Here is a 71,790-nt window from a genome sequence, read left to right on the forward strand (position 1 = left end):
AGGGAGCAGCTTTCTGGAGCGCCCGAGGACAGACCCGCCTCGCGGCGGAGTCCCCAGGGGACGAGGTGGCTGAGCCAGGCCTTTCAAACTAGGACAACTTCTCCACCCGGTCTCGCGGGACTAAGCTGGGGTCCCCAGAGTTGGGTCAACAGTTGCTGTGATTTACCTTAGAAGGCAGTGCTCGGCGAGTCTCGGGGGCGCTGGGTTAGGAGGGCGCGGCGGTGGTCTCGCGGCTCCGACCAGCGGGCATCACTGGCGCCGAGCCCCCACCTGGCCCGGGCGAGCTGGCGGGTCTGTCAGACATTGGCCACCTAAGCTGCACCTACCTGGGTCTCCTCCCAACCCCCTTGGTTTACGACCCAAGCTCTGGGCACCCTGCACCACCGACTTCGGAGACACGCGTGGAACCTCGGGGACATCCCGTGCGGGACACCGCGAGGAGGAGGGCGACGCCCGCCCACTCCGCGCCGCCGTGTCCCGCGCGGCTCCGTAAAGCAGAGGCCGGGGGGCAGCGCCAAGTCGGGCACTACCCCAGGGGGTACGGGGCACCGGATCGGTGGCAGCAGGTAACAGTGGCCAAGCGGATGGGCAGAGAACAATGGTCAAGTCCCACTTTGGCCTTGGGTGCCCCGTTCCAACTTCGCTGTGGAATCGTGAGTTCTGGGGGGCGCGCGCCCCGGAATACTCGAGAGGCGCCAGGGGTGGCGTCCAGGCCGGGTCACAGCGGGCTCCGGCCGGAAAAGGCCACCCGCGTCCTCGTCGGGCAATGCGCGGATTCCTCCACCGTCAGACATTTTGCGAATGGAGTGACCTGCAGCCGGAGGGATTTAGGTGAGAGCGAGTGGAAACAGTTTATTTAAACTTCGGCTGCCGCGTGTCCCCGAGGGGTGTACTTCCTGCGGCCCCCCGCCCCTAGCTTCACCCTGGCTCTCCAGGTGCGCTCCCCGGAAGCCGGGGGGCGCGGAGCCGGGCGGGTGCCGGCGCGGGCGGGCCGAGGGCCGGAGCCGGGCCTTCCCCAAACTTGGGAGCCGGGCGGAGGCCCCGCCGCCGTGACGCGAGGGGCGGCGCCGGGCCTGATTGGCGCGTCCTCGTGGGCGGGGCGGGCGGGCCGGGGCGCCCCAGGCGGCGGCGGCGCCGGGAGCCGGAGCCGGGAGAGAGGCGCAGCGGCCGCGGCGGCAACAAGTGCCGGAGCCCGGAGGAGCCGGAGCCGGAGCCGTCCCCGCCCGCGCCCGCCGCCGCCGCGGCCACCGTCCCGCCCCCGTCGCAGGCGCAGCGCATGGAGCGTGAGCGGCGCCGGTCGCCGGGCTGAGCCGCGCCGAGCGGCCGGGACGTGGATGCGGCCGCGATCTCCCGTCCCCCGCCCGCCGAGCAGGAGCTGCTCCCGGACAAGGTGAGGCCGGGGCGGAGGCGCGCCCGTCGCCTCAGTTTCCCCCCCGCCCCCCCCCGGCGCCGGGCCGCGCTCCCTCCACCCTGGACCGTCCCGGGCGGGTTCCGGCGTGGAGCGGGCGCCCGGCGGGCGCAGCTGTTCCGGTGGCTTCTGCCGCAGTGGGCGCCCCCCCGCACCCCCCGCTTCCCTGGAGGGACAGGAGGGAACCCGCAGCCCCGAGTCTTTTCAGTCCCCTGCCCCGCTTCCCACTCCTCACCCATCCCGTCACCCCGCGAGGGGGAGCAGCCTCCGCCCCGCTACACCCCAACTTCCGGGGAAGCCCGCGGGCGGTGATGCAGGTTTTCGGGGGCGGCGTCCGGGTTGCGCCTGCATTTCGGGGCAGGGGGCCTGCGCTGCCTTTGGCTTCCGCGCCCGCGTGCCCCCTCCCCTCCGCCGCGCGGCCCGGCCTCGGTGCCGCAGGGCCAGGTCAGGTGTCCGCGCGCCTCGGAACCGCCGGCAGCCGCTCCCCGCCCCCACCCGCCTGCCGCTGCCACCCCCGGGTCCCCGAGGGCTGGCTTCAGCGAAATTTAGGGAGAGCCTTTCGCTTTGACCTCTAAAAAAATATTCCCCGCCGCCCTCGTTGAATGATTAACTAGACTTATTTTGTCTGAGACCTGGAGAGGGGGAGGGTGGGTGTTGCGTGGAGCTTAAAGCCGTGCTCCCCAAAATACTAAGCGGGAAGGGTGGGTGTGGGAGCCCTGGCTGGGGTACCTGTCAGGGCTGTGGGTGCAGGTTCTGGCGGCTGCCCGGGAACGGCAGGCGGATCCTTCTAGAGGCAACAAAACCGAGTCACCTTAATTTCTAGGCTAGAGCAGTTTATACTCTAGTCCCAGTACACGCAAAACCTGCGGTCTCCACATTAAGAGGAGAGGCACAGTCGCGAGACTCCCCAGAAATGTCACAGTGTGAAAATTCCTCTCTGAAAATAATACGTAACTTTATAAACCTGGATGAGATTATATGGAGACTCTCCTGCCTAAAACAGGAGACGGTATGTTTGTCTTTGCTCCCCAAAGCCCTAGGGACGCCCGAACCTCCCCAACTTCGTAGAAGATGGTTCAGAACAATTAGACCACATTCTCCTGCTCCTCCCATCTTGGAGCCTTGCTGTAGATTTTAGCTTGCGAGCCAGATGAATATAGGCTTCTGCTAGTTATAACAGATTCTTACAGAATAATTGTGCCTCAGAGGTGATGGGATGGTTAACAAGGTGACCGACTGGGCCAGGACTGGACCAGGAAGTTGGGGAGGGCGGGTGGACCAGAGTTGGGCCCAATCCGAGGTCTCCCATGTCGGCTCCTGGTCGCTACCCCTGAGCTGACTGCAGACCCTGAGAGAGGACAGCGCTGGGCTGTCACTTCTTCCCACTGTCCTAGTTCTGGCTGTTTTTTTTTCATAGAGGTTATTAAGCCTGGTGGAATTTGAGTGTTACATAGAGTCTCCGTACTCTTAAACCAGATTAGATTTTAAAGTGCAGCAGCCCTGTAGAACTCAACTTCAGGAAATCTTTGTCCCTTGCCCGGCCTTTACAAAACCTTTAGCTTCTGTGAAATTACTTTTTCAGTTTGGAATATTATGGTTTCCATTGGGAATCCTCCTATAGCAGGTGCTCACTACTCTTCACTTAGTTCTTTGTGTGGATTGCATGTGTATGATAAAAGCCTGTTTGTCCATGAAAGTTGAGTTTCCACTCTCGCTGTTAATTGCTCTCGATTCTGCTGCATCCTGTACAGTGACCTTGGGCAACATATTTTTCATCCCAGCCTCATTTCTGTATCTGGTTTTGGGGATGCAAATGTCTGTTCTGCAAGATTGTTTTTGAGGGCAAATAGGATAATGGTTCCCAAATTCCCAGTTTTGCATTATGGAAGTTAAGAAGTGCTTAAGTAAGTGTTGATCATTGTGTAATCAATATAGAAGTTCCTCCTGCAATCAACTTCCCCTTACCTAAAACAGTAACCCTGTGGGGACTGTTTAGATTTGCCTGAGACTGAAATCAGCCAAATTTGGCAGATGCAGATTAAGGTTTTTAAAATCCTAGGATGAGGTAATCTTTGGAGGAGAACAAACACAATTCACTTGTAAAAATTATGATTATTCCCCATTCCGGGTTTCTGATGAAGAGGTGAGTATATAGACGTGAGTATATATAGGTGAGTGTATATATAGTTTTAAGGATTTTTTTTTTCTCGTAAGAAACAATTTACATTTCTCTGATTCTAAGATACTAAAATTTTGCTACAAACAGGAAAGTAGAACTGATAATTCATGGTTGGTTTTTCACTGTACTGTTTGTTTTAATGTGTGACTATTTCAGGAGTTACATTAAGAAATGAATGGGAATACAAGAAATTCTTAATCATTTTTGTTTACATTATTCATTGTTGATATAAAGCTAAGATGTTCTGGATAGACTGTGTGGAGCTTTTTTAGTTGTGCAGGGATAACAGAAAAGTTGAGTCCATGTTTTGCAGTGAATCTGGAGGTTTCGTTTTTGTTTTGAAAACCGTAACTTAAGGATGCTGACCCAAAGCTGTGAAAGTGCCTGAAGCATGTTCTATTTGTAACGTACTGGGTCAGTCCTTTTACTTCTAACTTTATTAATAATCACAGTATTTAACTCAGTTTCTTGGGACAGTTTTATGGAAGTTTGTTAAAAACTGAAAATTAACAAATGCAAATGTTACTTCTATAAACATTGAGGTTTTTGCAACTGGATAATATTTTATTATGTAATCTATTGCTACATACTGAATGGTGGTACAGAAATTACCATGCTGAAAATTTCTCACAAAGGCTTTTTTTGGTCTTATATGCAAACTGCCCAAAGGAAACAAAATCATTTCAATGAGTTGCCTGTTTGTTTGTTTGTTTGTTTGTTTGTTTTAATGTATTCAGAATTTTAAACCTTGAAACTGGGCTTAGATAATTTGAAAGTTGTGTTTCCTGGCTGCATGGTAGAAAGCACCCAATGAAGAAGACAGCACAGTTGTGGATCTAGCTGATCCTTTCCCTGCCCCTTCCTCTCCTCTAAGGTGGGATAACTGTTACTAGGTTCTAGCCAAATATGTCTCCAAATTGTTGGATGGATAAATTCCTCTCTCTGGAGAGGCAATTACTGTTTGCATAAGAGGTGTGTGTATGTGTGGGGTAAGTCTTTGAGAGAACTGATGTAATGATTGCATCATCACTTGCTGGTGATGAGACACTGCTAGTCTGAACAAAAACTTAGGTGGGAGGAACTTGTTACTTGATGGGGAATTTGTTATTAGAGCCTATAGGGTATGCTTACTTTACTCCTAGAAACAGCCACTTGTACTGAGTTTTGTAATTTGTGAGGTGAGATTTTGCACTCATTATCTCTAGCCCCTTCTGTGAGTTTTATGCTCTTTGACCATCATTGGTTTTGTCATCTATTTTTGGAAACAAAATTTGAACTTCTTTTGAGAGTTTGCTTTGGTGATAAAATTATAAGATGTCTTGAAATATTTTGTGTAATTTTAGCTTTAGATATTTCCATAGAAAATTCTACATATTACTTTCTGTAAACATTGCTTTAGAATAGGGTTTATAATTGTTTCTTGTTCTGATGTGGCTACCAAGGGGAAATTTCCAGTTAGCCAGGAAATCGATACTTTGAACTTTTCATTCTGTGGCATTTAGAAACAGGTTTATTGTTCCAGTGTCTTCATCTGGTGTGATTAAGCTGCACATTGCTTACCAGAATGTTTGTAAAAACTGATTATCCAAGGGAATCGGTTTCAGAATGTGACCAGGTTCTATCAGAGTGACTGTGTAGTGGTTTGGTGGTTAAGAATATGAATTTGGAGTTGATTACATGAGGATTTTCTTTTCTTTCCTGAAGTATAGCGCACAGTGAAGTTTGTGAAATGTCCTAGTAATAAATATGCAGCTCATCTGTATGTCTACCACCTAGATCAGAAATTCAACATATTTGGTACCTCAAAATGTGTCTGTACTCATTTCTAGTCAGTATCCATCCCCTTGAGGGAACCATTATTCTGACTTTATCATGTTAGATGTTTCATATCATTATACACTGGTTTTGAACTTCATATAAGTGGATTTAGCATTATACGGAATGCAGTCTTTTGTGAAACTGATCTCCATTTGAGTTTCATTTTATTTTATTTTTTAAAAGATTTATTTATTTATGCATACAAGAACTGGTGTGGGGTTGGGGGTTGGTGAGAGAATTCACCAGAGACAGAGTGGGGAACAGAATAGGCAGACTGAAATACACTGCTGAGGGGCGCAGCAGGCGAGGCAGGAGAGGTCTGCTGCGCCTGAGTTTCACTTTAGCCAGTCCTGTGTGACCAAGTTACTAACCTCTTTTAACCTTGGTTTCCTCATTATTGAAATGGGGAAGATAAAACCCTAGTTCAGTTTTGCTAAGAAAATCAATGTGGTGATATACTTAAAATACCTCTCTGGGGGCCTCCGTGGTGGCACAGGGGGTTAAGATGCAAGCTATGACACTATCTGCAGCCTCTGCAGCACGAGTTCGATCCCCCGGCTGACCAGGGAGCAACCCACATGGCTCAGCAGACCTTTCCTGACTGGCCTGCTGCTCCCCTCAGCAGTGTACTTCAGTCAGTCTACCTGTTCTGTTCCCCACTCTGTCTCTGGTGAATCCTCTCACCTCCCACACCTCTGGTCTGTGCCCCAGCTCTTGTATGCATAAAATAAAATAAATCTTTAAAAAATAAAACAAAATACCTTTCTGCCTGACATGCAGTTTCTTCATCCCCTTTTATTTCTTTAAAAAGGTAATAACTAGAGCAACTATGTCTTCTGTTTTAAAATGTTATTTCATTGTGAAAATCATGTAGACATTTTATTGAAACTTAGAAGCGAAATTTTTATTGATCCAATGCTTTAATGATGTGGCAGTTAGCTTGGACGAGATATATCATTGGTTGGTAGCCAATTCCCTATTTTTAATTGACATTTCCGAGATGACAGTTATTGAAATGTCCCTTTCAGAGCCATAGTCACTTGTGTGACATGAACTAGTGTAGCAGACATTATAGTGATGACAGTTTATATTTGATTATAAAGCCCATGAAAGAGTTTAGTTTAGGTAATAGTAAGTGCCCAGATGCCCTGAACAACAGAATATTTACTGCTTTGGGTTTTGTTAAGGAATTATTTCAGAAGTAAAAACACAGGGCCAATTGTTAATTGCATCCTCAGCAAGTCATTTAAAACATTTTCAGTTTTTATGATCTTGGACTATAAGTGATACTATATATTTTTGGAGCCATTTTTTTAAAGATTTATTTTTTAATTTATTTATGCATACAAGAACTGGGGTGTAGGCCAGAGGTGCTGGGGGTGAGAGGATTCACCAGAGACAGAGTGGGGAGCAGAACAGGCAGACCTTCTGAAATATACTGTTGAGGGGAGCAGCAGGCAAGACAGGAGAGGTCTGCTGTGCCATAAGAGTCAGCTCCCTGGGTGGGGATAGAACTTGTGCCACAGTGGCTGGGGATAGCTTGATAGCACTGAGATTTTAACCCCTGCACCACCAGGGAGGCTCTGGAGCCATTTTAAAAATATGATGTGGACAGTACTTTTGGATTCTGATTGATAGACTTTTTTCTTATAAAATTGGGGGGGAGTCAAGATAAGGAAAGGAAAATAAATTAATTCTGCCATCTTAACACTGTTACTACTGTGAATTTGGTTTGATTCCTTCTAGGTACCTTTCTCTGGATCTGTACACTTCTAGAATGAATTTTGGAAGAATGCATTTGCCAACACTTTAGGCAAATTGAAACAGATTTATGAGTCTGCCTTGAAGGATAACTGGCAGGAAGGGTAGGAGGCTTTGAAGACCTAGTTTTAAATTCATACTATTGCCCCTGCATGTGACTGTATCATTTTTAGGAATGCTGTGCATTGGAGCCTATAGGGGCTCCATCAGAGGGGCCCCTGGCTTCCAGATCACAACATCTGTGAAGGAGAAATCTGTCCTTATAACTGTGCCCCCTCAACTGATCCCCCCCCCCCCATTTTCAAGATCTCAGGATGATGTAATGAAACGGGCAATTTGTTCACTTAACCAGCATTTATTTATTGAGCACTTAAGGTATGCCTGGTGCTATGCTTGTCCCCGAGTGTATTCCTAGATGGGTCAGGCAGAGTTCTTGCCCTCAAAGAGTTAGCAGTTTAGTAGAAACTACCCAGGAACTGATGAAAGATTGCAGTAGAGGTGTAAACCAAGTGCAGTTTTGGGAGGCAGCCAAGAAAGCCTTCCTGAGGGATGAATAAAGATTTTAGGGACGGAGAAGGTCAAGGGATTGCAGGCTTGTGATGGTGTGTCAGAGAAAACAGTGTGATCCTGTGGGTTTGGAGGCCAGGGTTCTCAGGAGAAGGGGTAGTGGGACACAGAGTGCAGCCTTGATGTCCATGCAAAGAGGTGGCACTTGATAGTTTTGGAGGTTGCTTGGAGCCAGAGAAAGTTCTTGAGAGGATATGATGATGACTTGTGTTTGGGAAGAGGAACCTGAGCTAGAGGGGTGGAGAAGCAGGTCTGATCTTGGGCACTTTATGATAGACTCCTGACAGCCTCCTTGCTTCACAGCAGTCTCTTCTCAGAAAGAAGCCTGAGGAATCTTTAAAATTAATTTGCATCTTAGTATTCTGCAGTGACACCCTGTCTCCCTCAGAGTAAAGGCAAAAATCGTAGGTTACTTATTAGCTCCTTGGTGATCTCTCCCCTCTTACCTTGTCTCCAGCCCTCTTCATTGCATCTATACTGGTCTCCAGTTAGACTGGAATTCTCCACTCTCCCACACCCTGTCTGAAAAGAGGGGCTTTCACTGACCATCCTTACACTGACCCTCTGTATTGCTCTTTGTTTCATCTACGTGTTTATCACTCTTAACATTCATTGACCATGTAACTTTTATCTTTCATTGTTTTAAACACTGCTTTAAGTAGGTGCTTGATCCATGTTAAATTTGGTCACTTAATTAATCTAGGGTGGGGGAGGAGGGAGAGTGAGGGCCTAAACCAGGCCAGGAATGGTACAGGGTTACAGAGCTTGTGTGTGATTTGATTGAAGGGAAGTGAGAGATAAAAAGACTCATGTGGGCAGTGCTTTCTGCCTGCTTGTGTCTCTGCAAGTGTCGGCTTCTCCCTTCCTTTTCCTAATAAACCTTTTAAATTGTTAATAAAAAATTAAAAAAGACTGAGGTGGGTGGGATGGGATTTGGAAACTATCAGAGAGGTGTGGAGGAGGTGAACAACATATTCAGGTTAATCTGGGCATTTTTTAACATGTGGAACAATGGCGGCAATTGTAGTGTCGAAGAGTCCAGGAGAGAATGTGGGGCGAGGAAGAACTGGCAATAGGCTTGAAGCCCAGAACTATGAAAAACAGCCATTTTGGGGAATGGTTTCAGGGAAACAGGCTGTCCACATGCAAGGGAACCAGGAAATAGGGAGTGGTCTTGAACTTGGGATAGAGGTGGTGGCCAGCAGTATTGGGTGCCCTGGGAAGTCTGGAGAGGCCTAGGACCGAAGATTCTTGCAATTCAGGGAATTGCAAAGGGGCATGACAAGGAATGGAACCTTTCCAGTAAGTTGTCAGAAGAAGGAAAAAGGAGCCTATGCCTAGAGCCACTAGAGAGGGGGAGCTTTGAGGTAGAGGGCAAAGTGGAGCTCTCCATTACTACAAGATGCCTAGGGAGCAGGAAGCGCTGTCACAAGGGACAGTAACTTTGTGGGGACCAGGAGTGGCTCACTGAAAAGTGTCCATGTGGCGCACTTGGAGTAGATTCTGGTCCCAGAGCAGACATAAAATATCTTTGTAACCAAGGCAACCCTCTTAGCTTCTGCTCCCTCCCCACCCACCCAACAAAATAAGAAAAAATCTGCACAGCCAACTCATGTGTTTATTGTTTGAATCCAGTGCAGTCATGAATATGAAAGTGTCACCCTTCCAGTAAGGTTACTTCTGTACACCATAAACTTGCTGTGATTCATGATTTGTGCTTTAGAATTTTGTTGAGGTTATTTTCTTTGAAAAGCACTTAAATCCAAATGGACTCTTTGAGTCCTGATCAGGGGGTAATACAATTGTGTCTAAAAACAAATGCAAACCCTCAAAGTCTGACTCTAGCTTGTTCAGTGGGAAGCCTGGTGATATTTTCAGAATCGTATCTGTTTGTTTAACATTGAAAGAGCCAAAGTAGGTTTCTTACAGATATCACCTTTCTAAGCATTTAAATAAAATAATAAATATACATTTATTATTTTATGGCTCAATTTGAAGCTTGTTTGTAAGGAACTTATGTTAGCTTTCAGGTAAATTAGATGCAGCCATTTTACTTTTCTTCTCCCTTTACCACATAAGGAATTACTTAAATGGACTTAAATATCTCTTATAAATACTCTGCTTTAAAATGAATGATTCTCTTTTGAATTTTTGTCCTTCAAGGTCCTAATGCATCTTCTTTTAAAAAGCTCTTTATAATGGATATTTTTAAACAAGTGCAGATCCAAAGAATAATATGAAGCCTCAGGTGGCCATCTTCCAATCTCTGCATGATGGCCTTCCATTTTCATCCTGACTTCAGGTATAATCAGTAGGGTGTGGAGACACCACCCACAGGGAGACTGCAAGTCCATACTGGACCTCAGGTGTGGGAGTGAGCAGTGTAGAGAGAGTAGAAGCTGAGGGAGTGATTAGATCCCCAGAGAGTGAGGACAGAATGGGCAGGGGGTGCAGACACAGGGATTGCCAAGATCCTGACTTTTCCATGTGGACCATCACCTACAATATAGGAAGGTAATTTCACAGACATACTTAACATGGAGGTGATTTAAACTGCTTGATACGAGTAGTGTGCCCATATATTGAGCAAACAACATGTTCTCTTTTATTTTGGCAACACAAATTTTTCTTGGCAAATGGCCAGAGAAAGCATGTTACTGTTTTATCCCTTGGTAAATACACAGTATAAGTCTTGCGTGAACAACCACCCCTGTCAGAGGTATATTTGGATAAATGGCCAAAATGTCACTGTTTTGGGAATATGTGCTTTAAATCAACATGATTTATTTTGATATTAAAAAAAGCCAAAAACTTAAAAACAATCCGTAAGCACCTTAAACTTGTTGAAATTTAACCAACATTTGAGAGGGAGAAGAGGCTGAAAGGAAATCTGAGAAATTGGAGATGAGGCACATTTTGCTTGTTTGGTGCCCCATTTTGAAGTTGCCACCCCAGGGTCACTTGTCACTAGAAAAGCTGTCTTTTGGGAGGAGGATGCTCCCTGACTCTGGAGAAAAGGTGGCATCCCAGGGGGAGCCCAATTTAATTGGAAGCTCAGTATGTGTGAGGAGGAGAGCAGTGCCTGACACTCAGATGCTGGGGTGCTTTCACCTCAAGGTCTTTGCACCAGTGGGGTGGGAAGCATTGATGGGGTTGGGGGTTCTAGATGACTAGCTCTGGGTAGTCCTTTTTTTTTTTTTTAATCTAAACTGTTTCCCATTCATCTTGATTCTGGTGCTTTTAATGCTACTTCCATCCGAAATAGCCTTCCTTCCTGTAGGCTGGCCGAGCAGCCAAACACACAAAAGTACTGTTTGTGCTTGGCTAAAGATGGTGGTGACTTTGTAGCATCCTGGGCATTTCACATTCATGCAGTAGGAACTGGGGCTGTGCACCAGGAGCTTCTTCATGTGTTTCCTTTTCCTCTTCCAGGGAGAGGTAAAGGAAGTCCTTTGTGGGAGGCATGCTCCTGAGTAGGGGTTATCACTGATAGTCCTTTCGAGGGGCTCCTGTCTTGGGAAATCCTGAATGCCAGGAGAAAAGGATTAAATGTAATGTGCTGGGGAATTGAAAATGTCCTCTTGCAGGAGAATTTGAACTTGAACCTTCAGGGACACAGGCAAGGAGGATCCAGCTTCAGCAAAGGTGTTGGTGAGAAGGACAGCCCTTCTTAGGGGGTGTTAGTGGCTGGGAGGCCTCTGAGAGAGAATTTGGAAGGTACCACACCTGGATCTAGAATCAGGTCTTTGTGAGAGAGCACTTAATGAAACCAGGGTGCCTACTTCCCCTCCATCTCTACTGGCCAGCCACAAAGCTCCAAGCCTTTCATAGATTTGGCAGCTGCGGGATGGACTCCACCCATCTGCATTCCATTTCCTGCTTCTCTTTCCCCTCTGCATCTGACAAGTTTCTGGCAACAGTTTACTACTAAACTGTAAAATGAGGATACCTAATAATCATTTCACATAAGTTTACCCTGTTGGACCTTGGGCAGGCTTCCAGGCACATGGACAAGGACTCATGAATGGATGGGGGCTGGGTGTGCAGTTGTTAATTTGTCTTCACTTATTTTCTCTCTCCCTCAACTTCCCAAGTATTAGATCTGTTTATTTCTTTATTGTAGTACATCACTCAAAAATCTGTTCATGCCAGTTCTGCAGAAATTTCTGTGATTTTTTTTTTTTTTAGGTGTGTTTTTAGAGGAGTGTTTCAGGCAGTTTCAGGCAGTTATCTTATGGTTCCCTTAAGACACTACAAAGAGTTAAGTTGAGGAGTCCCAGAACCTGAGGCCATGGTGTACCTCATGCTCCTTGATGTCATTGTAACTGAGGGCAAATGCTTTTTAAGAAAATGCCTCATTGGAAACTTTCATTCTGACAGCCAAGAAATTGAGCCTTCCAAGCAATTTATGAAATTGCCTAAGATAAGCACAGTGAACGTTGGTTGGCTTTAATGTAAATATCTATTGATGTTACCAAAGAAGACTTTTAAATATGCTGTGTACGACCCTAACTTTCAGAATGTTCAAACAATATTTTCCTGATTTGGGAAGGTTACATTTTTAATTTGAAAGGAAGACAAATGTATACTTTATCTTCTAGGAATTAGGTGGAAATGCGCAACTCTACATTTCATGGGGACAAGAATTGTGAAATATAATTTAGTAGAATTGGGAAGAGCAATGGTTGTTTTGAAAGATTGCTACCAATTATCTGTTGAAAGTGACATAGGTGATTCTCAATGCCAGACTAGATTTGGCTTTGCAAGTGCATTATGTTAAAGTGATTATTTAAAAAAATTTTTTCTCCTTCTGTATGAAGTAGTTTACTACAAGTCATATAAATAAATTATGGGGAATGATGTGATTTTGAATGTCATTCTTAAAATTTTGAGGAGTCAACTTTTAATTTTATTAGTTTTTAATTGAAATTTTTATGCATTTTTCTTTGTAAAATGACAGTAGTCTCTTTTCCAATACTTGCATGAAAGTATTCTTAGTTGATTTCTCCAGCTTCTTTGTATATGTGCCTATATGTTAGTAGCCCACAGAGCACACACCAAATTACCTGGTCACCAAGATGGCCAGGCCATGACTGGTGAATAGACTGCTTATTTCCAGAAGCATTTGCACAGGTCAGTTTGATAACTTACATAATGGGATTCTGTTTCTAATCCAGTGCTATAATTTATGCTTATATGTTTTTATTAATTTTTAATTGCCTTCTTCCTCTCCTCTCCCCATCCCTTGGGCCTGTGTTTGTTTACAGATTTATTTAATCTTAAATGACGGTTTCTTGAGAGATGTTTTTAGATGATATTCTGCATTGAGATTACTCTAGATAATGCCGTCCTGAGGGGCAAGGCATTGAAGGCAAGGCTTATCACCTTTCTGAGTGTCTTGGCCTGTAAAACAACAGCCAGGGGCCAGAAAGGGCAGGAGGGCACTCTCCCAGTCAAAGAGCTAAAAGAATAAAAATTTTCCTTTACATAGGTCTGGGTCCTTGACTATTCTTCCCTTTTGTCCTCATATTTGTTGACAATCAGTAAATTATCTGAGAGGCAGACACTAGAGATACAGAAATGAGTGTGGCCCAGTCTCGAGGGCCACATGTCCTGTTGGTGTGTCAACCTTGTTAACAACAAGGTGTGTTAAGTCACATTAATGTGTATGAGGTGGTGTAACAGTAAGGGGGAAGTAATAAAAACATACCCATCCAGTGAGGGGATCCAGTGCAGTCAGGAAAGATACCTGGTGGTAGTGCTAATAGGCGTATGAGTTTTTGTTAGTGTTATGGCCTAGAATTGAAGCCATAGGCTGTGAGAAAAGACTGTGTCACTAGTGATCTCCTTCTGGCTCTGCCATCCTGTTTCTCTGCCCTCTCACCCGTGGGCGAGGCTCCGTGCCTTCCTGTGCCTTGGTGTTTCTGGGTATGTAAATGAATGATTGGAAGTAGATGACCTGTAAGGCTCTGGAAAAGACCTTGTAGCTTCTTTCTGGTAGCTGTATGTGGAATGGCTGTGCATGTTATGGAGAAAACAAAAGGGTGAGGTGGTGTGCTTGTGGCCAACACTTGTTATTTCATCACCTTCTCTGACCCTCAGCAGATCAGAGTATTGTGCTTGGTTTGCTTTGGCTTTCGGCTGTGGTGTGGAGAAGGCGGAAGGGAGAAGGGAAGTGAAAGGCAGCATTTTCTCTGTATGAACAGCTCTGACTAGTTTGCCTGGCCATGTTTGTGATTAAGCTAGTTTAAGCCCTGCCTCTCTCTTTGGTTTCTCTCTCGTATGGGCAGGGACAGGGAACGTGCCTGTATTACCAAGACCTCTGGAGCACCTTCAATCTGTGAGTGGCTCCCAGCAGGTGATTTTTATCTACATTAGTCCTATTGAGTTTTCAAAAAAAAAATTTGATTCCCTGGCTTTCCTTGAGATTACCTGCATCTTTTGGGCATCCACAAGTGCAGCTTTAAGTTGGGGATTCTTGAATCTCTTTGGCTAACAAAGTTGCATAGCAGAAAGTGAGTTTATAACTGGGTTTAGGGTCCAGGTCCAAGGTCCGTAAGCAGGCACCACCTGGATTACCTCTGGGGCCTCAGACTAAAATTGCTTCACATTTTTCAGCTGATGAAGATTAAAGGCTATGCGAGCATCCGGATAGAAAAGTGGGCAAAGGGCTTGAGAAGAATTACAGTGCAAATCAAACCCAGAAGAGGTCCCTTTTTTGGTAAAGATGAAAAAGAAGCACAGTTATCCACAGTCAGTGTGGACTGCTCCTTGCTATTGGCTATACAAAGAGAATAAATCAGTGTGCCTTTCTATTTTGGTGTGAAGATGGAAGTGGGTGGAATAAGTTGGCTATATTCTAGATGACTTGAAGGTTTTTATTTTCCTTATAATTTTTCCAAAGGACAAAGACAATGAAAGAAGATGCACATATGAGCCTGTTTGTAAGGGCAGGACTGGACACAGTACAGGTTTTCTAATCCCATGCAGACCGGGTAAAGGAGCAATCGGAATACTCAGTGGTTTTGCAGGTTTTTATTGGGATTACCAGGTACACGGCAGGCAGGGGTGCTGGGGGGCCGGGAGGCTGGCAGGCCTCTATCTGTCTTCACTCTATCTGGGCTCTCCGGCGTTCTCTGCTTCTCTCTCGGCTTCTGCTACTTCTTTCTCGGCTTTACGGCTTCCGCTGGCGTCCCCGTGACGCCGCCCTTAAAAGCACAGTCTTAGCCCAGGTTTATCCCATCTACCTAGGCCCACACCCTATTCCAGGTGCCCGCCATCAGGCATGCATTCAGGACCGCAAGGATCCATCATCTATCCTGATGGCGGGAGGGCAGAAAAGCCTGACATTTTTCCTTACCCTACAGTCCACCCCCTCAGGGTTTTCTGCCATACAATCTACGTATATACAATTTTCTTAGCAAACAAACAATGCAGCCATGGCCACAAAAGCAAATACATCAATACCTAGTGGCAAAAGACAATTATTGGTACCAGCAGATGAGCCACCACATCTGCTGCTGAAGGCACTGCTCATACGAGGGAGGGGAATCACTCACGGCATCTATTGCAACATGCCAGGAGCCGTCAGGCTTCCTGGCCTTCTCTGGCTGTGGTCTCGGCTACAAGCCACACACCGCATCCACCCCCAGGATGCACTCACTCTGGGATTGGCGATTCTATTCTGTTGGGGTTAATCGCCAACCCTCAGGGTTTCTGTCTGCGTCGTTTCAACATTCGGCTTTCATAGCCACCAATGCGACTCGCAGACCCCTGCACTCAGGCCAACCCACTGCACAAGCACATGGGTCGGGGATCCAAACTCTACATGCTGCTTGGGCTCCACCCCAAGCCACGTTCCCCACCCATCGCCCAAGGACGGGTTCCTTAGTAACTCACTCTCACTCGACAATGAGCTGGGCATCACCCACAGGTGATTTTAAGGGACTCACTGGTCTTCAGCATACTCAGGCTGCTTAACAGATGCTCAGGGCTTCTCAACTTAGCATCAGCACCAGCTTTTGCCTTCTCAGTTGGCTTTTCTCCTCCGCCTGGCTGCTGGGCATACACAGGCTGCTTTTGGCCATCAAGGTCCACTGGCCACCCCCAGATTCCCAAAAAACATAACCTGCCAAGGTCCTCTGCCTTCTGGCGGGATTGTCAGTCCAAGTTCATCAGTCCGAGTCCATCAGTCCAAGTCCATTAGGCCAAGATCGTTGGCCTCTCCCTGCATCAGCACTGGCGATCTCCGAATCGTGATCCTCTCTTCGTGGATGATTCTTGCTGCCTCAGTGGTCGTTGGCTGGTCCTCTCGGGCGTCTCCTTCACTCAAGGACTCGTCTTGTAGCTTCCGGACCTCGTCCATCTCCTGTGCCGCCATAACGCCTCCAGCGTTGTCACAGGCACACACAGTCTGTTACTTAGTCCCTCCAGGTCTTCGGAGGGCTCCAATACCCGTCTGCATGGATCATTCTGCCGACTTACGCCAATTGTAAGAGGCAGGACTGGCCACTGAGCAGGTTTTCTAGGATCCCATGCAGACTGGGTAAAGGACGAGTCAGAGTCCTCAGTGGTTTTGCAGGTTTTTATTGGGATTACCAGGTACATGGCAGGCCGGGGGGCCTGGAGGCTGGCAGGCCTCCCAGCCTCCAGCAAGTCTTCACTCTATCTGGCCTCCGGCATTCTCTGCTTCTCTCTCGGCTTCTGCTACTTCTTTCCCGGCTTCTTGGCTTCTGCTGGCGTCCCCGTGATGCCGCCTTTAAAAAGCACAGTCTTAGCCCAGGTGAATCCCATCTACCTATGCCCACACCCTGCTCCAGGTGCCCGCCATCAGGCATGCATTCAGGACCGCAAGGATCCATCATCTATCCTGATGGCGGGAGGGCAGAAAAGCCTGACATTTTTTCCTTACCCTACACTGTTCATTAGAGTTGGTCATAAGGAAAATCAGAAACAACTTCATGGGATTAGTGATTGATAAGCCAGACCAATTACCTGTCTTTGTGTCAAAAGTACATTAGAGATCTGATGACAGAAGACCAGCTGCTGTCTGCCACCCCCAGCCCCAAGAGCTGAATCTGCTTTATGAAAGTTGAATCGCAGTGAACACAAAAGTCAGCTGTATTTGTAGTCAACATGGAGATCCAATTTGGAATTCTTTTTCCCCTTATTTCATATTCCTGCATGATTTAGTCACTTTTCATTCTTTTTTTAGTGGAAGGACTGTAGGGCCTCTCCTGGTGGCGCAGCGGTTGAGCGCTGGGCTGCGAAGCTGCCCGCAGCCTCTGCAGCACCGGTTCGATCCCTGGCCACTGGCGAGGGTCCCACATGGTGCGCAGACCTCTCCTGCCACCCGCTGCTCCCCTCAGCAGTGTATTTCGTCGATCTGCCTGTTCTGTTCCCCGCTCTGGCTCTGGTGATTCTCTCATCCTCCCGCACTTCTGACTGTACCCAGTGCTTGTATAAACAAACAAATAAATAAATAAATAAATCTTTAAAAAAAAAAAAGAATGGAGAGAAAAATCTACCTATTAAAAAAAAAAAATAGAAGGACTGTAGGAGAAACACATTGCTATAATCTTTCCAGCAGCAGCACTTGCAAAGTTAGAGAGAGGTGTAGCTCATTTTCCCCTGGTGGAGTGGCCCTGGGGGCCCATCAGCTCCTCCTGCCTACGCTGTCCGGAACTCACTTGCTTATAAACTGTCAGCAGTCTGCCTGTAGATGCACGGTGCCCCCATGTCATCTCTTGCCTCCACACTTCTCCCTACATTTCTGAAATCTGTCCTGTTTCAGCTTCCACGCAGGTCCTGTCCTGTGTCCTGCTGTTGATAAATGAACCATCATGTATTTATTGCCTGTCTCTTAGTTCGTGTACAGAACCTGTGTTTTGGACCCTTCCCCCCTAACTCCAGACTTAAAATGTTTGTGGTTGGAGATGACTTCGGATTAATGATAAAGACATCTGGGATTTGTGCCAGTTTTTGACTGTTGCCTCTTAACTTCAAATTTACACTTTGTTGACTGATAGGTGAAAATAGCTGGGGATTCTTCAAACATTTTCCCTTTGCCTTCTGTAAATTGAAAACTCTGAAGAACCTTGCCAGGAGGATTTTCCTTCCTGTTCTTTGTGTTCATGCCTTGAGTGTGTGTTTCCAGGCTCCTAGAGAGCCTGCTATTCTTGCACTCCCAGGTGCCTGCCAGGCACAGCTGTGACTGTGCCTGCTCTGACTGCTCTGTGCTTTCTCCACCTCTGATGGCAGTGGTGGAATGGAGAGCCTGTCCCAGCCCAGGTCACCGCCTCCCTGCTTCCCCTCCTTAGTTGCTGTGTGCGCGCCAAAGGTCCTGGTTATCTAGTGAGTTGACCTTCCAACTCACTTTATCCTGAGCAGCAGCCCTCAGCTGCTCTAGTCTAAGCCACACTCAGCATGCTAAGCTCTTGGGGAGGGAGGTCCCAGCAGCACCCTGACTCCCTGTGTGTGCATGACGCTGCTACACCTCATTCCCTCTGCCTACCTGCCCAGCAGTTTGTTTCCTGTGGCCTTCCTGGCGGGGACACTGTGTACTCCAACTCTGTGCCTGCGGTGTCATCTGGCTTCCCCAACCTTCGCTGCCTGCACCCCAGGTTGTTCCTACTTCCCTGGACCCATCGCTGGCCTGGGCACATAGGAATTTTTCTGCCATCCAGAACTTCAGCAAGCTCTGAATTCTCCCTTTCACATTTGTCCTTTTTGGGCTACTTTCAATCTGCTGCAGAGCACCCTTTGGGAGTCTATTTCATTTTTTCAGTTATCATATTCTTTATATTAAACTTTCTCCGCTTAAATTATTGTGTGGACCCAGACTGAATGAAGTACATATCATGTAACCCAGAATTAAGCAAACAGAGGGATGAAGCAGAGATAAATGAAGGGATTTCTCTGAAGTCTGGTTGAGAGATTGCCAGACTACAGTTGTTTGTACATAGGTCCTGGGGGCTGGGGTGGAAACATTTACCAACAGCGCTCCAAAACACCTAAGCGCCCCAGGAAGTGACTGCCTGCATTATAACATTTCTTTTCTCAAATGATTTCCCACCTTACTTAAGTAGATCTCCTAAATTTTCTAGGGACCTGCCTTCACTCGGACATGTTCATCCTGTCCCTCTACTGTCGTAGCATTAGTTTGGTTTTAACAATTGCTGAGGGTCCTCTCCTCACCAGGATGGAGATGTGGAGGCTCCCCTACTTGGGGATAGCGTGGAGGGGGATGTTGACTTGGGCTGCGGGAGGAGGGGGAATGTAGCCCTCATCTGGAAGTACTGCTGAATCCCACTTAGCTGCATTAAACACAAAGAGCAGGTGCAATCAAAGCACACTCATATGTATTGCCATTTGTGGTTCTGGTGCTCACTGGGGAATGAGGGGCTTGGCTGTATTTCCTACTCCGGTTTACCTCTTCATATCCTGCCCATACCTTCCCAGATTTAAAATGGACTATTCCTGCAACTCTTAGGCCCCCTAAGTCTAGAAAATCATTTACTTTATTTCTATTGTATTTTACTACTTTAGAATGTGAAACAACTTTTTATAAAAACATGTGTGACTTACCAGCACGTACATGATTGTCTGGTGTCATCTTTTTGGAGAAAAGGTATGCATATTTAATGAACCCATTTTTTACTGACTGCCTTGCCATCTTCAGTGAACTGGAGCAGATGACTGAAACACCTGTTCACTGAGCAGATGCTGAGTAACTCTCAGGGGCCACGTGCTGGGGTCATGTGTACAGTGTGAAGACTGTTAGTGTGGAAGATGTGCAGGTGTAGATCATCATGGTCAGGCAAGGATGACCTAAATGCAAGGGAGGTGGGTGCTTCGGCCAGGAAGTAACACTTGAGGTGATTTGGAAGGCACAGAAGCTCCAGGAGAGAGCAGTAGGACGGCACGCTGCAGATACCAGAGAGAAGCTGGAACTTGCTGGGAGAGAAACATGTCCACTGTGGCTGGAGGTTAAAGTGTGTGTGTTATGGGGATGAAGATTGCAGGAGGTGGCGTGCAGTGAAGCACAAACTGTCATAAAGGGGCCTGATTGGGACCAGAGGGCCTGCGTGTGAGAAAATTGGTGGAATGAGGCTCGTGTTTAGGCCGGGGTGAAGCTCGGACAGGAGGTCTTTTAGAAGAGAGGAAGAGTTTGAGTTCTGAGAATAGAGAGGAATTCCAGAAGACAACATATAGTCTTTGAGGAAGCAGTAACTGTTGGTGGCGGTCTAATCAAACTGGGGGAAGAAGTGCAGGTTACTGAAAAGAAGACGAAGTATTTGGGGGAATAGAGTCTATTAAGGAACAAGATAGGGAAATGAGACATGTAGGCTCCTGCAGTACCCAGTGACAGAGCTTCATTGCAATAGAGGAAGCTGAGGAGGAAGTGCAAGTGAAGTTATGGCGGTGAGACCATAAGCTTGGCCTCTGGGTGAATGTGATTAGTGAGGGGAAGAAGCAAACCAAGCTAGGTAGTGCTTGGGTTGCTCCCAGATGCCTGGGAAGTTTATCCCGTGCAAAAGGGGCCTGGGAATAAGGACAAGCCATTTTGAACCTAATACCTAGAGCTAGCTGTGTGATCCTACTTTTGGACGCAGTGTTAAAGGCAGTGGATAGATGGGTTTTTAGAAAGACTAAATTTATAAAAGGCAATGAGCAACGAATTTTGAGAAACATACTTAGTGTTTGATGGAGGAATCAGCTCCTGAAGGAGAATTTGCATGCCTATTATGTGGTAGACAGAAAACGATGTTATAGGTTATTCCCCCTCCATTTAACAAGAGGAAACCAAGGCTTAGGAATGTCAAGTAACTTACCTAATGTCACATAGCTGGTAGGGAACAGAACCAGAATTTAAATCTGGTCTGACTCCAGATACCAGACTGACTTTCCGGAGTGAAAATGGAGCTGGGACACCTTCTCTACCCTCAGACACCCCCAGCCTTGTTTTTTAATTCCATAGTCTTTACGTTAAAGATCCAAAACATTTTCATTTTTTATGAAGGCAGGGGCAAGGTGACTTCTGGGTGTGTTAATTCCTTGTTATTCTTAGCTAAAAATTCTTTTCTTTGCTGCCTCCTTTTCTAAAAGTTCTACATGTGGTTATCTGAAGAATAAACTTAGTGATTGATTTTATTTTAAATGACAAATACCATTTGAGAAAATCACCCACCGTGGGCTTTCAGGGAGTTGTAATCACCTGGGACCAGAACATGTTCTACCAGACGCTTTGATGTATAATGTCGCCTGTGGGACTGTGTAGGTGAATAGATTCATTATATGCACATTTCCCTTTTAATTTTGAACATGAAGGGCACTACTAATGACTGTGAACCTAATTCCTTGAAATTAGCTGGCAGTTGTCCCATGAAAGCAGAGTCAGACACATGTTCCCCCTTTGGTGCCAGCCTCTCGGTGAGGGCCTGGGGAGAGCCCTGGGGCTCCCCTTTCCCAGCTCCAGCAAAAGCCCTGGCCAGGCTTCTAGTTCCTATTAAAGAACAAGCTCTAGGAACAGCCCAGTTCTTCTGTGCCCACTGAGCTGCTTCCCTTACACCCGTATAACCCCACTGTCTGTCATGAGTTCTGGGAACTGTTCTCTCCCCCAGAACCACTCAGCTGCAAATTGTCCTTGTCTCTGTTTATCTGAACAGAACGTGGAAAGGGCTGGCGAGGACCAGGTAACAGATTGGTGCATCTTGGATGGTAAGGATTTAGGAAAGCCATTCTCGCCAGACCCAGGAGAGTGGGTGAGGGGGAGCTAAGTGAAGATGTACAAATTCTCCAAAGAGTACGCGTCTTGTGATATGGGGGCGGGCTTGTATTCTTTTTCTCTCTGGGGGATTTGTGTATCCGGCTTTTGTGGGAGATTTAAGCTGGACCCTCTAGACATAGAGGCTGCTTGCTCAGATACCTGTGGTTGAACCAGGCGCTTGGATTTTCATCCTCAGTGCCTTGGAGGTGGTGGTTGGGGGTGAAGGGTGGGGAATGGGTCCCACGGTCATTTTATTTCATGGTTACAGGAGGGATCTGCCTTCTTACTATCCTTAACCTTAGCTGGGGAGACTGTAGGGCAGTTGGGCTTGGGTGTGGTTGTTGGCTCTGCCCGATGAGCTATTTGTGGCCACGTCCCTAACCTGTCAGAGTCCTGTGGGGGTGGAGGGTTAGTCCTTGACTCTTTTTTGTGAGTGAGTCCTTGTGGCTATTGATGGCCACGTCACATTGTCTTCTGGCCAACGCTTGGCTTCAGTCTTCATAGGCCTTTGAGAACCACAGGCGTCCTTTTAGGATGTTTCAGTTCAGCAGTGCCTTGTCAGACAGATGTCTGAATGAAATGTTGGGATTGTTTGGACTACATGTTAGGAAATGAAGTGTAAGGTACTTTGCCTGGAATTTAGTTAAGTTATTCAATAAACATTACTTATGATATCCTGCTTCCCATATCTGCCTTGGACTCATAGTAGTTTTATGTGACATGGTTTAAAACTTAAGACTGGAGCTGACTAGCTGTGTTTGAATCCTGTCATGTACTGGCTGTGTTACCTTGGGCAAATTAAATCACCACTGTCAGCATAGGACTGCTGGTGCTTGGCACATAGTGGATGGTAACAGAGTTTTAAAGCAGATGTGTTCATATTTTATTTTTTGGAGTCTTTTCTAATAGCTGACTTCAGGCAGACAGTAGGCATGGGCCCTGGGAAAGGTGTGTAGGTGACATAGGGATGGCTGTTGTGACAGCCTCTGCTGAACACTGAGGAGTCCAGTACAGTGATGTGGTATCTGGAGGGAACAGTGAGGCCAGTGACATGTACTGCAGAAATGGGAACCCAGAGTTAGGGTTTTTTTCTGATGTGTTCCCCGTTCCCATCCCAGAGAGTCCAGATGTGAGCAGCGGAGGCTGTTCAAAGTCAAAAATGGTATAGCAGCATTAAAAACTGTCAGATTAAGCCGGTTTTGATCTTGGGTGGTATTTTATCTGCGTTTTCACGTAGTTTGATTATAGCATCTGTACTGTTTTGTAATCCACTTTTTAACTAACCAGTACAGTCTTGTCTTTCCAAATATTTTAATTGTGAAGTCATTTTTTGTTAAACACACAAAATCAGCTGAAGTGTTTTAGAAATTTCCGAACTGCTCAGTCCTTGTTAGGAAGATTTTACTCCCAAGCACAAGATGAGCAGCTTGGGTGCTTCTTTGTTTGCCTATGGGATTGTGTTTCTGTTATAATAAAAAATTATGTGAGGGTTAATAAATAAATTTTGAAGTGAGGGTTATGTAACTTTTTCCCCAGGTTTGGGGTAAACTTATGCAAATTCTTTTTAAGTAATGTAACTTCCTGTTCAAAAAAGGATATGGATGGAATTGGTTTTATGTCTGCAGTGGGAATGTTTAGCCAGATAATCAGAGGTTTTTTTTCCCACAGACATTTTTATGAGGGTCACTGCTTTATTCTCCTTTCCATGAACTGTAATTTCATCTAAGTGTCTGCCAAAATCAGAGTTCTCATAAGAGGGGCTGTGCCCAGGTCACAAACGAAAGTGACATTTCAACCTGATGGAAATGTGTAATGGAGAATCTTGGTTTTCCCACCCTTCCTCCTCAGGTTGGCTTAGAAGAAATGCCCAGTAGCAAATAGTTGCAAGAGTTAGTCCAAGCTATGCATTTGGGAATTTGTGCTCATTTAAGGATAGTTGGCCTATTATTAGAAGGGGTTGCTGGGAGCTTTTAGGTACTCACATTTCCCCTTCTTTGGAGAGTCTTGCTAACTAGTGAACATTCCATGACCACATGCCTTACATCTTTTCAGACTTAAGTCAGCACTTGAGATGTCATTGTTGACCTGGACCAGGTTACAAGAATGTGGCTGTGTCTTGTAGAAAAAAGAGCTCCAGAGAGCTTTGAATTGGCCACCAGTAGCCTCTGTCATCTCAACTTTGCCACATTTACGTAACATTTAGGCGGCGCATTAAAAATCTCTGAGCCTCCATTTTTTTCAGTGATAGAGTGGTATCCTCTCAACTTCCCTTAGGGGGCACAAATGAGAAACAGGCAGGGAGATGCTCTTCAGCTTGGCATCCTTGAGCACATATAAGGTGAGGATGGTTCCTTTGAGAGCCTTGACGGGCCCCTCTTGGCCAAGATCATGGGAGAATCTGGCTGGGTCTTAATCAAGGAAGTAAATATAGTCTATGATGTTGGAAGTCTTTGTTGGGATGGGCAAGTCTAATGTATTACCCTAAGAATTGCTGTTTTCACTGATAGACATGTCAAACCATCACTTCAGACAGTTCTGGCTAGAATTCAGGCATCCATAGCCTTGCCCCATAACCTGGAGCAATCCAGCTCATATATCTGGAATCATCTCATATTCATCCTTGATTGTTTCCTAGGAAACTTAACTTAGAGGTTTACAACCTGCTGCGTAAAGTAGTGTGCTTCCTTCTTTCTTCCTTAAGCAGCTCTCTTTACCCTAGAATCTTAGGAATAATTTACTGATAACATACTCCTTTTCTGAGTTGAAAATTTCAACCAAGGAGTTAGCTGTTCATTGTGTGTGCTGTTTTTTCCTGAGTCCCCTTCCAGGTCTTTTTCCTTATTGTAGTCTTTCTCCATTCACCCTCACACTCTTCCATATTGCCTTCTTTCACTCTGCTCCCATGGAGGATCTAACACCAGAGGGTCAAGCGCCACTTTAGCATTAGCTGAGTCATCCCAGGTTAGAGAGAATCTTTTGTTTTCAGAAAGTGTTTTGTCTCAAATCTGGAAATCAGAAACCCAAAACAAGAAAACTCCTAAAGACATATGATTTATTTTCTAAAAAGATGTTTAGCTCTTTAACTGAACCGGATACCCATGAAAATATATCCTACGTGTCCATTTGTGTTCTCTTGCCCTGGCAAGTAACGCCCATAGGGTTTAGATTGCTGAAGGTGTATTTAGGACCGTTGATTTGCTCAGGAGCTCAGTTGAAAGACGCTGACTAAGGAGGGTGTTTACACACCTCCTTAGAGTTGGTGTGGATGTTTTAAATTATTCAGTTGTGTGTGACTTGGGGCCCTTTAAAACTGTAGTTGAGTAAGAAATATCTTTTGCTTTTTTACTGTCTCCTTTGGAGGAAGTTCAAGAATACCCTTTCGTGGTAGCTCAGCGGTGAGGTTGTTGAAGGGTGGAAGTGGATAGTGGTTGAGAAGTAAGGAGAGAAATGAGTTGGTGGTGAGAGCCTGCTTGCTTAGGTGAACTGAGAGCTCACCCCTACGTAACTTTATCATCTGCCATGTTCTTTAGATTTGCAAAGGCTTTGGGTAAGTGGAGGTATAGGGTAAGGATAGATGTTTTAAACAAACACCTTTTACTTATATGCCCATAACTGAAGCTATTTAAAAGTGATAAATAGAAGCAACTAGATGAGGATCTGCTACACAGATTTTAGGAGACACAAAACAATTTGTGAATTCCTCTCCATCTTATCTAGGCTGGCCAACACACAATAACCTGACAGCATTCTCAGCATGTCAAATACTTCTACTTTGGGATTATTTGTTAGAACCAAGTGAATTAAAAATAATCCTCTTATATTAAAAAAAGTAAACACTACCCTGATTAAACTCACACTTTATTGTAGAGGTTGAAGAAGAATGGATTGCTTTAGACATGGTGGCCATGGAACGCCTTTGCTTTGGGATTCCAGCTCTACCCTTAACGTAGTTAGTTCTTTAAATCTGTTTTCTGAGGTGTGAAGTGAAAATAAAAGTAACAAAACCTCCTTACTATATCAAATAATACAATACACAGTGCCTGGTCATGATTTCCCTGGGATTCTTTGCTAAGGAGTCATCAACTGAATAGAAAATCCTTTATGCTCTATTGCCATTCCACTTTTTGGGGTTGTCTTTTGATATGAAGCTCATTTAAATGGTTTTTATACCGGTATGCCTTTTCAGTAGTGTTAGAATTTTGGAGTTAAAGCCACAGCAAGCCATTTGTACTCTTTCTTCTGTTGCCCACATCTGGAAATTTATTCATGACCTTTGAAATCTGTTCATAAAATTTAGATTTCACTAAAATACCATTTTTACTTATTTCCATTTTTGCCATAAACACCAGCGATCTGAAGTATACAATTGAATTTTGACAGTGTATACACCCATGAAACCCTCATTCACCTCAAGTTGTGTGTAGTATATATGTCTTAGAACCCCCATCACTTTCCATTTTCTAAGGCATTGTAAATGAAAAAAAACCTAACATAATAGAATTTAGGGTGTCTTAGACTCATGCTGTAATGTTGTTGCTGGTAGGAAGTTTTCCTTTTATTGAGGGGTGTTTTGTTGATGAATATTCCTTGACATGATTTGGACTGTTGGAATAAAGCTGGCATAAGCCTTTTCATACATTTTAATTTTAACCGTGAATGCTCTGTGCGGTTAGTATCTCCTCTTTCTCCTAGCTCTGCAACCCTGGGCAAGCATCTCTCTGCCTTGGTTTCCTCATGAGTAAAATGGTGGATTGGGAAGCAGTTTGGGCTTGGGACTACCATTTTTTAAAAAATAAAATAGAATATCAGTGAATTACATGGAACTACACACATTGCAACACACATGAAAATACAGTTGTGTGTGCACATATATATAGTTGACCACAATATAAAATGTATAAATAAAATGTATTTGTTACTATGAATTGTAGACAAATCAGTTTGCAAAGTGCAGTTCATACGTGTTTTTGTACGGGAGGAAGTATAAACCCCTGTAAGGTTATTTAATAAATGCGTCTCTCTGCCTTGGGGTTTCTAAGAAATAGTCACGTAACATTTGCTCTTGTCTGGGCACTGATTTTAAAAACTTGACATGTAAAATCATGCAGCCCTCCTCATCATTCTGTGGAGTTGGGTTACCCCCATTTTATAGCTGGGGAACTTGCACCCTCAGTACAATTTCCTGGAGGTCATAGAGCTAGAATGGGTAGGACCATGATTGAACCTAAGCAATGCAAGTCTAGAATCAGCTCTCAACCATTGTTCCAGGGGAGACAAAAACAAAGAGGCACATGACATAAATGAAGATATGTGAGCAAGTACAAATTATTGTTACCTAATTAATACAGTGCTCTTCCCTTTTATTCTAGATATGAGAAATGAGTGTTGGACGTCGAAGAATAAAGTTGTTGGGTATCCTGATGATGGTAAATGTCTTCATTTATTTGATTGTGGAAGTCTCCAAAAGCAGTAGCCAAGAAAAAAATGGGAAGGGGGAAGTAATAATACCCAAAGAAAAGTTCTGGAAGATATCTGAGCCTCCGGCAGCATATTGGAACAGAGAACAAGAAAAATTGAACAGGAGGTACAATCCCATTTTGAACATGTTGGCCAACCAGACAGGCGAAGTATATGGGTTTTCTAATACAAGCCATCTGAATTATTGTGAGCCTGACCTGAGGGTCATGTCAGTAGTTTCAGGTTTCAACAATTTGCCGGACAGATTTAAAGACTTTCTACTGTATTTGAGATGTCGAAATTATTCATTGCTTATAGATCAGCCAGATAAGTGTGCGAAGAAACCCTTCTTACTGCTGGCAATTAAGTCCCTCACTCCACATTTCGCTAGAAGGCAAGCAATTAGGGAATCTTGGGGCAGAGAAACTAATGTGGGGAACCAAACAGTAGTGCGAGTCTTTTTACTGGGGCAGACCCCCCCAGAGGACAACCATCCTGACCTTTCAGATATGCTGAAATTTGAGAGTGAGAAGCATCAAGACATTCTCATGTGGAACTACAGAGATACTTTCTTCAACTTGTCTCTCAAAGAAGTGCTCTTTCTCAGGTGGGTGAGCACATCCTGCCCAAATGCTGAGTTTGTTTTCAAGGGCGATGATGATGTTTTTGTGAATACCCATCACATCCTGAATTACTTGAATAGCTTATCCAAGAACAAAGCCAAAGATTTGTTTATAGGTGATGTGATCCACAATGCTGGACCCCATCGGGATAAGAAACTCAAGTACTACATCCCAGAAGTTGTTTACACTGGCGTCTACCCACCATATGCAGGGGGAGGTGGGTTCCTATACTCTGGCCACCTGGCCCTGCGGCTATATGATGTGACTGACAGGGTCCTTCTCTACCCCATTGATGACGTTTATACTGGGATGTGCCTTCAGAAACTCGGCCTCGTTCCAGAGAAACACAAAGGTTTCAAGACATTTGATATAGAAGAGAAAAACAAGAATAACATTTGTTCCTATTTAGATTTGATGTTAGTACATAGTAGAAAACCTCAAGAGATGATTGATATTTGGTCTCGGTTGCAAAATGCTCATTTAAAATGCTGAAATGTATACAAACTAAAATTTGCATAGAAAGACATAAGCCGAGTAGTTCCCATGTTGTGTTCTGTTACATTAGCGATAATTTCTGTGTTAAACCTTCAGAATTGCCTTTATAAGTACTATCTATTTGAGGGCTTCTAAGTCCTTCGATGCGGTACCTTCTGAAGAGGGAAAGCAGAAGATCATAATTTTTTATGGACAATATGATGGGACATTTTGTTCTGAACCTTCCTCCTGGCTACTGGCCATTATTTTCTTTAAAAATCATGAAATTCGACCCCCTTCACATTTAAAAATCATGACATTCAACCATTTTAAGTTATTCTTATTTTACCCTCATGATCATATTCCTACTTTCCATTGTAATAACTGAATGATCCAGTGTAGACATCAACCTGTTGGCTAAAAAATGTTTGTTATGCATGATTAAGTGGTTTTGAGAAATAAAACTACATTTATTTTCATGAAGTTTGGATGAATTTTTAAAATTGTCAGAAATACTGAATTATGTTGAAATTCCTGCCACACGAACAGTATTTTTTTGTTTAATCCGATTAGTTAATTTTGCGGAGTGAGAATCACTGTGTGACATTTATCCAGTTTATCTTGTTTTGTTTTATGGTCTTAATAAAGAGAAACTTTAGCTTTTCTAATATTTGGTTTGCTGCGTGGTATAATAGTTTTCTATTTTTAGTATTTGGAAAATAATGAGTATAATTCCATAATGGCCAACTGAAAATTGAATCGACCCTGGCAACAATACTGTATTTATGGTTTTTCAATGTGTACCAGGAAAGCATATGTAACTGTTGAACTTTTAAATGAAAAGATTTAAATGACATTACACACCTTTTCAGCTTAAAACTCCAGGATTCTATTCTTGCCATATTTCACATTTGTTATACAGAATTATTCTCAGTAGTGACTGCTTCCCTGTCTCAGTGTAGAAGTGCCTGTGTTTTTATTTATTGTTAAGATCAAAGACCAACACATTTTCTTAAATATATTTTGTGTAATATTTTATTTGTATACAGTGTTGTTGATGGAATATTTAACTAGAGCATGGTATTTTAAGTGTTAAGGTGTAACATATGTTAAATAAAGCTAACTCTTTTTTTTTGAATTTTAAAATTCTTTTTTTTTTTTTTTTTTGAGGGAGTGTGAACTACTAGAGTGGATAAAATTCTGCCAAACGGTTACTTACATATTACTGACTTGTAACATGCTTTCAAAATATTTTTGTGTTTATAGCATTGAAGAGTCTTACCAGATTTGATGCTTAGAGATGGAAATAAAATCACTGTATTTTTAATTTTCATGTGTGGTGTATAATAATCTATGATCTCCTCTTGTTTCATGTCTTTAATTACATTTTCCCAAGAGGCCATGTTTTTTTTTTTCCAGAAAATGGTAACAGTAATACTGAATATAACATTTTCTGTCTCTGTGTACTGTCTGTCTTCCCATTTAAAACTCCTAATTGTGCTTTACAAGACAGAGTCTTTATTTTTTTTTAAATATTTATTTATTTATTTATACAAGCACTGGCTGGGTACAGTCAGAAGCGCGGGAGGGTGAGAGAATTCACCAGAGCCAGAGCGGGGAGCAGAGCAGGCAGAAGGACCGAAGTACACTGCTGAGGGGAGCAGCGGGCGGCAGGAGAGGGCAGGAGAGGTCTGCGCGCCATGTGGGACCCTCCTCTGGTGGCCAGGGAGTAGCTGGGGATTGAACCAGTGCTTTAGAGGCTGCGGGCAGCTTCCCAGCCCAGCGCTCAACCGCTGCGCCACCAGGGAGGCCCACAAGACAGAGTCTTTAAAGAGAAGTATGAAATTTGTTCATGCTTCTTTCCATTTACAGTAAGTAAAAAGAATTTAGGTAATAGAATGACACCTTAAAGATGTATTTCCTAAGCCATGACCATTTGGGGGTTTGTATCCATTGTGATGAATATGGAGGCAGCCTTGACTACTCAGGTTTCTTTCGTAGACTCATATTGTTGAGATGACATTGCTAGTGTTCAGTTAAAAGCAAGTAGACATCTGATGAAATTCAACAGATAGAATAGGATTAGTGTTGCAAGAACGTACAGCAAACCACCCTTAACAGAATGCCGAGGCCATGTATAAGCCAGTTCAATATCACAAATATTTGGGATTTGAAGACTGCTTTTTAAATTAGTTTTTCTAAAGGTTTCACGTGCCTGCAACTGCCCTCTGTAGTCCAGTGGTTGCCAAGTGCTGTCTTCATGCCTCATACTGACCCAAGGCACACAGGAAAGATCAAGTGTTGCTTTATTTCTCTCTCGGGAAATTTTCTCCCTAATTCTCCTATTGAAACATTATCAATCATCTTAATCCTGGCACCAACTCCAGCTCTTTAAAATAAACATAATTATCAGAAGACTATGAAGTTAAAAAACTTTTCCTACCCTGGGTTTGGGTTCATCCAGTGAAAGGCTTTAAGATGAGGATTCTAATGTAAGTAGGTTTTTGGAGAATGCAGCGTGTGGCTTGGGAAGGGAAGGCCGCCAGTAAGGAACATGTGTTAAAACTCAGCTGCCTCCATGATAGCGTGGAGAATCTCTGGAGAACAATGTGGGAAACAAGCCTCAAAATTACACCTCGTAAGGCCGGATGGATTGGGCTGTATTTTATAACAGCTTTATTGAGGTATAATTTTCTACCATAGAGTTTGCTATAACTCAAACTACAAAAGCAGTTTGGTTTTTAGTCATAATGTTATTTAGTCCTCTATAGAAGTTTTTCGTTTTGGGTATCTTTTTTTTTTTTTTCCCCCAAAACAGTATCTTGTTTTCTGATTGTTCTTTCCATGCAATGACTTCTTATAAATAAATGATTAGACTTTAATTTTGATAAATTTAATGAAATATCTCCGAGCTTAGTTAATCTGTTTTTCACTCTGATTCCTATAGGAAAGAATGTTATGTGAGCCTTGGACAGTTTTATGAATGAAGGACTGAATGAATTTGTATAAATTTCTGAGGTTTCTTTGACACACAGAGAGAAAGAGAGAGAGAGAGTGTGAGTGTGTGTGTGTGTGTGTTCTGGTATAGGCCTGATGTCCTTTCAGGGATTGAACAGGTGGGGAACGGGTGGACTGGATCCCAGATGCCTTTGCTCTTTTTTGCTTTGGGTCTGTTTTGGGTGTTCTGCTCAGCTTCCCCCAATCTTTTTTTTTTTTTTAATCAAAAATGTATTTATTACTAAAGGAGCAAGTAATATTTTTTTTTATAATAAATTTTATTTTTATATTCCCCATACAATTTCAACTCCTCCATTTTGACCCCAATCCCTCCCCTCCCTCCACCCCCCCCCCAAAAGTGTCTCTGGTTCATAGATTTTTGTTGATTTTGATTTTCACTTTCTTATAGTTATTCATTTTCCTGGTCCCTTATTTAAGTTTTCTAGATTCCTGCTATGAGTGAGACCATCCGGTATTTTTCTTTTGCTTTCTGGCTTATTTCGCTGAGCATGATCCCTTCCAGCGCCATCCATGTTGCTGCAAATTGCATGTGTTTATCTTTTTTGAATGCTGAGTAATATTCCGTGGTATATATGTACCACATCTTCTTGATCCAGTCATCTATTTTTGGGCATTTGGGCTGTTTCCAAAGCTTAGCTATTGTAAATAGTGCTGCTATAAACATAGGGGTGCAGGTGTTCTTTGGAATTGATGTTTCTGTGTCCTTTGGGTGTAAATACCTAGGAGTGGAATTGCTGGATCATATGGAAGCTCTATGTTTAGTAGGTCCAGAAATCTCCACACAGCTCTCCATAGTGGTTGGACCAGTTTGCACTCCCACCAACAGTGCAGAAGAGTTCCTTTTTCTCCACACCCTCGCCAACATTTGTTGTTGCTAGTTTTTTTAATATGTGCCATTCTCACTGGTGTAAGATGGTATCTCATGGTAGTTTTGATTTGCATTTCCCTGATTACAAGTGATGTTGAACATTTTTTCATATGCCTGGTGGCCATTTGCATTTCCTCTTCAGAGAAGTTTCTTTTTAGCTCTTCTGCCCATTTTTTGACTGGATTATTTTCTTTGTTGTTGTTGAGTCTCATCAGCTCTTTGCAGATTTTTGTGATCAATCCTTTATCATTAGTGTTGTGTGCAAAAATGTTCTCCCAGTTGGTGGGGTGTCTCTTTGTTTTTGTTATTGTCTCTTTTGCTGTGCAGAAGCTCTTTAATTTGATGTAGTCCCAGCTGTTTATCTTTGCCTTCACTATCACTGCTTTGGGTGATGTGTCTGTAAAGATGTCTTTGATGTGCAAATCACGTAGTGTTTCGCCTATATTTCCTTCTATGTATTTTATGGTTTCAGGTCTTATGTCTAGTTCTTTAATCCATTTTGAGTTGGTTTTTGTGCATGGTATGAGGTAGTAGTCAAGCTTCATTCTTTTGCATGTAGTGACCCAGTTTTCCCAGCACCATTTATTGAACAAACTTTCTTTGCTCCAATGCATAGTCTTTGCTCCTTTGTCAAAGATTAGTTGACCATAAATCTGTGGGTTTATTTCTGGATTTTCTATTCGATTCCATTGGTCTGTGTGTCTGTTCTTGTTCCAATACCATGCAGTTTTGATGATTATGGCTTTGTAGTATAGTTTGAAGTCTGGTCGTGTGATGCCTCCATTCCATTCTTTTTTTTCAGGAGAGCTTTGGCTATTCGGGGTTTTTGGTGATTCCATATGAATTTCATCAATAATTGTTCTATTTCTTTGAAGAATAACATTGAAATTTTTATTGGAATAGCATTGAATGTGTATATTGCTTTTGGTAGGATGGCCATTTTAATAATGTTTATTCTTCCTATCCATGAGCAGGGGATGTCTTTCCATTTCTTTGTATCTTCTTCTATTTCTTTTAACAGTGTTTTATAGTTTTCTTTGTAAAAGTCCTTTACCTCTTTTGTTAGATTTATTCCCAAGTATTTGATTTTTTTTGTTTCGATAATAAAGGGGATGATTTTTTTCATTTCTTCTTCTTCAGATTTATTGTTAGTGTATAGGAAGGCTTCTGATTTTTGCATGTTGGTTTTGTATCCTGCCACTTTGCTGAACTGATTGATGAGTTCAATTAGTTTTTCTATGGAGTTTTTGGGGTTCTCTATGTATATTATCATATCATCTGCAAATAGTGATAGTTTGACTTCTTCTTTTCCTATTTGGATTCCTTGTATGCCTTTCTCTTGTCTTATTGCTCTGGCTAGGACTTCCAGTATTATATTGAAAAGCAGTGGTGAGAGTGGACATCCTTGTCTTGTTCCAGATCTTAATGGAAATGCTTTCAGCTTTTCACCATTGAGAATGATACTGGTTGTTGGCTTGTCGTATATGGCCTTTATGATGTTGAGTTATGTTCCTTGTATCCCAAGAATTTCAAGGGCTTTTATCATGAATGGGTGTTGCACTTTGTCGAAAGCTTTCTCGGCATCTATTGATATTATCATATGGTTTTTATATTTCATTTTGTTGATGTGTTGGATAACGTTGATTGATTTTCGGATGTTGAACCATCCTGTGTCCCTGGAATGAATCCTACTTGGTCGTGGTGAATTATGTTATGCATACACTGTTGGATTCTGATAGCTAAAATTTTATTGAGGATTTTTGCATCAGTGTTCATTAGGGAGATTGGCCTATAGTTTTCTTTTTTTGTGTTGTCCTTGTTCGGTTTTGGTATTAGTGTAATGTTGGCTTCATAGAACGTGTTAGGTATTATACCTTCCCTCTCAATTTTTTGGAAGAGTTTGTGAAGGATAGGCACCAATTCGTCTCTGAATGTTTGGTAGAATTCATTTGTAAATCCATCAGGTCCTGGGCTTTTGTTTTTGGGGAGGTTTTTGATTACCATTTCAATTTCGCTGCTTGTAATTGGTCTGTTTATTTGTTCTATTTCTTCTTTATCTAGCTTTGGGTGATTGTAGAGTTGTAGGAATTTGTTCATCTCCTCTAGATTGTTGAACTTGTTTCCATATAACTGTTCATAGTAGTTATTAATTATTCTTTTGATTTCTGCTGTGTCCGTTGTGATTTCTCCTCTTTCATTTATTATCCTATTTATTTGTGCTTTCTCCCTTTTTGCCCTTGTGAGCCTGGCTAGGGGTTTATCTATTTTATTTATTTTTTCAAAGAACCAGCTCTTGGTTTCATTGATCTTTTGGATTGTTTTGTAAGTTTCGATTTCATTTATTTCTGCTTTGGTTTTTATTATTTCTTTTCTTCTACTGGTTTTGGGTTTTTTTTGTTGTTCTTTTTCTAGGTCTTTGAGCTTCGAGATTAGGTTGTTTCTTTGAGTTCCTTCTTGTTTCTTGACGTGAGCATCTATTGCTATATATTTTCCTCTTATTACTGCTTTTGCTGCATCCCATACATTTAGGAAATTGGTGTCCTCCTTGTCATTCAATTCAAAGAATTTTTTAATTTCTTCTTTTATCTCCTCGTTAGTCCAGTGGACTTCCAGTAGTGTAGGTTTCAATCTCCACGAGGTAGGAGAGTACCTTGCCTTCTTTTTATGGTTTATTTCTAGTTTGATGCCTTCATGGTCAGAAAAGATGGTTGGTATGATTTCAATCTTGATGTATCTGTTGATGTGTGTCTTGTGCCCCAGTATATGATCGATCCTAGAGAATGATCTGTGTGCGCTTGAGAAAAATGTATACTCTGATTTTTTTGGGTTTAGTGTTCTATATATGTCTGTTAAGCCCAAGCACTCTAGATCCTTATTTAGAGCTTTAGTGTCTTTACTTATTTTTTGTCTTGTTGATCTATCCATTGTTGATAGTGGCGTGTTGAAGTCTCCCACTACGTATGTGTTTTCTCTGATGTCTGTTTTCAGAGATGCCAAAAGTTGTCTGATATATTTTGGTGCTCCTTCGTTTGGTGAGTATATGTTAATGAGTATTATTTCTTCTTGAAGTATTGTCCCCTTGATCATAATGTAATGACCACTGGGGTCTCTTTTTATCTTTTTAAGTTTGAAATCTGTTTTATCTGATATGAGTATAGCTGTTCCTGCCTTCTTTTTTGGTCCATTTGCTTGTAGAATTGTTTTCCATCCTTTAACTTTGAGTCTATTTTTATCTTTTGCAGCTAAATGTGTTTCCTGGAGACAGCAAAAGGTTGGGTTTTGTTTCTTAATACAGCCTGCAACTCTGTGTCTTTTTATTGAAGAGTTTAGTCCATTTACATTTAGAGTTAGTATTGATATGTTAGCATCTGTATTTGCCATTGTGTTTGTCTTTCCTTTGATTTTATTTATTTATTCTTTTAATAACTTTCTTTGGCCTTCTTTTGTTGTTATTCGTCCCTCTGAGGTTCTGGCTTTAGGACTCCTTGTAGTATTTTTTGGAGTGGGGGTTTAGTCGTAATAAAATTCCAGAGTTTCTGTTTGTCTGGGAAGGTCCTTATTCTTTCTTCAAAGAGGAAGGAGAGCTTTGCGGGATAGAGTATTCTTGGTTGGCATCTGTTTTCTTGGAGTCTGTTGACTATGTCCCTCCACTCTCTCCTTGCCCGTAGTGTTTCTTCAGAGAAGTCTGATGTCAGTCTGATTGGTTTCCCTTTGAATATTATTTGTTTCTTCCCTCTTGTTAGTTTCATTATTTTTTCCTTGTCTTGGATTCTTGGGAGCTTTAATATTATGTGTCTTGCTGTATTTTTCCTTTCGTCATGGAAGTTTGGTGTTCTTCTTGCTTCTTGTATATCAATTTTCAGCTCCTTCGCGTTTGGGAAGTTCTCTTCAATTATATCCATGAATATTTTCTCTGTTCCTACATCTCTCTCCTCTCCTTCTGGGATTCCTATAACTCTTATATTTCCTTTCCTCATGGAGTCAGATAGTTCCCGAAGTCTTTCTTCGGTCTTTTTCCTTCGTACTTCTCCTTCCTTTTCTGTTTTAGTTCTTTTTATTTCTGTGTCTTCAAGAGTACTTATTCGTTCTTCCATTTCATTCTGCTTTCATTGCTTTTCCCAGAGTTCCTTAGCGTCTCCATTAATTCTTTGATCTCCTGCATTTCTTTTACTTCCCTCTTTAGGGACTCAATTTCATTCTTCTGGTCATTAATTATTTTCCCCTTATCATTGTTTTCCTTTATGACTTCTGTCAGTTTTTTAATCACAGCAATTTTAAATGCTCTATCTGGAATGCTCAGAAGTTCTTCCAAGTTACTGTTGTTGCAATCTGGTAGATGGTTTTCTTTTTGCAGTGTGCTTTTTTGCTGAGGAGTTGCTGGGTTGCATGTGGTTTTTCTACTCCCTACTGCCTGTTTTCTAATCTGCCGTATTCCTTGTGACACTGTGTTGCTGGTACTGGCCGGCATCTTGGGCGACCTTCCCTGCTCACCACTGGCTCCTCTGGGGAACTTCTGCTGGGTTCACAAGTCTCCAGCAAAGAAAGGTCCCTGCTGCAAAATGGCGATGTGGGAACGTGCTTCCCTGCAGGCCCGGTCTGCCCCATTGGTGGGTGCTGCTCCCCTCTGGGCTGGAACTGCAGGCTAGAAGGTGCCTGGCATGGGCAAGCCTCCCAGCTTACCTCTGTCTTCTCGGTGAGCCTTCTGCTGGGTTCACACAGTCTCCAGCAAGAAAGGCCCCTGCTGCAAAATGCAGGTGCAGGGGATGCGCTCCCCTGCACGCCTGGTCTGTCCCAGCGGTGGGTGCTGCTCCCCTCTTGGCTGGAACTGCAGGCTAGAAGGTGCCTGGCATGGGCAAGCCTCCCAGCTTACCTCTGTCTCCTTGGTGAGCCTTCTGCTGGGTTTACACAGTCTCCAGCAAGAAAGGTCCCTGCTGCAAAATGGCGATGCGGGAACGCGCTCCCCTGCACCGCTTCCCCCAATCTTATTACTGTATCTCCGATCAGTTTAGGGAGTATTTTTTAGCATGTAAGTATCTGAGTTTCTACCCAATTTATGTGAATATGTATTGGTATTGTGTGTTGGGGGGCGGGGTTTGGCCCAGCTATTGTGCAGCCAGCCTCCTCACCTCGTCCCTCTAGTAAATAACCCTCACTGCCTCCTCCAGGCTGTCTTGGATAGGCTGACTCCATGCTCCCTGCAGCCTTCTCTCATTCTTGCTCTGGACTGTGTTCCTTCCATTTTGTCTGTGAATACAACTGCATGATGATTTCTGTCTTTCAGAAAGGACCTTTTCTATTGATGATACCTTCTTTATTGTTACGCATTGACCTCCTCACCTTGGCATTGTCCCCCACAGCCTTCTGTGATACAGCTATCCTCTTGCAGACTCTTCAGCCTCTGCCTGCTCCACCACAAACCCAAAGCCCTTTGCTCCTTAATCCTGTCAAATCCCTGGTCTTGAGCTTCCCAATTGCCTCTTCTGGGTCTCTTCCTTGGGTGAAAGGACATGGCTGCCCCCTGCCCCGCCCCCATACCATGTTTCCATCAGTCATTTCTTTGAGTCAACCCCATTTTTCATTTACCTCCAGTGAAGGGGTGTTTGTCTTTCAACGGGAAACCTTTGAGTTTACTTCCTTTGCTTTAACCCTGTCCCCAGGGTCTCAGACCCCATCCTTCCTTGGCAAGCTACTCTTCCCCCTTTAGTCTTACCCACTTCTTTAATCTGTTCACACACACACACCCCCTCTGTGTACAAGTCTGCTCAACCTTAAGCCCAGTACAGACTTCAGGGTCCTACCTGGCTAAATGTGTAGACATTTCCAGATCATAGTTAAACTCTGCATATATCCTCCTGTCCCCATCCCCATTCTGGGAAAAGGGGTGTCTCTGAACCCCCAGGTCTGGAAAAGTTTCCATCTTGTGGTTTCTAATGTGTATTTCCTCTAGATAGAAAAGGACTATCTTTGCCTCATGATGCCTTTGAATGGTATTAACATGCAAGCAAGTGTATGTGGCGCACGTGCATGGGGGGCCCTAGGTCCCCTCCAGGTGGCTTCTGTGCCCAAGAGTGTGAACGAGGTGTTAATGCCCCTTGTATTAAAGAATATTAATATCTAGGCCAGTTTCTTTGACATTAGGGACAGAGCAGATGCTACCTTGCCTTATCCTCACTGATTATCTGCTCTGTACTCAGGGTCACTCCCTCCCTCTCCCCACCTCACTTCCTCGGGCTTCTTTGGGATGAGGCCTCTCCCCACCTCCTTTCTTTGTTCTATTGACAGCACAATTGGCCTGAAAGGGCCTGGAACAGAGATGTGTCTTCCCAGTGCTCTATGCTGCTGCTATGCAGAGCTCAGTAGTTGAAGAGCTAGCCCTGAAAGGGGTCTTTGGAGCTTGTTCACAGACACCAGACCCTGCCCAGGCAACCCCTTCAACTGCTAAAAATTCTTGGGTGGGTGGGAAGTGACCAAGCCCTCAGTCTGGCTCTATAAGATCTCCCTAAACACTAGAAAAGGCCTGACTCCTCCTTTGAATCAGTCACTGTACTGGCAGAAAGGCACAGAGCAGGTTTTCTATGATCTGAGCAGATGGGTAAAGGAGCGTCCTGGAGCCCTTGGTGGCTTTTTCAGGCTTTTATTGGGCTTTTACCAGGTGCTTGGCAGGCAGAGGAGCCAGGGGGCTGGTGAACCTTCACTTTTTCTGGGCTCTCTGGTGTGCTCGTTCTCTCTGCTCTCTTCTGGTTCCTTCCCTTTCTCCGCTGGTGACCCTGTGACACTGCCCTTATAAGCCCACCTGTGCATGCCCACACCCCACTTGAGGTGTTCTCCACCAGGCATGCATTTAGGACCACAGGGACCCATCATTAATCCTAATGGCGGGAGGGCGGAAAAACCTAATACTTTTTTCACTTACCTACAATCGCCCTCTGGGCTCTCCTTTCTCTTGTTAAAGGTTCAGACCACTGGAGTGGAATGCCTTTTCCCATTTGTCCCACCTCATTGCAAAATGTGGCACAGTTATGGGTATTAAGTAATCATTGGATACTTTATTTCCAGTCTGGGGTAGAGAGAAGGGAATGCAAATGTAGCACTTTGCTGGCACAACACAGAGACCCCGCAGTCAGATGATGTGCCAGGGAGGAGGCCCATGTCCCGTCTGGTGTTGCCCACTGCACCCTTTGAAGACCAACACACCTGGAGCCACAATCAACCAGGAGGCCAGAGCTGCAGGTTATTCAGCAGCCTATCAGAGGCTGCTCTTGTTCTCCTGGCTGGTGAAATCTCCCTGGATGAGAGAAACCTGGAATGGCACAAACAAAAAACGAGGTAAGTATTAAATGTGGGCAAATCTGAACTTCTTAAGTAATAATAATCTCCTTTATTTTTTATTCTTTAAGGGACATGAAAAATGGGTGATGTACATTGAGGATGATTGGCTTAAGGTTGGTGGGAAATGCCTTTATTTATTTGATTGTGAAAGTGTTCAAAAGTGAGTCGCTATGGAAAGAATGAAGGGGGAGGGGTTATAATACACTATTAAGAAAGCCAGAGAATGCTCTTTCTGGGTGCTGCTGGATTGAGGGACACAGCAAACAGAAGATGAAGAACAATTCCACTTAGAGCCACTGGCCTGGGAAGATGGAGGGCATATTTTGGCTGGAGGCAGCCCATCTTGCTGCTCACAGCTCCAGAAACTGCAGCGTGCTTATTGAGATGAGTGCTAGCATGGCTCCTGTGATTGAGTACAAACAGGGGCTAATCTAGCCATGGGGGAAAAAAAACAAACAAAAAAGACAGCTGTGGCAGGCTTTTAATAGTATAGCAGATACTTAAAAGTATTTCCTTCTTTGTCCAAAATCTTGGCAATTTTCACTGCTGGTAGGAGACCAACCCAGTAAGATACCCTTCTGAGATGGGATTGATTTAACTGGACAATCTGGCACTTAGAGAATTTTAAGTTTAGGTTTAAAAATTTATATTTTGAGTACAGAGAGGTTGTAGTGCAGACATACCTCCATCCAACTTTATTGTTAGCATCTTGCATAGCCAATAGTGCTGTAATTCTGTTACTTACCCTGCAGATCTTGAATTTTACCAGATTTCGCCAATGTCCATTCTCTGCTCCTGGATTCTGTTCCAGGTCCCATACTGCCTTTAGTTGTTTTTCCTTGGTTTCCTTCACTTGATTGCAATTTCTCTGTTTTTCCTTGCCTTTCATGACTCTAATACCTTTTGAAACATATTGGCTATCTGTCGACTGTCCTTCCACTTGTCTGATGTTTTCTCATGATTGGAACTAGGTTATGGATTTCGGGGCAGGAACAGCACAGAGCAATGTCTTGTGCTTCTCTTCTCGGTGCATCACACTGGGGGTTCATGATGTCAATATGTCCTATTCCTGGCAATTTTAACCTTGTTTGGGTGGTTTCTCTTATGTAAGATACCATCTTTCTTTTTGTAGCGAAGAATGCTCGCTCTTTGGGCATCGATATAAACTAGTGTTATGGTGGGTGGGTGGGTGGATGGATTGGATAGATAAAAGATAAGAGAAGATGATGCAAAAAAAAAAGTCTTTGGGCATCTGTACTTTTAAAAGTTTGGACATTTAAGAAGTACAAATAGTTACATGTGTTGATGTAGGTAAAGCTCTGGGACCTGTACTAAGGCATGTACTAAGTGCTCAATGAATGGTAGCTTTTGCTTTTTTCATCCTTATCGCTGCCTCTGTCCCAGTTCTGTCCCTGATTTTTCTCCTCTTGGGGCCTACTTTTGCTGATCCTTCATCATCCCCTGCTGATCCACCTCCAGTTGGTCATTCCCCCACACTGGGATTGCTGCTCAAAGTATCTGTGACCTGAAGAAAAGCACAAAAGTCCTGATCTCTTCTTAGCTTGTGGGACAAGAGCCTGTTGTTATTCCAGGCTAGAACAAAGGGCGTTTCTGTCTTTGGAGGATGTGCTGCAGAGGTGACCTTGGTGGCAATGGGTGGGATGGAGGCAGCTGGCCCATTTCCCTAGATCCCTTATGGAGGAATCTGGTGCAGAACCTGAGAACTCTCAGTTCCTCCTAGGAACCTGGGGGTCAGAATGAAAAAGAGCCCATCTGGCTGAGGCCTTAAAGCAGGAATGAGCCATGGGTGGACCCCTCCTGTAAAAGGTGGAGGGTTTTCTTCCTAGGAGGGCGTGTGTTATGTACTGAGCACCGTTTAGAGGAGGAGAGGGGTGGTGAGAACACCAAAGCCTGATGTGGGAGAACCTTCCCTTACCATGCTGGAGAAGTATGGCCAGGTTAAAAACGCTTGGTTTCCTTAGAAGAAAGCAGAGATGCCAGTGTGCTCATGGACAGCCTGCTAATTGCTTTCCAGGAGATTCCTTGTCCTGCCCTGGTGCACAGAGCTTTATTTACAGAACGGTTGTTCTTGGCAATTGTCTCAGTCTCCCAGACTCTTCTTCTGCTTGAGAGCATTTGGGCTCTATTTTTACTCAGAGACAAGAAGTTTCCCATGTTTGAAAATAGCTGCCATATAGAGAACTATTGTAGATACTATTTTTGCCTGCCCGGCATACTTTCCTCCATTTTTCTCTTTCTGGAGACAGACTGAGTGCCAGGACTCAGGGGTAAGTCATGTGACCAGCAGGGCTTATTGGAATCCCTCAGGGCTGAGAGAGGGAGCTCTTCCTGGGGCTTGCAAACAGGCTGGCCAGCTCCCTGACTATTTGTAGAAAGCTTCCCATTGACAGAAGACCAGAATAAGGGCAACATGTGTGAAAGTAGGGAAGGGGGATGGAGAGAGTAATGGTGACACATGGGAGGCTTTGGGCTCTCTGCATTCACCTCTACCCCTGCCCTCCACAGCTACATGAGCTTAGACATACCTTTTCTTTGCTCAAGCTAGCTGGAATTGGGCTTCTTGGTTCTGGCTGATAACATGAAAGCTTAATTTTTTCCAAGTTCTAAACTGATCCCACTGTGAGTGCCTCCAGAGTTCCTCCCCAACACCTCCTAAACTCAGGTTGCCTGCCTCAGGTGGGAAGCCCTGAGGCTTCCCAATCCAGACCAAAGCCATCAAGACACCGGGAACTACAATTCCCATCATCACTGAAGGGAGGATTGCTGGGACCTGAGGGTAGAATTAAGCAGCCAGGTTTGGTATAAAACCAGACATGTGGGCCTTGGGGGAACCTCTTGGCCTCTTGACTCTTGGCTTGACTCTTGGCTTTTCATTGGGTCAGTGGACTGGTAGGACACATTCACCAATTTATCTCCCTCTCTTTCTCCCTGAGTTATTCATTTTTTCATTTCCCCTTCTTTTGCAAATAAGCCCTTTATCAACCTTTTTGTGTGTGCCTGCAGTTGTAACAGTTGGAGTTGATGTACTTGTCTACTGTCTTAGGCCAGAGACTCTAAGTGGAAAAACTTAAGAAGGAGAGATTGGGGAGTAGTGAGTTATCCTTCCTTTTCCACACAGGTTGTTATGTGCAGGTAGATACCCTGATGAGAGAGTTTACGGCTTCTCTTTCAGGATCAAGTTTACAAGCTCAGTTTATAAGTGTTTATTTTGGTGACATGTGAAGAGCCAAAGAAAGTGCAAGTATTTCTGTGTGTTTGCATGTGTAAAACCTAGCTCCTTGGGAGAAGGCACTGGTGCGTTGGGAAAAGATTGAGCAGGAATGATGCTTAGCTGCCCTGTTGGCTTGTGGGGTATGGTCCGTGGTATAGGGTCTATGGTCAAGGGTGGGAGAGCCTGGGTCCAGACTGTGGCTGTTCCAGAGGAACAGTATGGCTCAGCTGTGAGGGGAAGGTCCCTCTATATTCATTAGGAAGGTCTGTGACCGGGATTGTCCTGGACCAGTGTGAGCAGAGACCTGGCAGTGCACAATTGCAGGGGGTGGAATGTCTGACATTTGCCTGCTTTCATAATCCATGCGGTCACTCCTGAAAATATGATTGGTGTAGGTCACCATGGGGAGGCAAAACCTTTCTGCCTCGTTGGAGGAAGTGTCAGGGATCTAATGATATGACAGACACTCCAGCTGCAGAGAGAATTTCTGTATTTCTGTGTGCTGTGACCCACCCATCCCTGTCCTGGTTTCCTTTTTCACTTTACGGATGAGGAAAGTAAAGTTTAAGAAGTTCACACAACTGTTCGGTTTACCTCTGTACTCGCCCACTTAGGAGTTCAAGCGATAGATGCTGAATGTGTGAATAAATGAATAGAATCATACTTGTTGAGGAAGAAGTACATGAGTGAATAGATAATGGTTTTACATTTCTGAGGTATTTTTCCTATGATTTTGTACTAACCAGATTGAGAGATTTAATTTGAATTTAATCTTTGTTCTCTTCCTCTTAATTTTCATGTGAAATTTTCCACAAGGGGTTCACCTCCATAACTTGTCCATAATAGCTCAATATTGAGTTGTTAAATGAATAAACTGATGAACATGTTAGTATTTGTTGAAGAAAGAAAAGTTAGTAACCATCTAAAGGTTTCCAGAGAGGGGAGGAAGAAAGACCAGGGAGTGTTTGTTCCATAGTCTCTTTTTATTATGTAATTTATGACAGTCTTATTCCAGCCTCTTACATGGAGCCAGCTGCCTATGCAAGAGTAACCTCAGTCTAGGTGAACACCCAGTCATAGGTGATTTACTGCTAGAGCCTTCTGAATCATTTTTCCTCTGGTTCTTCAACTCCCATATGCCTCTGAGCTTACTTCCAAAGTCTGCAATTGATGGCTCATTTTGAGACCTGAATCTCAACACAGGACTTTGGACTAGAGCCCATTGTTCTCTCTCCAGGTTTGCCTATGTCCACAGTGGGTAAGAAATACTCCTACTGCCTGCTTCAACCTGTAGACCAACCATCCACGTTTGTCCTGCCCAGTGTCTCTGCCAGTGATGGGAGATTGGAAATTATTCTAGAGACCAGCCTGCTTCTTGAAGCTTCCAAGTGTCTAAACTCTGTGTCTTGTTTCTAACAAACAGAATACAGCAAAGATAGTAAGATGTCACTTCCAGAGTTAGGTTGTAAATGATTGTGACTTCTGTCTTGTTAGCAGGCTCTTTTGCTAATTTTAGTCAACCAAGCTGCCAGAAGCCGGAGAAGCCAATGTGGCAAGGATTTGAAATGGCCTCTGGCCATCTGGCCTTTAGTCCCACAGTCCTCAAGGAAGTGAATCCTGCCAACAACCACATGAATGAGCTTAGAAACTGTTCCTTCTTCTGTTGAGCCTTCAGATGAGACTATAGGCCCTGAACTGATACTCCTTGATTGCAGCCTTGTGAAAGACTATGCAGCAGATGACCTAACTGTGCTATACCTGGAATTTCTCATGCACAGACACTGAGATAATAGATATATCTTGTTTGAAAGCACTAAGTTTCAGTGTAATTTGTTAATCAACAGGAGAGAATACTGTGTGTGTATTTTGTTTTGTGCTTTTCACGAAGAGATGAATTTACTCTGAAAGCAGGGAAACTTAAGTTTCTGCCTGCTTTGTATAAGCCTCTGCAGCCCTGAGTATGATCCTAGCAATATGTTTACACACACTGTAAAGTTTTGTAAAGTTTACGCAATGCATTGTAATCAGTTAAGTGTTGGTGCCTCTTACTAATTCAGCTGCTGCTTCCTCATACTTCCTCTTAAGTCTGGTGGTGTGGGAATGGCTGGGGATGTTTTGAGGATTTGGCTAAGGAAAAGTTGATTTGGAGATACATTTTTAGTGGACTTTAGGGGATCACTTTTTTTTAAGATTTATTTATACAATAACGGGGGTACAGGCCAGATGTGCGGGAGGGTGAGAGGATTCACCAGAGACAGAGAGGGGAACAGAACAGCAGACTGACTGAAATACATTGCTGAGGGGAGCAGCAGGCGAGGAGAGGTCTGCTGCGCCATGTGGGAATCTCCCTGGCCAGCTGGAATCCAACCCTTGCTGCAGAGGCTGTGGACAGCTTCACATTGCGGCACTCAACCGCCTGTGCCCCCAGGGAGGCCCTAGGGGATCACATTTATATGACTTGGCAGCTGTTTCTGTATAGTCATGTTGTTGATAGCTCATTCACAGGCTGCTAGTTGGCAGTTAGGGTTCAATTCAATGTTCATCTCATTTTGATCCCATGAATTTGACCCTAGGTTGGCTTTTATATTCTCAGTGATCCATCAAATGCTTTGATTCCTTACCTTAAAGGCATGGGAGTCTATCTTCTGATATTTGATACATTTGACACGCTTTTCCACCTTCCTACCTGCTGTATCCCTGGTTGCTACTATCCCTGTGTTCTTCACTTGATGGATGGAACACCCTGCTTTTGCCAGACATGCCTGTGCTCACATGTCTCCCTCAGCCTGAAATGGACTTTCCTGTGTGCACCTAAGTCAAAAATCTTACTAAGTTTTTGATATGAAAAACTGATATAACATATGTCACTATGAGGATATTAATGACAACCTGAATGATGTCAATTTAAGATGAGTCAATGAACAAGAAAACCTTGAAAGTCCCTGAAATTATATATAGCTTATATAATCCTCATCTTCTATACATGAGATGAACTTTGTAGGGACAGGAAAGGACACAGTGCATGTCTCTGGTGAGTCATCTCACCTCCCACACCTGTGGCCTATACCCCTGTTCTTGTATGCATACATAAATAAATCTTCAAAAAAAGACCTTGTGTTTGAAACTGTGTGTAAGGACTGGAACAGGGCACTGAGCAGGTTTTCTGATCCGGCAGGCCGGGTCAAGGAGGAGTCAAAGTCCTCAGTGGCTTTTGCAGGTCTTTTATTTAGATTTACCAGGCATATGGCAGACGGGGGTGCTGGGGGGCGGGGAGGCTGGCAGTCCTCCCAGCCCCCAGCAAATCCTCACTCTCTGTGGACTCTCTGGCGTTCTCTCTGCTTCTCTTCTTCTTCCAGGGCTTCCGTTCATTCTTGGCTTCTGCTGGCGTCCCCGTGATGCCGCCCTTATAAACTCAGTCTCTCAGCCCAGATGTACCCACTTCAGGTGCCCGCCATCAGGCATGCATTCAGGACCACAGGGTTCCCTCATCTATACTAATGGCGGGAGGGCAGAAAAGCCTAATACTTTTACCTTACCCTACACTGTGCTACAACAGCATCTGCCCTCACAGAGTAGGTCCCTAGTGTCCCTTTCAATAGTGTAGTGGTTATCACGTTCGCCTCACACAGGACCAGTCCCAGTGCTGCCCCAGACCTACACAGGGTGAATCCTCAGAGTGCATTGTCTATCCCTGGGGACTTGGAGGGGGCCTATATGGTTGGTTTGAAAAAAGTAGAGACAATTTATTGCTAAGAGACTGGTCCCCAATTTATTGCTAAGAGACTGAAAGTATTTAGGAATTCCAGGAATCAAGAACTTTTTGGATAATGTATTTTACTGCAGTGAAGCAATCCCCTCTAATATGGCCAAATTCTGACCCACTGATAACATATCAAGGCATTAGGTGACAGAACTGCTATTTAGCTAGGACTGATCCATTTTTAATGACACTGCAGAGATAGCTACCCTCCAGCCTGGCTAAAGAAGAGTGTTTTCGTGTGTCAGGGTGCAGGACACCTACCCATTGGTCTTTTACCCTACCCCTTGGGGTTCCTTTCAGGCCGGCTGAGTAATCAAAATGACAGTAGAGTGGCAGAAGATCAATTTAATAATGTGTGAACACAATCCTTTGGTTATGAGGATTCTGATCTTGGTTGGGGAGAAGAGGTTTTAATCCTGAACTCAGGAATGATACAGGGACCTGCGGTGCCAAGGAGAGAAGAGAGGGACTTCATAAGAGGAGGAAGGGCTAATTATATTTATATTTACTCTGCAAATAAAGGTGGGTTTCTCAGAGAGAGGACATTTCTACAGATAATCCTACATCTGGGTAACCACCAATCTTCTAAGTAGATAAGGGAGAGGTGGTTCCATTCTCCATTAGGGGAAGGGCAAGAGTGTCTCCATAGCCTTCAGGGCCTCAGCTGACTTCACTCAAAGCAATCTGCATGTCAGAGTGGGGTATCCTGAGGAGGGCAGTTCTGAGAATCTTGGAGAGGCCTGTTTTGAAAACCTTCTTGTATTTAAAATTTCAAAGGATCGGCTACTACCATGTCCTCCATTTTGACATTTCTCATCCTCTCAAAGCTGCCAGTTTGGGGAAGGGGGAGAGCCTCTTTCTGTGTCTTTTACCTCTGCATCCACTGCTTCCTATGCCCACGCTGGTTTCTTAGAGCAAAAGTTTATGAAAACTTATTTTGTGTAAGAGTGTTTTGTATGCTATATCAAAATGAAGGCACATTTTACTTTCATATCCAGATAAGAGGACTCTAAGCCACCCTTGGGAGTATCCCCTCCTAGGTATTTCTGAGAATGCCCAGGGTTTGGTCTCAGATCTGTCAGGAACATTCTTCCTCTGATTGTAGAAGCCTCTGTGCTGATACCTTCATAATAGCAGAGAGGACTTTGCAAGAGAACTAGCAAAGGCAAAGAATTTTCACACCATATTTAGGCATCTTCCCCCAACAAAGAAACAAAAAACACCTGCATTTCTCCTAAAGGAACAAATGAAGAGATTTGACTCTGCAAAAGCAGACACCCTCTTATTTTATAATAAGCAATTTAGATCAAAAAGTCCCTGCTTAACATTAACATTAATTTATTTGTATAATACTCATGAATCAAGCAGGTGGTTTTCATCTACTGCAAAACAGAAAACTGTTCTCAGCTTTGAAATGAGAGCTCTTTTTATTTTTGTTTTCTGCCTTCTTGTAAGGTCAGGAAGACCACAGTGCAGGTTTTCTATGATCCAGCAGACCGGGTAAAGGAGGAGTCAGAGTCCTCAGTGGCTTTTGCAGGTCTTTTATTGGGGTTCACCAGGCATATGGCAGGCAGGGGTGCTCGGGGCCGGGAGGCTGGCAGTCCTCCCAGCCCCCAGCAAATCCTCACTCCATCTGGGCTCTCCTGCGTTCTCTCTCTCCCTCTCTCTCTCTCGGCTTCTGCTGCCCTTGCTTCTTTTTCGGCTTCTTCTGCTGCTGGCATCCCTGTGACACCGCCCTTAAAAGTCCAGTCTCTCAGCCCAGGTGTACCCACTTCAGGTGCCCGCCATCAGGCATGCATCAGGACCACAGGGTTCCCTCATCTATCCTAATGGTGGGAGGGCAGAAAAGCCTGATACCTTTTACCTTACCCTACACTTCTACTAAGCTCTGGTAGACTCTACCAGCAATCCCTGAAAGAAGGCTGCTCCTCTCAAGCACTTAGCATGGGTTGCAGGTCTGAGAACTCAAACTAAAGCATTGATAGAAGCAGCTTTCTCACCACTCTGCACCTGTTCCTGGACCCCTACTGCCTTTTTTCAGGTCTTAGGTTCTCTATTACTCCAGAATGATCCATCAGAGGAAGCACCTCACCAAGGCACTTTCTTAGGCTCAGTGCCACTTTTAGGGCCAAGGTCAGATCCATCCATCTACTGGGTCATCTTCTTCCTGTAGTAGGAACTCAGGGCTACACAAACGAACAAGATAGAATAGGGTGTCATTTTACAAGTTATTTACTAACTGCTCAGACAGATACTGCTGATCAGCACTTTAACCATGCAACCCAACCTCATTACTGAAAGCAGCACACCTGATGTGCATTCTGATGTGATACCTAAAACATAAACATGTTTTAGTATATAAAATATCACCTGTGAAACTATTTTACCAAAAATGTCTAACCTGAATCACCCAATCTGTTTAATAGGAATATAGGTGATAGAGAAACAAAACTTTCTCTTGCTCTTTCTTTCTGTAGGTCTCTGCTGTTTTGACGCTGTCCTTCTGTCCCAGCTCTCTGGGACCTGCCTTGACCTCTTTCTTGTGGTTCCCCACCAGAAGGTACCTTACATTTATGGCAAGCTTTCTGGCCTCAGTGGCTTGGCTATGGGTCAAGCCTTTTTGACTAGGCATTTGCCCATGAAGGGGAAGGGTAATTTTGGGAGTTTTATTGGGAAACTATTATTTGAAATCCTTCTCTCTCTCTATGCATACCAATTCTATTTAAAAAAAAAATCTGTCACATTAAGAATCTGCTTCCTTTGCCTTTGTGTCCAAGAATGGGTGAATCCCTTTTAGAGTGTGCACCCCAATAGTCTGCTGTGCCTGGGTTATTATTATTTACCTCACGAGACTTTGTGAAGATTAAGCTGGACAAGGAATGTAAAACACAGCAAGTTGCTGGCATGTGTTAACAATTCAATCAATGTTTACTGTCATTATTTACTATTCCATTAATGATTGAACAATCAACACAGTAACAACACAGGAAAGAAAAGAGACCAAAGGGCAAAGAATCACCCATTGTCTTAACACTACATATTTTGCTAGTAATAATCATAAATATGCCCCAGTGAAATTTGATTTTTATGCTTTTCTCATGCTTTCCTATGAATCATAGTCCATAAATGGAGGTATACAAAGATGGAAAGTCATTGTGCATTTTAATTTGTTTTAATATGCAGCATTCTGTGGTATTTGTAGGTCACCACAAAGAGTAACTTACTGTCATCTTCCTGTGTCTTTCGTGAACTTTTTCTCCAGAGAAAGGTCATTCAACATAAACTTTTTGAAATTCAAAGGAATGCTGCTACCTCTTATTCTAATGAAATATTTGAAGAGAACTATAAAATATAAGTATTTGAAGAGAACTATAAAATAAAACTATAAATCTTTTAAAACTAGGATAATTGTTTTGAAAATGCATTCTTATTTTTAGACCTGGAAAATGAAAGGAAAATTTGCAGGGTTTAAAATGCAACCTGTGGTCTTGGTTGTCATTTCACTTCACATGATCGGGAATTGAGGGTCTGCCCCAAAGATAGTCTGTCTTATTATGGACTGAATTGTGGCCCCAAATTCATATGCTGAAACCCTAACCCCCAAGTGTGGGTTGGGGCCCCAAATTTGGAATTGGGGCCTTCGAAAGGTGATGAGCTTCAGAAGTCATGAGGGTGGGTCTCTCAGATGGGATGAGTGCCCTCGTAAGAAAAGAGAGCTCTCTCTCCCTCGCCCTATGTGTGCAAAAAGAAGAAAGCACACAGGAAGGCAAGAGAAAGAGCATGCAACATATTTTTCTGGAACCTTGATCTTGGACTTTTTGCCTCCAGAACCGTGCGTGCGCGTGTATGTGTGTGTGTGTGTGTAAAGTTCTATTGTTTAAACCATCCAATTTATAGTATTCTTTTTTTTTTAAGATTTATTTATTTTATTTATACAAGCACCGGGCACAGTCAGAAGCACGGGAGGGTAAGAGAATTTAGCAGAGCCAGAGGGGAGAGCAGAGCAGGCAGACTGACGAAATACACTGCTGAGGGGAGCAGCAGGCAGCAGGAGAGGTCTGTGCACCATGTGGGACCCTCGCCTGGCGCCTGGGCATGGAACAGGTGCTGCAGAGTCTGAGGGCAGCCTCGCAACCCAGTGCTCAACCACTGCGCCACCGGGGAGGCCCCAATTTATAGTATTCTTTTATGGCATCCTGATTAGACTTGTGATATGGTCCTGTGAACGTCTATCTTCAAGGTCAAGATTCTTTAAGCAGCCTGTCCATGCAAAGGAAATTGGTGTCCTCCTTGTCATTCAATTCAAAGAATTTTTTAATTTCTTCTTTTATCTCCTCGTTAGTCCAGTGGACTTCCAGTAGTGTGGGTTTCTATCTCCACGAGGTAGGAGAGTACCTTGCCTTCTTTTTATGGTTTATTTCTAGTTTGATGCCTTCATGGTCAGAAAAGATGGTTGGTATGATTTCAATCTTGGTGTATCTGTTGATGTTTGTCTTGTGCCCCAGTATGTGATCGATACTAGAGAATGATCCGTGTGCGCTTGAGAAAAATGTATACTCAGATTTTTTTGGGTTTAGTGTTCTATAGATGTCTGTTAAGCCCAAGCACTCTAGATCCTTATTTAGAGCTTTAGTGTCTTTACTTATTTTTTGTCTTGTTGATCTATCCATTGTTGATAGTGGTGTGTTGAAGTCTCCCACTACGTATGTGTTTTCTCTGATGTCTGTTTTCAGAGATGCCAAAAGTTGTCTGATATATTTTGGTGCTCCTTCGTTTGGTGAATATATGTTAATGAGTGTTATTTCTTCTTGAAGTATTGTCCCCTTGATCATAATGTAATGACCACTGGGGTCTCTTTTTATCTTTTTAAGTTTTATCTGAAATCTGTTTTTTTTTTAAAGAGGCACGTATTTTATTTATTTATTTATTTATTTGTTTGTTTATACATGCACTGGGTACAGTCAGAAGCGTGGGAGGGTGAGAGAATTCACCAGAGCCAGAGCGGGGAGCAGAACAGGCAGAAGGACCGAAGTACACTGCTGAGGGGAGCAGCGGGCGGCAGGAGAGGTCTGCGCGCCATGTGGGACCCTCCTCCGGTGGGCGGGGAGCAGCCGGGGATCGAACCGGCGCCGCAGAGGCTGCAGGGAGCTTCACAACCCAGCGCTCAACCGCTGCGCCACCGGGGAGGCCCTATCTGAAATCTGTTTTATCTGATATAAGTCTAGCTGTTCCTGCCTTCTTTTTTGGTCCATTTGCTTGTAGAATTGTTTTCCATCCTTTAACTTTGAGTCTATTTTTATCTTTTGCAGCTAAATGTGTTTCCTGGAGACAGCAAAAGGTTGGGTTTTGTTTCTTAATCCAGCCTGCAACTTTGTGTCTTTTTATTGAAGAGTTTAGTCCATTTACATTTAGAGTTAGTATTGATATGTTAGCATCTGTATTTGCCATTGTGTTTGTCTTTCCTTTGATTTTATTTATTTATTCTTTTAATAACTTTCTTTGGCCTTCTTTTGTTGTTATTCGTCCCTCTGAGGTTCTGGCTTTAGGACTCCTTGTAGTATTTTTTGGAGTGGGGGTTTAGTCGTAATAAAATTCCAGAGTTTCTGTTTGTCTGGGAAGGTCCATATTCTTTCTTTTTTTTTTTTTTTTTTTTTTTTATTAAGATTTTTTTTTTTTTTAATAGAGGCATGTTTTATTTATTTATTTGTTTGTTTGTTTGTTTTGTTTATACATGCACTGGGTACAGTCAGAAGTGCGGGAGGGCGAGAGGATTCACCAGAGCCAGAGCGGGGAGCAGAGCAGGCAGAAGGACCGAAGTACACTGCTGAGGGGAGCAGCGGGCGGCAGGAGAGTCTGCGCGCCATGCGGGACCCTCCTCCGGTGACCGGGGAGCAGCCGGGGATTGAACCGGCGCTACAGAGGCTGCGGGCAGCCTCGCAACCCAGCGCTCAACCGCTGCGCCACCGGGGAGGCCCCATATTCTTTCTTCAAAGAGGAAGGAGAGCTTTGCGGGATAGAGTATTCTTGGTTGGCATCTGTTTTCTTAGAGTCTGTTGACTATGTCCCTCCACTCTCTCCTTGCCCGTAGTGTTTCTTCAGAGAAGTCTGATGTCAGTCTGATTGGTTTCCCTTTGAATGTTATCTGTTTCTTCCCTCTTGTTAGTTTCATCATTTTTTCCTTGTCTTGGATTCTTGGGAGCTTTAATATTATGTGTCTTGCTGTACTTTTCCTTTCGTCATGGAAGTTTGGTGTTCTTCTTGCTTCTTGTATATCAATTTTCAGCTCCTTCTTCGTGTTTGGGAAGTTCTCTTCAATTATATCCATGAATATTTTCTCTGTTTCTACATCTCTCTCCTCTCCTTCTGGGATTCCTATAACTCTTATATTTCCTTTCCTCATGGAGTCAGATAGTTCCCGAAGTCTTTCTTCGGTCTTTTTCCTTCGTACTTCTCCTTCCTTTTCTGTTTTAGTTCTTTTTATTTCTGTGTCTTCAAGAGTACTTACTCGTTCTTCCATTTCATCTATTCTGCTTTCATTGCTTTTCCCAGAGTTCTTTAGCGTCTCCATTAATTCTTTGATCTCCTGCATTTCTTTTACTTCCCTCTTTAGGGACTCAATTTCATTCTTCTGGTCATTAATTATTTTCCCCTTATCATTGTTTTCCTTTATGACTTCTGTCAGTTTTTTAATCACGGCAATTTTAAATCGTCTATCTGGAAGGCTCAGAAGTTCTTCCAAGTTACTGTCGTTGCAGTCTGGTAGATGGTTTTCTTTTTGTGGTGTGCTTTTTTGCTGAGGAGTTGCTGGGTTGCATGTGGTTTTTCTACTCCCTACTGCCTGTTTTCTAATTTGCCGTATTCCTTGTGACACTGTGTTGCTGGTACTGGCCGGCATCTTGGGCGACCTTCCCAGCTCACCACTGGCTCCTCTGGGGAACTTCTGCTGGGTTCACAAGTCTCCAGCAAAGAAAGGTCCCTGCTGCAAAATGCCGGTGCAGGGGACGCGCTCCCCTGCACTCCCGGTCTGCCCCAGCGGTGGGTGCTGCTCCCCTCTGGGCTGGAACTGCAGGCTAGAAGGTGCCCGGCATGGGCAAGCCTCCCAGCTTACCTCTGTCTCCTCGGTGAGCCTTCTGCTGGGTTCACACAGTCTCCAGCAAAGAAAGGTCCCTGCTGCAAAATGGCGATGCGGGAACGCGCTCCCCTGCATGCCCGGTCTGCCCCAGCGGTGGGTGCTGCTCCCCTCTGGGCTGGAACTGCAGGCTAGAAGGCGCCTGGCATGGGCAAGCCTCCCAGCTTAGCTCTGTCTCCTCGGTGAGCCTTCTGCTGGGTTCACACAGTCTCCAGCAAGAAAGGTCCCTGCTGCAAAATGCCGGTGCAGGGGACGCGCTCCCCTGCATGCCCTGTCCATGCAAAGGAAAGTATCCAAAAAAGTAGGATGAAAGTTGAGACAGTTTAAGTAAAAGAACATATGCATAATATTGCAAAACCAAATAAAGCCTTGATGAAACTCAAAATTAGGAAGTTTTATTTCAAGAAATTGTAATGTGCAACTTAATTTCTTTGCTGGCCAAAGTATGGAGATTATGAGTCAATACCAGTGCAAGGTTATTTTCCTGTCTCAGCTGGTTTTGTACTGCTGCTTCAGGACTAATCACTGCAGAAGCTGAGAGCAGCTTCTGAAAGCCTCATTATTTTGTGGTACAACTAAGACCCTTAGACTATACTCGCAGAGTAGGACACAAATGGTCTATACCCAAAAGATTTGTTCTCCCTGTAGGAAAACTGCATTTTTACCTAAAGAGAATTCTTTTCTTTTTAAAAAAAAGATTTATTTATTTATTTATACAAGAATCGGGGTACAGGCCAGATGCATGGGAGGGTGAGAGGATTTACCAGAGACAGAGCGGGGAACAGAACAGGCAGACTGATGAAATACACTGCTGAGGGGAGCAGCAGGCGAGACAGGAGAGGACTGCTGAGCCATGTGGGACACTTGCCGGCCGGCTGGGATCAAACCAGTGCTGCAGAGGCTGCGGACAGCTTCACAGCGCGGTACTCAACCGCCTGCACCACCCAGGGAGGCCCTAAAGGGAATTCTTAATCCAGTTCTTTTTTGGTCTCTGAGAAAGAGAATATGAGCCTGATAAATATAGGAACAATTTCCCTGGAAACCACATGACAGTTCCTTCTTCCCTGTCTCCATTTTGCTATATGTTTGTATTATGTGGTAGGAGATGAAAAGTTTGCTTTTTAAATCAAGCACCAACTACTACCACCTTCCCATTCTAGAGAAATCTTTTGTTTTCTATGAAGGGAGGTGGCTCTTAGTTTAGGAAAATACTTTGCTAGTCTTTTGGATGTTCAAGGTGAAAACTCACTCAGCTCCAGGGCAAAATGGGTTGGGCTATACTTTTCCCAGTAAGATGGAAAGACTTTTTAATCCTAAAGACAGTGCTCCAGAGAGGGGTTGGGGAGCAGGGGAGCAGAAGGGAAGGAATATGAAGACGTTTGAAGAAAAGAAAATGCAAGGACTCAATGTCCAGATAGCGCGGGAAGGCCTAGGAAATGACAGTTAGTGAAACCCTGGAACAGATGGGGGTGCTTGGTATATAAAGATCTACTGTGCACAACTGCTTTGGGCAGTGCAGGCCATGCGGAATCATGAAGGACCTGGGCTCCAGGGTTAGGACCAAGAGAAGGAAACAATCACAGTACATGACATAGGAATTCAGTGGGAGCAGGAAATTGGAATGAGGTGCCCATAGTTGGAACCCCAACTGAAGCCATTTAGATACAAAGGTTAAGACAGGGCCTCTGCCTGAGGCTGAAGACTTCCCAGGCCTGTCTGAGTGACAGTGAGGAAGTCGTTGGATGGTTGGGTGCTGGAAGAGACCAACTCCCATCCAACAGCTGGTAGGTTTGGGAGGGTCCAGAGGAGGGAGGACAGAGCCGTGACCAATATCTATAGCCTTGTTCACCACTGGGGGAGAAATCAGGCCCTGCATCTCTAAACAGGATCCAAACATGAGGCAGAATGTGATGCTCTTGTGGTCTGACTTGGGACTTGGGAGGCTCCAGAGAACTGGGTGTTGGCAGGTGGTCGGGGGCGCCATGTGGAACCCACAAGGGTCACTGTGCTCTCTGTAGCAGCCACTCGTTATCTTTGTGAACAAGGTGTGAAACACGTGGAATAAGATCAGTAGCCAAGCTGGGTTTTGTGCTTCTTAAGTTTCTTCTGTTTATTCCCTTTCTTTCACATTTAGCAAAGTCATTTTGAAAGCCTGTAATGGCTGGGCTAAGACTGTCAAAGTATAATTTTCAAAAAGTTAAAAACATAGCTCTCATACAAACCCACAGTGAGCCATTGTCAAAGCTTTATTTAGCTCACTAATGAGGGAACCAGCATGATGACAAAACCAGTTCACAGGAGAATAGACTGAAGTATAAATAGTGAAAAGAAGAAAGCTAAAATAAGATGGCTGTCAGATACAAAACAGGTTAATATCCTTACAAGGCAACCAAACTGTAATCTTTGGGCTTATCTTTTCTGTCACATACATCTCTGGGGGTGTGTGTGGGGGGATCACTGCTTAATTGTAAATAGTGTGTCCAAATCACATCCTTTAGAAAGTTGGATACTTTTGGACAGGTTGTTAGAGTCAATGATTTTGCAAAGGTTCACAGTAATCTTTTTTGCTGACTTTCTGATTTTGGGATGGTTTCTCTTAACACGGGGAAGCTAGGGGCAAGGCTATCTTCCTCTCTTAAATCAGAGAAATAAAGAGGAGCAGCATGAGGTCACCATGTCGAGATGGAAGTCATGTGGAAGAGGAAGCCCAGAGGCGACTAAAACTCCAGGAAGATGAGGGAGTGCCTGCACAGTCCTCCCCTCCTGGAATGTCTTCTTTCACTTCTAAAACAGATTTTTTTAAAAAGATTTTTTATGTATGCATTTAAGAACTGGGGTTCAGGCCAGAGGTGCAGGAATTCACCAGAGACAGAGTGGGGAACAGAATAGGTAGACTGACTTAGAATAGCAGAATACACTGCTGAGGGGAGCAGCGGGCAAGATAGAAGTCTGCTGTGCCATGTGGGTAGCTCCCTGGCCAGCCAGGGATGGAACTTGTGCTGCAGAGGCTGCAGATAGCTTCATAGTGCTGTGCTTAACAACTCTTATGCCACCAGGGAGGCCCTCTGCTAATGATCTTACAAAGGTAACCTGGTCTTTTATATCCACCAAGACCCTTTGTCCCCTACCCAGGGACCTTTGCTCTACCACTGTGCTCAAACCACTGTGGGAAACTCAAGCACACCCTGTCCACTAGGGAGGGGAGAGTGAAGTTCCAAAACCTCTTTGAGGATAGTGTCACATAGCTATTAAATATTTTTATTGTGATAATAAATACATTGCATAAAGTTTACCGTGTTAACCATTTTCAAGTATATAGGTCAGTGGTATTAAGTTCATTCACACTGTTGTACAACCATTTCTACTGTCCCTCTCTAGAACGCAATCTATCCAAACTAAAATTTCTTTAATGACTTCCCATTGCACCTTCCCTAACCCCTGTTAACCACCATTTTACTTTCTGTTTCTATAAATTTGACTGCTCTACCTCATGTTAGTGGAATTGTGCAACTTTATCCTTATTTCACTTTGTATAGTAGTCTTCAAGGTCTCTCCATCTTGTATGTAGCATATTAGAATGTCATTCTTTTTTAAGGCTGAATAGTGTTCCACTGCATGTATTACATGTTGTTTAGCCATTCATCCATTAAAGTTTATAAACATTTTATTTTATTTTATTTTTAAAGTTTTATTTATTTATGCCTTCAAGAACTGGGGTACAGGCCAGAGATGTAGGGGGTGAGAGGATTCACCAGAGACAGAGTGGGGAGTAGAACGAGCAGAGCTACTGAAATACACTGCTGACGGGAGCAGCCGGTGAGACAGGAGAGGTCTGCTGCTCCATGTGGGTAGCTCCCTGCCAGGGGATCCAACTCATGCTGCAGTGGCTACCGATAGCTTCATAATGCTGTGTTTTAACCTCTTGCACCACCAGGGAGGCCCCTATTAACATTTTATTAATTTATTTTTTAATTTTTTTTATAGAGGCATGTTTTATTTATTTATTTATTTTTGTTTGTTTGTTTTGTTTATACATGCACTGGGTAGAGTCAGAAGTGCGGGAGGGTGAGAGGATTCACCAGAGCCAGAGCGGGGAGCAGAGCAGGCAGAAGGACTGAAGTACACTGCTGAGGGGGGGAGCAGCGGGTGGCAGGAGAGGTCTGTGCGCCATGTGGGACCCTCCTCCGGTGGCCAGGGAGCAGCGGGGATAGAACCAGTGGCGTAGAGGCCGCAGGCAGCTTCGCAACCCAGCGCTCAACCGCTGCGCCACTGGGGAGGCCCCCTATTAACATTTTAAATGAACAAATTCTTTTGACCCAGCAAGTCTATTGCAAAAATTTTATCCTATGAATATATTTACAAATATACATGCAGATGGGTGTTCAAGGTTAGTGTAGGACTCTCTTGCCTGTCACCCAATAGACATTTTACCCTTTCTTCTTACCAATAGGACCTTGAGTTGGTTCAGGCATCAGATGCAATAAGAGAAAGTATGTCCTTCCTCACCCCTGGGGGATGAATCTGGAATAAGCCAATAATTGTCATTATTATTCCACTTTACAGAGATTATTTAATGGGCATATTCTAGCCGATGATATGTGAGGGGAAGTCTGTAGTAGAGCTTTCCTCCTGGAGAAAAGGAGATGTAGGAGAAAGTGACTTCTCTTTGAACAGAGTTGGATGTCAATAGGATATCTGAAACTGTGGCAGCCATCCTATTTCCAAGCACAGGGTAAAAAAAATCCACTAATACTATGAGGATGGCAAGAGATACAGGGAAAGCTTTGGTCCCTTAATGACATTGTTCTGTCTCTGATTTAACCCACCCTGAGACCACCTAGCTCTCCATCTTTTGTTATGTAAGGTCATAATTCCTTAAGATTTAAACTTTTTTTTAGTTGGGATTCTGTTGTTTTTGTCCTAAAAGACTAATTGATACCATGTTTATTGCAGCATTGTTTATTATAGCAAACACCCTAAATATTAATCAACAGAAAAGTCATTAAATAAATGATAACAGCCACACAATTCCCTGCAGTTATAAAAGAGAAAAATGTGGATTTATGTGTATATATAGGACAAGCTCTAAGACATAGTGAGTGGGAATAACAAAATGCATACATATGTGTAATTAGACTCCTGTTTTTGTTAAATATATATATGTGTATAAAATACATACATATACATATAAATGGGTAAGGAGAGAAAACTTATGCAAATATATGCAACAAATTGCTAATAATATACCTCTGGAGGTACTGGGAAAGAAAGAAGACTTTTTTTCCAAAGATTTATTTATACATACAAGAACTGGGGTGTAGGCCAGAGGTGTGGGGGGCTGGGATGGAATAAGAGGATAGACAGAGTGGGGAGCAGAACAGGGGGATCTACTGAAATACACTGCTGAGGGGAGCAGTGGGTGAAACAGGAGAGGTCTGCTGCGCCATGTGGGTCACCTCCTTGGTTGGGGATCGAACTCATGATGCAGTGGCTGCAGACAGCTTCACAGTGCTGAGATTGAACCCCTAGGTGCCACCAGGGAGGCACAGAAGACTCATTTTTAATTAATTTTAAGCTTTGTAAGGTTTTCATTTTTATACCAAGATCATGTATTACTTTTTCAATCAAAAAAAAAAAAAAAAAAAAAAAAAGCACCAGCAGTGCAAAACCCCCACAGCAAAGCAACATTAACAGCAGTTCAATGTGCAAGTGCCAACTTCCAGACACTGTCTTTCGAGTTGAGTCAGCCGCTGATCTACTTTAAGCTGATAAAAGGCCTGGGTTCAGAAGGTAGAGCCAACACTTTCAAAAGAGGCACAGTAATAGTGGAATATGGTTAGAGCAAATTTATCTCCAAACAGGTCTGACTGAGTCCTCCAGTTGGCCTTTTGTAACAATTCTGTGACTAATAATCAGCTGGGACACATTGGCATGGGCAAACCAATTATTTTTTCAGATTGTAATATTCAGAATTTAAAGCTGTGTCTGTTTCAGCTTCACTGAGTAACAATGGGCTAGCGATCTAGCTATTTTATGATCATTCAAGTATATACAATTATTGACAAAATACAAGTATTTTAAGAGGTGAAGTTCCTCTTAATAAAGCAATATTGATACATGTCAATTTTTTATTACAATAAAATATATATAACATAAAATTTATCATGTTAACCATTTAAGATTTGTATTTATTGATTTAACATTGCATTATAATATTATTCAGAATATATTTGGCAGCAGATAATATATCAACAACTAAAATAGCTTCAACAATACAAACTTAATTCCTTCATTTAACAAATCTGGGGCCTGTTTTATATATAATATCATGTCTATTTTTACTTAACATTTATAGTGAATTTGCTGGTCTCAGCCCCTCCACACCCGTATCCAAAGGAAAGAAAAAGAAAGGGGTGTGGCAGGAAGCAGGGGGAAGGGGGAGGGAAAGGAGAGGAGCACCGGAGAGTCAATAAGAATATTGTCTTCTTCAGATTGATTAGGGATTGACACTGGGGGTGACCTCACTCTCTCAGAGAGTTCCAAGAGGGTGCTCATCCTTGCAAGCCTCAACAGGACACTCTGTATCTGTACAACCTGACAGCACCGAATGTATCCATTAAATATTTAATGCTTATTATTGGTTGGTTGATAGGATTACCTGTGGCTAAGATAATTTACATACCATAAATGTCACCATTATAAAGTATGCATTTTGGTGGTTTTTAGTAAATATTCGCAGTTATTCAACAGTCTCTTCTATCTAATTCCAGAAAGGGTTTGATTCTTCAGCAATGTTTTTTTCTGTAAGAGAGCACAGCTCAGCAGGCCATTACTCAACTGTTTTCATTTTTAAGACTGTTTACCCTCGTAGCTACAGTAAGTTTTAACAGATGTCTTTTAAATACAACATATTTGTAGGCGTCTTAAAAAAACAACTTAATTTTAGGGTTCAAAAATTCCATTCTTAAAAAGAAATGACCAAGTTTTTTATCTGAGAGCATCAAACTTTCTACGCTCAATTATTTGTTCCACACCACCCCAGACAAATTTGATGTGACTATGTGTTTCTGTCTTCCCCAAGAATGTTTGAAAGGGAGTTTGTCATAAATTCAGATCTCTACTACGACAATATCTAATACAAAAAAGTTTTTCTTTATTTTTAAAAATTTTTTTTCTCATCTCATTAGCCACAAGTTAACTTTCTGTAAAGGCAAAGAACAATAATTTATAATGCATAACATTGGAAGATCCTTTTTTACTTAAGATATTTAACTACTCAGAATGACAATTATGTGTTTAAGAGTATGATAGAATGGGTGGGAAACAGCAATACAAGTGACAAAGTGTAGGTGCTAAATAAACCAAAGATATTTTAAGGTTTTTTTTTTTTTAAATAAAGAAATAGGAAGGAGTAGAAGATTGGGGAAATTCAGAATTAAAACCAAAAAGTGAAAGAGAAGAAAAATAGAGAAAAAGACGTCTTCAACAGTTAATCTACATGGTAGAGGGAGAGGGTAAAGGTCTGGTCACCAGAGGAAGGTGCTTTAAAATCACAATACTACTTTTCAGCAATCCAAAAAGATAAACTGATGCCATTCACAGCAACGTGGATGGAACTAGAAGGAATTATGCTCAGTGAAATAAGCCAGAAGAAAAAAGAAAAATATTGGATCATTTCACTCATAGCAGGAATATAGGGGAACCAAATTAAGATATCAGTGTAAAAAAATATTAGCAGTACAAAACACAATAAAGCAAAACCAGATAATTATAAATGAGAGACATCCTCCAGGGGAGGAGGAGGGAGAGGGATCAGAGGGCGGGAGGGAGGAGCACAGGGGACTGAGGTGATGGTGCCCCGGTGCATTGGTGAAGGAAACTCTATGGGGACTACACCTGAGGGGGTGGGGGAAAAGCAAATATTGTTTAAAAATGATCAATGATGTAAAAATAAAGTAAAAAAAAAATCACAATACTTCGTATCCACTAGAACAACTAAAATTAAAAAGATTGGTGAAACTGTTGACAAGGATGTGGAACACTTAGACTCCTACATTGCTGGTAGAATATAAAACAGTAAAATCACTTTGAAAAATAGTTTGGCAGTTTCTTGAAAAGTTAAATATATACTTATCATAGGACCTTGCAATTCTACTCCTAGATATTTACTTAAGAAAAATGAAACCATTTGCCCACTGGAAGACTTCTATATGAATCTTCATTGGAGCTTTATTTATATGACAGGAAACTGGAAAAGAAATCCAAATTTCTAGTAATGGATGAATGACTAAAAAAATGTGAGAGTCATTTAAGGGATTACTACTCAGAAAAAAGAATGAACTGCCCATACATGCAAAACATGGCTACTTCTTCAGAACTTCATGCAAAGTGAATGAAGCCAAGGATTAGCAGATTATGTACTGTGCTAGTCCATTGATATAAAACTTACAGGGTCTAAGGGGTGGGGGAGCACTGACTACAGGGTACACAGTGGAAGTTTGGGGGTGATGGAAATGTTCTATAACTTGGATTGTGGTGGGGTTACATGGCCAACGAGTATAAAAATAATAGAACTACACACTAAAAAAGGATACTTTCCACTGTGTGCAAATTTGCAGCTGAAAAACTGAAAGGAGTGAAAAAAGAGGAATAGGAAAAAGGAGAAACAATGGAGAATGGGGAAGGCAGGAACAAGAGGGAAAGCTGAAAGGGGAAGGGGAGGGGCAGGAGGAGGAGGAAGAAAATTGAAACATAGAAATGATCCTACTCCCAGTCAATTCATTGCCTACCTTATGTCTATCACTGTTAAATGCTAAGGCAGAAATCAAGACCTACTTCCCCTTCTCTGAGTTTATGATCTATTAGGAGCTGAAATTTTCATCAAGATTCCCATAGTGTGGGGAATGACAATGAAATCTTTTCTGGCTCCCGCCTACTAGGTTGTCAGTAGTCTGTTTTTTTGTCACTTGTTAGGGTACCCTCTCTCCTCTCTCATGCCCTCTCCTCTCCCACACAGCCAGCCTATGGGTGTGCAGAGACTCCTCAGGCCTACAGTCTTGGGAGGAGAACCCATCATCAGTCCAGCATTGGCTACTGCTTCTGACACCTTTTGCAGCCCTGGCGATGTCTCCCAGGTTCATGGTTCTTCGTCTTTCAAACTAAACCATGTCCTAGCTTTGTGGAGGCTGCCACCCCTGTGTCACTGTCTCTCACCCTCAAAGCACCTCTACTGCTCAGGTGCAGATCCTCAAGTCATGCGACCTGGGAGCATGGACGATTGTAGGGGCAGGAAGGCCACAGAGCAGGATATCTAGGATCCGAGCAGACCGGGTAAAGGAGAGTCCTGGAGCCCTCGGTGGCTTTCTCAGACTTTTATTGAGCTTTACATGCATTGCAGCAACAGGTACATGTCAGGCAGGGCTGCCAGGGGAACAGGACGCCACTGGCAGGCCTCCTAGCTCCACCCCCCCAAGTCTTCACTCTGGGTCTCTCTCTCTCTCTTTTCTCTCCTGCCTCTCTTTTTGCTTCTCTTGCTGACTATCTCAACACTCCTCCCATGGCCCACAGACTTAAACATGGTAGTTTGCAACAATGTAACAACTGCAGGTGCCCCATCAGCCAGGGCAATCCTAATGGTGGGAGGGCAGAAAAGCCTGAAAAACCATTTACCCTACAAGGACTCATGCCCCTCTTCCTTTCTCCACCTCTGATGGTTCCCATCTTTATCTGCCTTCCAAGCCTTCTTAACAGCTTTTTATCTACTTGATGAAAAGAAAGGTTCACCTCTCTGAGCAGGGTAAACCCAAGCCCCTAGGACTTAAGGGCTGGTTATTCACTAGTTGGAAGCGGTAGACTTTATTTTTTCAGAGGAGGCTACAGTCCAGAAAACAAGGGGCTGTCTGATCACTGTTCTCAGTCTGAACTATCACATTGCTGCGGGACCCTGTTCTTCAGAGAAAAAAAAATGCTGAAAGTCTGGTGGGTGTGAGATGACACCAGAGGGTGACCAGTACTTGTCAGTTGAGTGTAGTGATCTCATCCAGATGGTGCCTGCGGCAGAGAGCCACAAGCTCCGGAAACAGACAACACCTCAGTGTCCTGGCACTGTGCCCAGCTGTCGGAGGCCAGCTGAAATATGTGTGGTTACAGGAGAAAGGGAACTGGGTTGGGTGACAAAGGGGGTGGTTTTGGGAGGCATGAGCCCAAAGAGATCCTGGTTCTAGGCCATTAGAGGGAGGTGGCCATACCAGTTGGCCCATAATTCAGAGTCCAATGAGGGAAGGCACCAAACTTCACTCAGTCTCTGGCTACAAAGTGTGAATGGGAAGCAAGTCTGTTCCTTGTTGTGTGTTGGTAGGTGACCTGCCCACCCCCAGATTTCTAAGAAATGCTTAGCGTGTGTTTCTTTGTTCTCCTGGGAGCCAGATGTATAAGCATTTTGGTACATTGTAACTTGAAAATGCAAAAACATCCTTCCAGCTGCATCCTCCTTTTCCTTCCAAGGCCATGGTAATGCAGGGGGAGAGCTTGGTTCCCAAATCAAATGGAAAGTACTTTTGTTTCTGGAGATTAAAAAAAAAATTTGTCAAAGAGCCAAGGCCTCATCTCTAAAAAGTAAATGTGAAATGGGCTTCAAGTCCTGTTTAATAATTCAAAGACCAAACTGAGCCAACAGGAAGCTGGAGTGAATTATCAGATATACCCACACCCTTCTCTTTGAATCAGCTTGCAAATGTCCTGGTTGGCACCTGGTTAGAGAGAAACATTCAGTGATAAATAAAACTAAACCATTCATTCATTCACTCATTCAAAAAAAATTTTTTTAAAGATTTATTTATTTATACAGAACTGGGGTACAGGTCAGTGGTACGGGAGGGTCAGAGAATCCACCAGACAGAGCCGGGAGCAGAACAGGCAGACAGACCAAAGAAACTGCTGAGGGGAGCAGCGGGCAAGGCAGGAGAGGTCTGCTGCGCCATATGGGATTCTCGCCGGCCAGCTGGGAATCGAACCCATGCTGCAGAGGCTGCGGACAGCTTCACAGTGTGGCGCTCAACCTACTGCACCACTGGGGAGGCCTTCAATAAAATTTTCATGATTGTTTACCATATACATGCAGACAGGCATAGTAGCTGAGGACACAGGCACAGTAGCTGAGCAGATATCCCTCTACCTTGTGATTCTAGGAATATATGACGTGATTATCAAACTTTAATATATACCAGACTCCCCTGGACAGCTTGTTAAAACACAGATTGCTCAGCCCTATCCCCAGAGTTTCCAGTTCAGTAGGTACCAAGGTGTTCTGTAAATTTGCATTCCTAACAAGAAGTTCAAAGTCATGCAGATGCTAGTGGTCTGGGACCAACCTTTGAGAATAACTGGGCTAGGCAACCATTTCACTCAACCATTTTTTTTTAAGATTTTATTTATTTTTATACAAGAACCAGGGTACAGGCCAGATGTGCGGGAGGTGAGAGGATTCACCAGAGACAGAGCGGGGAACAGAACAGGCAGACTGATGAAATACACTGCTGAGGGGAGCAGCGGGCGAGACAGGAGAGGTCTGCTTCGCCATGTGGGATTCTTGCCTGCCAGTCGGGATTGAACCAGCACTGCAGAGGCTGCGGACAGCTTCACAGTGTGGCGCTCAACCGCCTGTGCCAGCAGGGAGGCCCTTTACTCAACCATTTTTACCTTGTGGAGCAACATGGTTCACTAGGGTAAACCGGAGGAAATTTGGAGCCCTGGACAGGTTGCTAATGGTCTGCAGTTACCAGCCCTAGAGCTGTGGCCTTTCTGGACCCTACCAGCAAAAGGAATCAATATGGTAAGGCACACTCAACTCAAAGAGGCCACCCAAAGAAACCTTGGCACCAGCTTTGGGCTAAGAGAAGCACAGCTTTGAGAGATCCTTCGTTGATCTCTGCTAGGAAAGGAAGGCTTCATTTTACCAGCACCCCAGGTAAGCCTGCAGACTCTGGATGCCTGAGTCAGCAGTGGCGAGCAAGGTAGCCTCCCTCAGTTTCACCCTCCCTCCACCAAAAGCCTCTACTGATCTCTTTCTGCCACATTCTTGAAACCAAATAGCACACGCCCTTTCATGATCACAAGTGGGGTGCCAGGTATCCCTTAGAACCTTTTCCACCTGAGTAGACAAAGGAGCATCAGCTCTGTGGGACCCCACTGTTTTTCAGTATAATCGCAGAGCTGTGCAACCACCTTCATAATTTTAGAACATTTTCACCACTCCAAAGGAACCCCTATGTCATGTAGGCCCCCAAGCCCCAACTCTTCCCCCAGCCCCTAGTAACTGCCAGTCTACTTTCTGTCTCTATAGATCTGCCTATTTTGGACATTTCGTATGACTAGAATCATACTATATGTGATTTTATGTGAAAGGCTTTAAAATCACTTTTCCCTCCTTGGAGAAGGCGTTGTCTTTACCGGAGGAGGACGCTACTTGACAGGATGAACGGGGAGGAGTGGGTGATCCCACAAGCTTCACAGGCTCATAGGGGCTGGAGGACTTGCCGTGGTGGGGCCCATCAGCTCTGGCTTGATTTCCACCTGGCTGAAGGTCTTGCCATCCCAGCCCCGGCCTGTGCTGTTCACCCTCCGCAGGAGGATCCCGGCCCACAGTCGCGTCTTCACCACTTCGGGCTTCCCCAGGGGAGTTGCCTGTTCCTGGCTGTGCACAGGTTTCAGCAGCCAGATTTGCTTCCAGGGAGATCTCTGTGTGCTCTTAGCTGTGTCAGCTGCTCAGACAGGCCCAGCAACTGGTCTGTCCGCACTGCATTGTAGGTGAACTTGTGCTTCTAATGTTCCTCTTTCGCTATTTTGTCCCCAAATTACTTCTAACAGGGAAATGTAATAACGTACGTTTGGTTCCAAAACATGATTGGCAGATAACCAACACGGAGAGAGAATTTAGGAACACTTGTTTAACCTTGGAGCTTCCGTTGTCTGGGGGTACTCAATCCCACCTCACAAGGCTGTCACGGTTATGTGAAGGGCCGGCCCAGACTGGCACCCAGCCTCTCCAGGTAGGGGAACCTCCCTAGTGAATAGGGAGGCCTGGTGATGAGACCAACTGTGGTGCACCCTCAGATCAAAACAAACTTACTATGAATCAGTGGCAGGTTGTGGCTTTCAACAAGTTCAGCTGTGAATTAAGGTTGTGTAAGAGGTATTTTCCCTGCCTGTAGTCCAGGAAGTTCTGTCCAGGTGCCAAAGTAAACAAAGCAGTGGCCGAGGCTTTTCCTTGCTGAAGGGGCACAGGACCTTTCTGACTCACTGAGGTGGCTCCTGCTGCCCAAAAGAGAGGAGACTTCCTGGGGTCCCCCAGGGACCACTGTCTCCTCTGCATTCCCAGATTCCTCCCGGCTCTCTACCGCATCTCTCCTGACTTCTCAGGAAGCTCTGAACTGCTGCCTGCCGGGGCCTCTGCTGGCAATCACACGTGTCAAGGCAGAGGGCTTCTTACCTGTTCCACGTGAGCTGGTTGTTTTTGTTGCTGCTACTGCTGCCACCAGAGCAGCAGATCCTCTTCAGCTCCCTCTGCAAAGCAGCTGACCTTATGTCCCAGCATGTGTATATGGGGCGGCTGGGAGGCTTTCAACAGCCACTTCTGGCTCATGCCCATTACAGGAATGCCAGGAACCTGCCCCTCCCTTTACCCTCTGCAGAGAAAATGAGGATCCTTCTCTGCAAGACCCACACCCTCAGGCCATAGAGCCATCACCCCCAACCCCACCATCACATCAGTGGCTTTTTCTACAGTTTTGGAGCAGAGTGTGGGGGCCTGAGTGGGGGAGGAATTAGAGTCTTGCCTTCTCATGTGGTCTCCCCAAGCAGCAGTCAGCTCAGGTTGGGCATAAGGGAGACTGGGATCAAGACTCGGGCAGGGGGCGGGGATCCTGAGGAGAGGGCCTGGGCAGGTAATGAGAACTTCCCTTCCTTGCAGTGTGTCCGGTGAGGTGTGAATCCAGTGTTCCTGGGAGGGGTTGCGTGACTGCCAGAGAGCAGTAACCAGATCTGTGGGGACAGCCCCCGAGGGACTGGGTGGGGAAGCAGGCCAAGACAAAGGACTGAAGGTCAGTCTAACTGGCTGGGCTGGTGGGTGAGGCTGAGGAGGGTCTTCTAGGCTATAACAGTGTTTGACCTTAGGACCGATATCCACCCCCCCAATAAGCTCAACGTGTGGGGGTGGGGGGAGTAGCCCATGGGACCTGGTGTGGGAGGCACCCAGGGAAACGGAAACCACAGGCTTCAGCTCACAGCCCTCATGCAAGCCTGCGGCCCACTGGGTGAGAGACCTGAATTATTAAGCCCTGGAAGAGAGGCTGGCGGGCACGAATGCCAAGGGGGAAGTGATTGGCCTGTCTCACGCTTTCTCCAGACACCCAGGAGGTGAAGAATTCAGCTGCTTCCAGTTCTGGCTGGCCCAGTGTGACCAGAACTGTAAACTGGATCTCTGGCTTTCTGTAGAGGGACTAGGCTGTCCCTAACCTCCCACCCCCGCAATTCTCAGGGCTTTTGTTTTCAGACTCCCTTTCACTCTGGGCTTCCTTGCCACACATCTTCCATGTTACTCTTCCTACAAAGTGGCTTTGCTTCTTCCCTTCCCCTCCAAGGAAGACACTTAGAAAGCCGAGGCCGTGGTTTTCATGAGTCTCTGGTTTTGTGGGATCAGTGGGGCTCATGGGAGTCCACCAGCACCAAGATGTCATTGATGGACCAGCTGGCAAGATGACCCCTCCCCTGTACTTCCCCACTCCCCTATCTCCCCTGACCACCTCCTCCCCCTCCCCAACCAGAGATATCCAGAGAAGCCAAATCCATTCCCAAAACTGCTCTGGGCTTACTCTAGGCTTCCCTTCTGAACAAATAGTGTTAACCAATCCCCTTGGTTGTTGTTGCCCATTGACAGGGTCCCATTTCCAGGGCCTGGAAAAGAAAGGCAGAGAGATCCACCTGAAATCCTGGAGGTCAGAAAGGCGCTCATTGTTAAAAAGGAACTGCAGGCCCCAAATGGAGTCTTTTATGCCAAGAAGCCCTACGGAGATTTAATTAACTAACCCAGTTGTGGTTTCAACCTCTCCCAAACTTGGAATTTTAAGTCAGTTGACCTGGAATTTCCGGGTCAGCGTTAGTGAGATAATCTGCATGATGAGATCCCCCTGCCTTCACATAAGGAGAAGTGGCTTAGCCTGAAACAATCGTTTTCTTTGGCTTAATGACCTTGTCCCCAGTGTTCCTGACTAATAACCCACCACTTTGTATGACTCTATGCAGCATTTTTCTAGTTGCTAGATGGGATGCTGCCCAATTTATGAATTGTTTGATAAAGCCAATTAGGTCTCTAAATATATTTGGATGCATTTTGTGTCTTATGCCGTGGAACCAAGAGCGAGATGCTCCAGGCCCCACACTGGTGCCCTTCTGCCATGGGTCACAGGCGCCTCTGCTAGAGTGAGAATGAGCCTGGTAGGCTCAGGAGAATCAGGGGGTTTGTGGAGCTGGAAATGCCTTCTTGGTTTTCTTTCTCTAAATGCCTATTCCTGAAATGCTGCTGTAGGATAAAGACCAACCAGCTTCCTTAGGACTTTGGTCACTCATTTCTTCCCACTCAGCTCTGGGCCTCCCATTCCCCCACTTCCCTTCATCTGGACAGTAGGGAAAATTGTCCAAGGCTTGGAAATGGGACAAAGGGATTCCTGAAAGACCTGGAGTCACACAGTAGCACTTCCCTGATTTTCTAGGGGTGTGTAACTTGTCAACTATTGGTAAGGGTGTTTTCTAACTTTATAAGGAAGATAGAGAAAACTTAGAGCAATGCAGGATTGATGGATAGTGGTACAATTAAAAATATTTCAGTTATTATGAATGCTTAGTTTTATTATAAATGCTGAAGTGTCTCCTGTACTTCTTTTGAATCAACTTTACCATCCTGCTGGTTCTCTCACTAATTAAGTATGTTTTTGATACATGTTCATTCTACATTTGTGTAGCAGTCTTGTTTAAAAATTTTAATTAAAAGAATTTATAGGGCCTCCCTGGTGGCTCAGGGGGTTGAGACGCAGCACTATGAGGCTGTCTGCAGCCTCTGCAGCATGAGTTCAATCCCCAGCCGGGGAGGGGGCCCACATGGTACATCAGATCTCTCCTGTCTTGTCCACTGCTCCCCTCAGCAGTGTATTTCAGTAGATCTGCCTGTTCTGTTCCCCACTCTGTCTCTGGTGAGTCCTCTTACCCCTGCATCTCTGGCTTGCGGCCCCGGGCTCTTGTATGCATAAATAAATAAATAGATCTTTTAAAAAAAGAATTTATATTAGCAAAATCATGTTTTATTTTGTTTTCAACTTTGTGTGAATGTGTGAGGAAACACACATCACATCAGGACATTTGCCATCTTGACAATTTTTAAATATACAATTTAGTAACAATAGATCTCCATCTTGCAAAGCTGAAATTTCATATTCATTAAAAAAAATTCACCTTTCCCCTTTCTCCTTGCCTTTTGCAGGCTCCGTTCTACTCTTCATATCTATGACTCTGACCGCATCAAGTCCCCTTGAAATCCTCTATAGGTTCTTGGTAACTGAACTTTAAGGGAAATGATGTAGAATGAAACCAGTTTTACAGAGACTAATTAATGTGAACCAGAGTTGAATTCCTGTGGCATATTTCTGGCATAAAACATCACCAAACTTATATAAAACAAAATACTTTTCATATTAAATAATCCTATTAAATGAATCATTTATTCCTTTTCCAACCAGTCTGCTCTACTCAGGGGTGAGGGTGATCGAGCAAGCACATCTCCACCAGCAAGGTGGGAAGCAGCCCTTCCGTGGCAGGGCACTCACACCCACACTCGCTCAGACTGGAATGATTTAGACACATCAGTTAACCTAATTTGCACATTTTGGGATGTGGGAGAGAACAGGAGTACCTGGAGAAAACCCACTCAGATGGAAAACGAGCAAAGTCAACATGAGACAGTGGCGCTGCAGGGATTTCATTTATTTTTTTCACATCAGTGTATATAACAAAAAAAATTGAATGAAACAATGTTTATTGAAGACTTCCTGTACTTTAAGTATTCTCATAAGTGAAATCGTATAGTATTTATCCTTTTTGTACTGGTTTATTTCATTTGGCATAATGTCTTTATAATTCATTTATGTTGTACCTTATCTTTGACAATTGGAGAATGATTCCTCGATCGGATGCAGAAGGATATCAGGGACTCAGGTGTGCTGCCCTCTCTTCTTTCATCTGGTGAGGATTCCCTATCTTTTCTGCTTCGGTCAAGTCCAGGGAGACTTGGGGTCTCAGAATTTGGGTCTAACCAACTGTCCCTTGCTACCTGCTCTCCTTTACAGGGCTTCCAGGAACCACTTGAATTAGACATGAGAACAAACAGGAAAACTCCTTAGTCAGCAGGGTACTTTGGGGCCACCTTGGGTGTGAATAGTGAGACCAACTACTCCAAGGGTAAATAATTGCGTTGAACACGAGCACCTACGCCACATGTCCCATTATTGCTTTACTGTAGAGAAGGCTGAAGACCTTGGGGATAAAAAGCCCTTCACAAAAATAGCCTCAACTAGAACTGGGAACACTCTAAGAGGTGCTCAGCAAATCTGGGGAGTGAGCCAGTGCATGGAAACAGCAGGGTGGGTAGGGTCCCTAGACAAAACCCCCAAATCATTTACTTGGGCCTCTAAAATGCTATCACATATGCACATTCTTCTTTCTCTCTCTCTCTCTCCCCCATCTCTCTCTCTGTCTCTGCCTCTGTCACACACACACACACACACACACACACACACACACACACCCTATTCTGGTAATGATTTTTTCATTATTCATCCAGGAGCTGTACTATGAGTAAATGCCAGGTAGTTTCATAGGTTTAAATCCATTATCCTTTCTCTAGTGATTGTGTAAAAATTTTTTTACCAGAGGCTTTCATTTGTCTTTACAAGCAATGAAACCAAACCTTCTTTGGTGTGCTGTGTCTGATCCTGTGTGTCAATCTCCCTTTCCGGAGGCCTCATTTTCTCTGCTGGGAGAAGTGTATGACAGCAGTGAGTAAGGAAAGGCACCTCAGATACCAACTTCATGGTCCTGGGAAGCCATTTAAACACCTGGAGCCTCCATTTCCCCTCTCAGGAACTTTGTGCAAATCCTTTACCCAGCCCTTAATATTGTGCTCTAAGTTCTGGATTTCTTTTCTTTTTTGAATTTATTATTGTCTTTAGTAAGCAATTAATGAATTAGGCAGCATCCCATCTAGCAAACAGAAGGGTGTTCCCTAAGTTTTGCATTTCTTATTTCTGGGGCAATTGTATAACTTTTAATTTCTAAACTGCAACATTTTTAAGAGTG

The 71,790-nt window shown here is 44.0% G+C and overlaps 1 protein-coding gene across 2 annotated transcripts; it reads left to right on the forward strand.

Moving 5' to 3' along the window:
• Positions 1–748: 748 nt before the first annotated feature.
• On the forward strand, positions 749–29,388 carry B3GNT2 (UDP-GlcNAc:betaGal beta-1,3-N-acetylglucosaminyltransferase 2). 2 transcript variants are annotated; one of them, XM_037527468.2, is made up of 2 exons: positions 749–831; positions 26,871–29,388. In XM_037527468.2, exon 2 carries the CDS (start codon positions 26,880–26,882, stop codon positions 28,071–28,073), a length of 1,194 nt encoding a protein of 397 aa, XP_037383365.1. In that variant the 5' UTR covers positions 749–831; positions 26,871–26,879; the 3' UTR covers positions 28,074–29,388. The 2 variants fall into 2 exon arrangements, with proteins under 2 accessions (XP_037383365.1, XP_037383364.1); XM_037527467.2 differs by lacking the exon at positions 749–831 and adding an exon at positions 1,307–1,390.
• The last annotated feature ends 42,402 nt before the right edge of the window (positions 29,389–71,790 follow it).

This window comes from Talpa occidentalis, unplaced genomic scaffold (assembly GCF_014898055.3).
Source record: "Talpa occidentalis isolate TD23 unplaced genomic scaffold, MPIMG_talOcc4v2.1 talOcc4.5, whole genome shotgun sequence".
NCBI lineage: Eukaryota > Metazoa > Chordata > Mammalia > Eulipotyphla > Talpidae > Talpa > Talpa occidentalis.

What these genes read in the sequence shown, in the direction of transcription:
- B3GNT2 (XM_037527468.2), top strand. Translation starts at nt 26,880, where the DNA reads ATGAGTGTTGGACGTCGAAGAATAAAGTTGTTGGGTATCCTGATGATG.